The 72,089-nt window shown below is 33.1% G+C and overlaps 1 pseudogene across 1 annotated transcript; it reads left to right on the top strand.

The window, feature by feature from the left end:
- The first annotated feature begins 16,255 nt into the window (after positions 1-16,255).
- Positions 16,256-53,958, top strand: LOC309662118 (short/branched chain specific acyl-CoA dehydrogenase, mitochondrial pseudogene; annotated as a pseudogene). Its single transcript has one exon. The product of its transcript is annotated as a short/branched chain specific acyl-CoA dehydrogenase, mitochondrial pseudogene (transcript).
- Positions 53,959-72,089: the final 18,131 nt, after the last annotated feature.

The following is a 72,089-nucleotide window of genomic DNA, read 5'->3' as shown; positions in this document are numbered from 1 at the left end:
AGAAAGAAAACTACAGGCCAATATCACTGATGAACATAGATGCAAAAATCCTCAACAAAATACTAGCAAACAGAATCCAACAGCACATTAAAAGGATCATACACCATGATCAAGTGGGGTTTATCGCAGGAATGCAAGGATTCTTCAACATACGCAAATCAATCAATGTGATACATCATATTAACAAACTGAAGGAGAAAAACCATATGATCATCTCAATAGATGCAGAGAAAGCTTTCGACAAAATTCAACACCCATTTATGATAAAAGCCCTGCAGAAAGTAGGCATAGAGGGAACTTTCCTCAACATAATAAAGGCCATATATGACAAACCCACAGCCAACATTGTCCTCAATGGTGAAAAACTGAAACCATTTCCACTAAGATCAGGAACAAGACAAGGTTGCCCACTCTCACCACTATTATTCAACATAGTTTTGGAAGTGTTAGCCACAGCAATCAGAGAAGACAAAGAAATAAAAGGAATACAAATCGGAAAAGAAGAAGTAAAGCTGTCACTATTTGCAGATGACATGATACTATACATAGAGAATCCTAAAGATGCTACCAGAAAACTCCTAGAGCTAATCAATGAATTTGGTAAAGTAGCAGGATACAAAATTAATGCACAGAAATCTCTTGCATTTCTATACACTAATGACGAAAAATCTGAAAGTGAAATTAAGAAAACACTCCCATTTACCATTGCAACAAAAAGAATAAAATATCTAGGAATAAACCTACCTAAGGAGACAAAAGACCTGTATGCAGAAAATTATAAGACACTGATGAAAGAAATTAAAGATGATACAAATAGATGGAGAGATACACCATGTTCCTGGATTGGAAGAATCAACATTGTGAAAATGACTCTACTACCCAAAGCAATCTACAGATTCAATGCAATCCCTATCAAACTACCACTGGCATTTTTCACAGAACTAGAACAAAAAATTTCACAATTTGTATGGAAACACAAAAGACCCCGAATAGCCAAAGCAATCTTGAGAACAAAAAATGGAGCTGGGGGAATCAGGCTCCCTGACTTCAGACTATATTACAAAGCTTCAGTAATCAAGACAGTTTGGTACTGGCACAAAAACAGAAATATAGATCAATGGAACAGGATAGAAAGCCCAGAGATAAACCCACACACATATGGGCACCTTATTTTTGATAAAGGAGGCAAGCATATACAGTGGAGAAAAGACAGCCTCTTCAATAAGTGGTGCTGGGAAAATTGGACAGGTACATGTAAAAGTATGAAAATAGAACACTCCCTGACACCATGCACAAAAATAAACTCAAAATGGATTAAAGACCTAAGTGTAAGGGCAGACACTATCAAACTCTTAGAGGAAAACATAGGCAGAACACTCTATGACATACATCACAGCAAGATTCTTTTTGACCCAGCTCCCAGAGAAATGGAAATAAGAACACAAATAAACAAATGGGACCTAATGAAACTTAAAAGCTTTTGCACAGCAAAGGAAACCATAAACAAGACCAAAAGACAACCATCAGAATGGGAGAAAATATTTGCAAATGAAGCAACTGACAAAGGATTAATCTCCAAGATTTACAAGCAGCTCATGCAGCTCAATAACAAAAAAACGAACAACCCAATCCAAAAATGGGCCGAAGACCTAAATAGACATTTCTCCAAAGAAGATATACAGATGGCCTACAGACACATGAAAGAATGCTCAACATCATTAATCATTAGAGAAATGCAAATCAAAACTACAATGAGATATCATCTCACACCGGTCAGAATGGCCATCATCAAAAAATCTAGAAACAATAAATGCTGGAGAGGGTGTGGAGAAAAGGGAACACTCTTGCACTGTTGGTGGGAATGTAAATTGATACAGCCACTATGGAGAACAGTATGGAGGTTCCTTAAAAAACTACAAATAGAACTACCATACGACCCAGCAATCCCACTACTGGGCATATACCCTGAGAAAACCATAGGTCAAAAAGAGTCATGTACCAAAATGTTCATTGCAGCTCTATTTACAATAGCCAGGACATGGAAGCAATCTAAATGTCCATCGACAGATGAATGGATAAAGAAGATGTGGCACATATATACAATGGAATATTACTCAGCCATAAAAAGAAATGAAATGGAGGTATTTGTAATGAGGTGGATGGAGTTAGAGTCTGTCATACAGAGTGAAGTAAGTCAGAAAGAGAAAAACAAATACAGTATGCTAACACATATATACGGAATCTAAGGGGAAAAAAAAAAAAAAAAAAAGGCCATGAAGAACCTAGTGGCAAGACGGGAATAAAGACACAGACCTACTCGAGAATGGACTTGAGGATATGGGGAGGGGGTGGGGTGAGATGTGACAGGGTAAGAGAGTGTCATGGACATATATACACTACCAAATGTAAAATAGATAACTAGTGGGAAGCAGCCGCATAGCACAGGGAGATCAGCTCGGTGCTTTGTGACCACCTAGAGGGATGGGATGGGGAGGGTGGGAGGGAGGGAGATGCAAGAGGGAAGAGAAATGGGAACATATTGTATATGTATAACTGATTCACTTTGTTATAAAGCAGAAGCTAACACACCATTGTAAGGCAATTATACTTCAATAAAGATGTTAAAAAAAAAAAAAAAAAAAAGAAATTGGTTGCATTGCTATATGCTAACAACAAAAGATCAGAATGAGAAATTAGGGAAACAACCCCATTTATCATCACATCAAAAAGAATCAAATACCTAGCAATAAACCTACCTAAGGAGGCAAAAGACCTGTACTCTGAAAACTATAAGACCCTGATGAAAGAAATTGAAGATGACACCAACAGATGGAAAGATACACTGAGTTCTTGGATTGGAAAAATCAGTATTGTTAAAATGATCATACTACCCAAGGCAATCTACAGATTCAATGTGATCCCTATCAAAATACCAATGGCATTTTTCACAGAACTAGAACAAATAATTTTAAAATTTGTATGGAAACACAAAACTCCCCAAAGAGCCAAAACAATCTTGAGTAATAAGAACAGACTAGAGGAATCACACTCCTTGACTTCAGACTATATTACAAAGCTATAGTAATCAAAACAGTATGGTATTGGCACAAAAACAGACACATCAATAGAACATCAAAAACAGATCAATAGAACAGAATAGAGAGCCCAGAAATAAACCCACACACTTATGGTCAATTAATCTACAACAAAGGAGGCAAGAACTATACTTTCAGAATACAGGAGATAACTCAGACTTACCGAGATAATACGGATTCTCTTCAGTGAGTGAACTAGAAAACACTTGTTCTTCAGAATTAACAGGGAATACTTAATTGACTGTCTTAATCTTGGCTCTAGGTAGAAGGGAGGAAGTAAAAATTCAACAAAAAAGAACAAAATTTCCCTCTAGCCATTCCTAAATAAAGGACACTTTTTCATGAGTTTAAGCTATATTTAAAGATATCTTTGCAGTTAAAATAAAAACAATAATAAAAAAAATCAACAACCATAAAAACAATAATAAAAATATCAACAACCAAGGAACCTAGAAATTTGACTTAAAGTTTAATGTGAAGCCTTAGTGCCTGGCAGAAACAGAAAGCAAATCTCTCTGGAGGAAAACAGTTTAAAATTAGTCCTCAAAAATCTGCCACATGTAATATTAGAAATAATATGAGCAAATAATTTAAAAATATTACTAAACACAAACAGAAACATTGATGGTTTAAAATTATTTGAAATATAACCTCTATATTGTATCTACATATTGAAATTATTAAATAAAAATATCAATGACAGATTTCATATGTTCTAAGGAATAAAAGGAGATGAATGAAGTATAACAAAGGTAAAAGAGACTAACAAATAAAGCAATGTTGGAAAATAATCAATTGGAACTTGAAATAAGATACATGACAATAAAAATTAGAACCTCAATGAACAGTGAGGAAAGACTTAGTAAATTGGATGATAGAGCTGAAGATATTATCCTAAATTCAACAAAGAATATCAAAGAACTAGAAAATATAGAAGTAACATTAGGAAAAATGGAGAAGAGTGTAAAGCCCAACATTGGCCTAATTAGAGTTCCAGGAAAAATAGTTTGAAGGAGAATAAAGAAAATGTAATCATTCACAAAATAATAACAAATACATTTCCAGAATTAATCAGTGATACCTATTAAAAGATTCACGTAGTCCAAACTTTTCCAAATAGTAAGGTACAACACATACACACACACACAAACACATACTCACACAACACTCATCTGGGTTATGAAGCGATCTATTTGAAATTATCTACTCATAATTCAGTTCAAACAGTGTTCCTTAGGAATATCTTCTCTAAGCCTCGATGCCAGAGCAGTTCTCACTGCTTTAAATTTGATATCATCATATAGCACTTTTGTAATGCTTGCTGCAATTATATATGCATGTTTATATTATTTGTCTGTTGTTTATTTCTATTTCTAAACTTTGAGCTACATGAGAGCAGACACTGGTTTTATCATCCTTATCATTTTATTCCCAGTGCTTAACACAGAGCCTGATACATGGTAGGTAATCAAAAACGTATGATTAATTAAAAATTGATAAGAAAGATTCTTTGAAAAATGAGTATTTAATACCTGAAATATTTTAATACTTTTATTACTGCTGTATTTGACACGAAATATGTCCCTACTATGAAACAATCACATGCCCCTGTCATTTAATGCTCTTGAATTAAGTATTATTATCCACATCACATGTATGAGGAAACTCAGAGTTTAAGAACCTTCCAGAACATTAAGTAGCCAATATGTGAAAGAAAGATGGCATTTGAACACAGACTCTCCTATTATTTCTGTCAGTTATTTTTTGCCACAATGTAAAAGAAACAACAACAAGAATAAAACTCGTGGTTATACAAATATTGGACTGGCCAAAAAGTTCCTTCAGCTTTTAGGTAAAAATAAAAGACACATTTTTCATTTTCACCAAGAATTTTATTGAAGAACTTATTCACCGTTTTGTTCCACTGCCTTCTGCCATTTTTCAGGCAACTTCATAATTCCATCTTCCCAAAACTTTTAGTCTTTTTGAGCAAAGAACTGTTCCAGGTGCATTTTACAGTCTTCTAGGGAATTGAAATTTTTTCCACTAAGAGAATTTTGTAAAGACCTAAATAAATGGCAATCAAAGGTGCAATGTTTGGTGAATATGGCAGATGAATCAGAACTTCCCAGCCAAGCTGTAACAGTTTTTGCCTGCTCATCAAAGAAACATGCGGCCTTGCATCATCCTGATGGAAGATTATGTGTTTTCTGTTGACTAATTCTGGACACTTTTTATGGAGTGCTGCTTTCAGTTGGTCTAATTGGGAGCAGTACTTGTTGTAATTAATCATTTGGTTTTCCAGAAGGAGCTCGTAATGGAGGACTTCCTTCCAATCTCACCATATACACAACATCACCTTCTTTGGATGAAGACCAGCCTTTGGTGTGGTTGGTGGTGGTTCGTTTTGCTTGCCCCACAATCTCTTCCGTTCCACATTATTGTACAGTATCCATGTTTCATTGCCTGTCACAATTTGTTTTAAAAATGGAACGTTTTTCTTATGTTTAAGTAGAAAATCGCATAAGGAGATACAGTCAAGAAGGTTTTTTTTTGCTAACTTATGTGGAACCCAAACATCAAAGCGATGAACATAACCAAGCTGGTGCAAATGATTTTCAGTGCTTGATTTGGATATTTTGAGTATGTAGGCTATCTCCCACATGGTATAATGTTGATTGTTCTCAATTAAGATCACTGTCAACTTCAACTGGTCTACCCGACAGTGCAGCATTATCCAGTGAGAAATCTCCAGCATGAAACTTCACAAACCATTTTTGACATGTTCAATCAGTCACAGCACCGTCTCCATACACTGCACAAATCTTCTTTTGCGTTTCAGTTGTGTTTTTACCTTTCTTGAAATAAGTAAGTATAGTATGCCAAAAATGTTGCTTTTTATTCATCTTCAATATTAAAATGGCTACACAAATAATCACCAATTTTGATAAGTTTTTTTTTTAAATGCACGCTGATATGACAGCTGTCACAATACAATCTAACAAAATTGTTTTGAATGAAGTTAAAACAACTAAGCGCTACTAGAGCCATCTTATGGAAAAAACCAAACGAACCTTTTGGCCAACCCAATATAACATTTATTTAGCACTTGTTACCATGGATGGACTGAAAGTCAGCTGATCCAGGATTGGGACATCTGTGGATTGTGCTGATCATAGCTAAATTTGCTCATGCTTTAGGCTAGGAGTGGGCTACTCTTTGGGGGCACCTGGGCATAAGGGCTCTGCTCTGACTATTTATTATCCTCTTTTGAGAACACTGGACTAGTTTAGGTATGTCTTTTTATGATCGTGGCAGAAGCACAAAGCAGCTGAAGGGTAGCAGAATATGCCACCACAAAATATGTTTCTTTGGCATAAAGATTATTTCGAGAAACAGCAGACATAGGAGAAGCTTTGAAAACAGAGTAGAAATTACTCTTTTCTAAGAGACATTTACATTTACAAGGAAAATCTCCATTTGTGAGGGTGTCTCCATCTCTGTACCAGGAAGAGGAGGATGACCAAATCTCTAGAAACTCTTATCAAAGAAGATGGTACGGACTTAAATCTACATAGCAAATACATCCTTGTTTACTGTGTTTTTCCTGTAACCTCCTGAAACCTCTCCCCCCTTCCCAACATCCTTTTATTATCTTTACCTGGAGATGGAATTAAGGTGGAGGCTTGGGCCATTTGGGGGAGTTACTCAGTTTTCCTGGGTATTTTCCATATAAACAGGAGGTATACAAGTTATTAAACTTCTATTTGTTTTTCTCCTGTTAATCTCTCTTTTATTACAGGAGAGTCTTATCCAAGAACCTAGAAGGGTAGGGGGAAAATTATTTTTCCTCTACAATTGTTTTCCAAAGACATTTAAAGTTTGTATTCCAAATTAGGGAATGCTTTCCCCCTTTACTAAGTTTAGTTTTATTTATTTACCATATAATTTCAAGTTTATAATAATTTATATTCAGAGAAATCTAGATTCTCTAAATATAGAAATAGAACCTGTCTACTTCTCTCTGTTTCCTCCCTCTTATAAATTGAGAGATGAAACCCCAAATTTGAATAGAATAATGGTCAAAATATGAATGCACAGTTTGATAAAAGAAATACCAATAGACTTAAATGCATAAAAGATGCTCAACCTTGCTCCTAATAAAATAAATAAAAAATCAGCATATACTGAGATACTATTTCTCACCTGTCAGATTGATTAAAATTTAAAACATATTCTGTTGGTGAAGTTTGGAGAAATTGGAACTCTCATATCTTGCTTGTGAAGAGACAGAATGATACAAACTCTAGAAAGAGGAATTTGGCAATATCCATTTATCTACCTATTTATCTACCTGCCTACCTTCCTACTTATATACATTACTAAGCATAAATAATATGGAATATATTGCAAAAATAGAAAATAATATATGTAAATTGTATTAACTGTGACATACATCTTGGTGATTCATGATTTTGAGCAAATATAAACCCCTAGACACTTTATGAATTTTTAAGGAACTTTAAAAGTCATGGGCTATTCAGGTTCTGACATTATGTTCTTATCTAAATTAAATATTAGTTAATTATTAACCACATTATTAATTACATTCTCTTTCAATAAGTATATACTTTGGAAAGACATATAACTCATAATGACAGATGAATGAAGAATAAAACAAAATGAAACAAAAAACTAATTATAAAAACTATTTCAATTAAAATAATCTTCGAAAAATAACATATATAAAGGAAAAGGAGGGTAAAATGTCATATTTTATTCTTATTGATGCAATATCAACTGGCTTCGTGGTATCTCTGTATTACATGATTTTTGGTTACTGTTTGGATTATATAAGAATAGTAATTAATACATCTTCAGTTGTGTTTAGATATTTTTTAGTTTTAGCTCTCTAAAAATCATCAAAATATTAAAGAGCAAAATTATATATATATGTGTATCTATATGTGTATGTATACATGTGTGTACAGTACCTATAAACTTATAATAACTTAAAAACAGACATAGTTAACTGAGAAAGTAATACTAAGTCAGAAAATAATCAGTAAGATTGAGATCATATTGTGGTGTTTCTATGTTATTATTGTAAGAAGGTATTGAGTTCTATTAGTTTGAAATGGATGCCCTAACAAATACCACAGACTGGGTGGTGAATAGAAAAAAAATTTTTCTCACAGTTCTAGAGGCTAGTAGTCAAGGTGTTTGGTTTCTTCTGAGCCCTCTTTCCTTGACTTACAGATGGCTGACTTCTTGCTGTGTCCTCATATGGTTGGTCTCTGTTATTTGTGTCCTGATATCCTTTTTCTGATAAGGACACCAGTCCTATTGGATTAGGGCCTACCCAAATGACCTCATTTTACCTTAATTATCTCTTTAAAGGCCCCATCTCCAAATACAGTCACATTCTGAGGTACTGGGGGTTAGAACTTCTTCATATGAATTTGGGGGGAACACAGTTCAGTCCATGATGTAAATAAGTGTTTTTCTCAAAAACACAATTTCTAGAATTCTTCTGCTTTCCCACAAAGGTTAATAAACTCGTGTTTATGAAAGGAACTGTGCTTGTTTATTAAATTAAAATTAACTCAAATACTTGAAACAAATGGACTTTAGAAAAAAGTTAAAGCTGTTAGATAAAATGAAGAAACATAGATGATTTCCTTATTAGCATATACTTAAATTTTTCCCTGTTTTGTCTTTTAAAAGAAATGAGTTTTCAATGAATGCATATAAAAAGTGTAATCTAAATCAGGGGTCCCCAACCCCCGGGCTGTGGACCAGTACCGGTCCGTAGCCTGTTAGGAACCAGGCCGAACAGCAGGAGGTGAGCCGCAGGTGAGCAAACGAAGCTTCATCTGCCGCTCTCCATCTCTGGCATTACCGCCTGAATCATCAGTCACCTCCGGTCCATGGAAAAATTGTCTTCCATGAAACCGGTCCCTGGTGCCAAAAAGGTTGGAGACCGCTGGTCTAAATGAATGATATTGAAATTATAAATAACTTGATTTAAGCAGAGAGCACTATATTTTCATATAAAATTACATATTAATACAATGCCATTAGGCACATTTATTTCTCTTACATTTTGAAAAATATTTTACTTTATATATTACAATATCATTAGATGTATTTATTTCTCCTATTTACTTTAAATGGTTCTAAGACTATAAAATAAATTTAGATAACATAAATTCTGGTGTTTTTCTTTCCTTTCTGTGGATTCAAGTTACCATCTGACATCATTTCAACAATTTTTCCTTAAGAATTTCTTGTATGTAGGTCTGCTTGCAAATTCTCTCTCACTGTTGGTTTGTCTAGAAATGTCTTTATTTCACTTAATTTTTGAAGAATAGTTACAATGTATAAAGAATTTTTGTTTGACAGATTTCGTCTTTCAACATTTGAATATGTCTTTCCATCGTTTTCTGGCTTCTGTTATTTCTGATGAAAGTTCAACCATTATTTGATTCATTGTTTTGTGTATGTGATGTATCATTTTTCTCTTGCAGCATTCAATCTTTTCTCTTTAGCTTTTTGGCTTTATGCAATGTTGTTATAATGTGTCTCCATGTGATTTCCTTTGGTTTGATTTTATTTGGAGTTGAATGGAATTCTTGGAGGTATAAGTTAATGTTTTTTCTCAAATTTGAGAAATTTATAGCCATTATTTATGCAGATCTTTTCTCATGAATCTTTATGCTTATTGTTGTCATCTGGATACATTTAACATTCCTTCTGATCCTTATTATCTATTTAAATTGTGAAATCAGCTACATTTCTCTTTTAAAATAAACTTTTTAAGCTATGGATAACCATAAATGATTTTCTTTATGTGAGCAAATCTTTTCAATCATACTTCCACTATTATGATAAACTTTTTTTCTTTGCTTTAAAAATGAAATAAGGATAAACTTACATTTAAAAAAATGAGACATTGGATTCCTAAACATAGTTCTTAATATTTACCCCAGGATTCAAATAGTTAGGCTTACCATCTCTTTCCATTCTCTCTGTTCGAAACAGATAAAGACATATTTTTTCTAGAGTAAAAATGAAAGTGAAGCATTTGCTGTAGAATGACAATTATTGTCTAGGATGAGTCATGTAGTTTAAACAGCAAATTCATCCTTTTGGTTGTAGGCATAAATAAACAAGATAATCACACACTATTAAAAAGCAGTAAATTTTTCCTGTGTTCAAGTTGAAGGGCAGTTTATTGTAAAATAGATGAAAAGGGAGTTAGAATTATATCGTGGGAAAAAAATCCATGATTTATAAAGTAAAGACATCAATGTAAATGTAATGACTGATTTAGGTTAATAAATGTGGCTCAAATTTAAATACATATAGTGTGTTTGTATTTGCCATGGGACTTGATATCATGAAGATATAATAAATTCTGTCACTGGATCACAACTTTTCTGAGCAATTTACTAAGAAATCAGTTAGTTCTCTGTGTAGTTCATTTTTAGATATGTAAACAAATGATTAGTGAATATTCCAGTGTTAAAGAGAGAACATAATTATAATTTTCATATTATAATCATTTTATGTATTTAATGTCCATAAAAATATATTTCATATTTATTATTATTATCCCTTCATGATACAAATACTGAGTCACAGAGAAATTAAGTGACATGAAAAGAAGGTGTCAAGCTAGGATTTAAACTCAGCTTGTTTCCAGACCCTACGCTCTCAGGCCTCTCTGCTTTAGTATACAAGAATTTTGAAAATTAATTGTAATATGTGCATGAAGATGTCTTCACAACAACATTAACTCTTGTTAATGCTAATAATGTGTATGATTTTTCATTTTTAATATCAACAACTTATATGTATTCACCAATTATATTTAATTAGTTAATGTAGTTGATAATTCTGTTTTAAAATTGTGAAGTGGGAGGAGGACATTCAGGAATCATACATTCAAGCTCACTTTTCACTATTGAATTATTTAAATTTATTCATTTGCAAATGTATTGATTGTGCTAGTCACTGGAGATATAACAGTAATGAGGATTAAAAAATGTTGCCTTTATGGATCTTAAATTCTGATGGCAAAATCAGAATAAAACATGTAAACCTACATGTTTCTTCTACAAAGAAGAAAACTACAGATTTTAATAGAGTCTTTGCAGGATGATTAAAGGGTGATATGAAAGACCACACAGGGGGAGGATGCTAATTTCAACAGAGTAATTTACCTGTGAAATTTCAGCATGCAGAAAAAGACCCCCCTGATCCCCTAGGTCAAGTGTGGCAAGAAGCATAGAAGGACATATACCAGTTAGAAGAAACAAGTGAAAAGCCCACAGCTGAGAAAATAGTTGCATATGGTTAAGAAACTGGGAGACCAGGATATCTGCAGAATGGTGCGACTTGGAAACTATGATACAAGGTGAGATTGTAGTCAGAAAAAGACTCATGGATATGTATTAGAAGAAGCCAGTATGTAATTGCTGGAAAAGTCTGCCATATTCACAATAATGGCTTTCTCTCATATTCCTGATTTTGGACCTGGTCTCCCAGAACCAACTGATTGGTTCACCTTGGTTGAACCAGTTGATTGGTTGATTGGTTGAACCAACTTGATTGGTTCACTCATATTTACCTTTCTAGGAATTTAAGATTAAAAATACAGCGCACAATGTCTGGGCATCACAGAGAGCTGAGCCATATATCATCAATGGCATCCATTCCATGAGCCTCTTCAGCTGAGAACGCTGGAACAGGTGGAAGAATGATTTTTGAATTTTAGGCATTAAAAGGAAGGTAGGAGGAAATAACATGATAATTAATTTCCCTCCCAAAGCCCTCACACTGAAAATATCAAGATAGTTTCCAGTTACATTTTTAAATGAGATCATAATAATCCATAAGACATCTGAGAATGGGTATATTCTCCCCCTTAAGATTCTTTTCTGGTAACTTCCAGACATATGGAATGGATGTCTTCTAGATATGATATATTTATGTAAATTAATAGCATTACTTTTACTCTTATAATTTAACTATAATTTTTAGAGTGCTTATGATTCAGGTATTAGCTATTTTGCCATACAAATTATATTTATCACCACTTTTCATCTATTATTACCTTATAACTCATCTCATTTCTTTTACATCATTCTTGTATCACATCACATTTTAAAAAATTATTAGCTACACTCCTTAAACTTATTTCATAGAGTAGGAAGAAATTAATTTTCTACCTTAAACTAACAACTTTTGTAAAGAACATTTTGTTTCTAAATATATAGAGATAGAGCAAAGTTAGCTTTGGAGTTAGAATAGTTACACAGCAGGCAAGTTACCAGGTTTTATGCAATGCTTTATACAAGAAAATTTAAATAAAAGGAGGTAAGACCACTGGACTTGGGATAAATCCATTGCCTTCAGGTTTTCATGCTCAGGATATATATTTTGTTTGTTAATGATTCCAATCCTAAAGATTAGCACAAATGAACAGTCCTGGATAAGGATGATTGATTTTATGTTTGGTATGCTAATTATTATTTCCTTGCCTAGGCATTCAAACTCAATTAAAATACGCTCTTACGAAAAAATAACCAGAGCCCTGTGCATGCAATTATTTATATTAATCTTAAAATAAGAATTCCCAGTACATCAAATGGGCAGTAACTTTATATGTGTAGAAAAACCACCATAAAAGTTAACGGTGCCTCATGAAATAATAATAGTACTTATTAAGCTATAAGCAGAGAATTACACACATTTATATAGTCATTTAAAGCTTTGCTTATATCGTTTTATTATGGCTGGAGAGAAAACTAAATTTTTTTTTTTAAAATTTTTAAACAATGGCAAGTTTTGCAACCTTTCATATTTTAAGTGCACAAATTATTTGACCATATCAATAGTGCAGAAACTATAAGATATACAGTAGCATTTACAGTTAGAACTTCAGTCAAGAAATATTTCTTAAACTAGTTATTATACTAGGCATGTGATATATAAAGAAAAAATTTAAAATAAGTAATCCTTTTCTCTCAAGGAGTTTATTATACAACAGAAAGTGTGTGTGTGTGGGGGTATGTATATCATACATAAAGCATATGTATATGATGATGTACTTGTTTGATTCAACTCTGCTTAATTTTAAGCACTATTGTTTTCTTAAATAGAAATATATATGTATGTATACACACAATTATATATGCAAAAATGGCATCAAATTTTATTTCCTGAATCAGATAATTTAAGTACATTTCTTCATAGAAAAATTATAAGAAGGAAAATCCCTTTGAGCTGAAAATAGGGATTGATACTAATCATATTTAGCATATTTTTGTAGAATTTCTTCTAGACATAATGCATATTGAATACATGCAGGATGCAGGATTGTATAGTGTTCTTTAGGTGGGGCATAATGAAATATTTCTAACCATTCTGACATGCATAAATGTTGTTCAAAGCAAGCCCCATAGTCATATCTGATTTGAGGGGAGTAAAGGAGTGTAATTCTACAGTTGCAGAGAAAGAAGCCATAATTATTTAATTGAAACTCTGATGTATGTAACATATACACAAGAAATATAAATATAGGTAAGAAGGAAAAACATGATCATTACTCATCAAAAAAATTATTTGATTTACTAAGCACAAAGCATAGGAAGATGAAAACCACTAGAAAATTCTGAGATTTAAGTAAGGTGGTCAGTTGCACCAATAAATGTGAGAGAAGAAATATTTTTCTTAAATTTTAATAGCAGATAGCAAGTATAATTTTTTTTAAATTCCCACTTACATTTTTAAAACATAAAATCTAGAAATATAAACTTCTTTAGAAATGTATAGAACTTACATAAATAAAATTGTAAAATTATATTTTAAGACCTAGGGTAAAATTGGTTTATTTTCAATTTTGTAAAGAATTTTAATGTCTCTAAATGTATCTATATATGTAATGTAATCACAATACAAATATTAGAACAATATTTTTTAAGAGATGGAAAAATGCTCTAAAATGTGTAATGAATATAGCTAGGAAATTTTATCTAGAGAAAAATTGAATAATTGTAAAGAATTGGTCTCGTGTACTATCCAAAATACCTGGCTTGGGCTTTAGCATTCTGAGTAGACACAGGAACTAAACCATAAAACTAGAACAGAGTTCTGGACATTTCCTACCATGCTAAGTTTTAGTCCTCTAATTTTTGGATCACAAGAAAATCTAGAGGTCCTGAGAGAGGAAAAGGGAGCATATCAGGACTTGGAGTAGTGACCAACCAGTATAGAAGTATTGAAATTCAACATTTACACAAGTGGTTTAGATGTATAAGACAATAGCTATATACCAGCCCTGACTGTGGTTTTGGTGCCATATTTAAAACGCACAGGAGGAATTTGCTAAAATGTATAGAAACTTATCAAGTTATTTTAAGATGCATGATAAATATGGCTTCTTATAACCAGATGGATTATGAAATAACCAACTTCCTAATCAAACCCCCCCATCATTATAGTAATAATCGTGAATTCCAAAAGGATCAAAGAGTTACCTTGTTCATCAGCCACATACATTCAATCTATCATTTTAAATCTCTCTGTTGTACTCTCAGATTATATTTTTAATCCATGTTTTTAATCTAATTCACTTTCTCTTCACCTCCCCAATCAGCAAAATTCCAGTCAACCACCCATGAAAGCAACTTTTCTCTGCTTATCTTCTGCTGGTTTCATACTCCCTTCTCCATTTAGCACAGAATGACTTTATTTTAAAAATTTTAAATCATATTTCCTTACAAAAAATCCAGTAGATTTTTTCTTTCTCATGCTTAAAAGTCTAAATTCCATACCATAGAGATAAGGATCTTTATGATCTGGTCCCTGTTGAGCTTTCCCCTTCATCTCATGCTACCTTCTCATCATAATCTGGTCACACAGGTCACTATAGTCCGTCTTTGCATAGTTTGTTCATTCTGCATGGAAAACATTCCATCAAAGTGTAGCAAAGTGACTTTGTCTCATCTTCATATCTGTACTTAAATGTTATGCTCTCCAAGAGGCTGTCTCTGAACATTGCATGAAGGAGGGGCATACCTTTCATAATATTTGTGTATTTCCCCAATGGCATTCATCTCAATATGTACTTAACTTTTTTTTTAGGGGATCATTAATGTTTTAATGACTCTAAATTTTTCAGTTGAGTTATAGTTGACATGCAATAAACCATGTATATTTAAAGTGCACAATTTGATAAATGTTTGACATGTGTACATGCCAGTGAAACCATTACCACAGTCAAGACAGTAAACATGCACATCTCCCTCAAGAGTTCCACCATACCCCCTTGTAATCCCTCCCTCCTGCATCCGCCACCCCCGGGCAACTATGACCTGCTGTCTGTGACTCCATCAGTTTGTGTTTTATAGAATTTTGTGCAACTGGAATTTTATAGTATATATTTATATTTTTTCCAGCCTGGCTCAGCAACAAAGAGCCAGAGCTAGGGATACACACAGCAACATGGATGAGTCCCAAAATAAATATAGCACTTACTTCATACGTTCATGTCTTTTGTATTTATTTGTCTGTGTCCCAAACTGGAATACTAACTGTTGACTGGTAATAATATGTTTAGATTCAAATAAATGAACAAGATAGGGAATAGCTTGGTCAAAGATTGTTTACAGAAGGAAATGTTACCTATTCTGCTTGCTACCTTTTATGCTTAAAATTATGAAAGGTTATAAAATGAGACCATAACTATGAACTTATTCATCAGTAATGTACCTGGGTACAAAAAATATGATCAGAAAATGAAATATTTGAGATTCCAGTATACTAAATGAGTTTGTATGTTTCCAGTATGAGTACTAGATGGTAGACTGCTAAGCATTGCCATGTTTTATAATGAATATAAGTAGATACCTATATTTTTATATATATGCTCCAATTCAAGTTGAGAAACATGTGTAAACAGTTATGAGAAAAGTAATTTCACATGACTGGTTTTGGATTCAACTCTAACTTTGATGACCATTATATACTGGACCAAAAAATAAAATGGTTATTTGATGGAATTGGAATGACCTAAATTACACAGAATCTGGAAGAGTTCAGTCCTTGAAAGAAGTGAACTGCAGAGGGTGAAGTCCACATTTATGTGGCTTGACCCCTAACACCACTCTCCAGTTGATTAGCAAGGGGTGGTAAGAGCTCTCTGGGAAATCTTCATTGTCACAGGCTTAAGGTGTCAGAGGGATTCAGAGCTGTCACTGGGGGGAGAAACCTGGAAAGGAAGGTGTCATATAATGTGAATACAAAAGCTCTGAGTATAAAACCCCTCACATCCTTGGCTGGATGTGCATGTGCACAAGATACTCCGGTGAGCCCAGGGTAGAACAGCTGAGGTCCCACTCCCTGTGCTTTGACCTGGGACTCTTCCAGGCAATAAACTGAGACAGGCACTGGGCTCCCCTTGCTTATTTTCACGCTCTCAGTGATCCCTGCCTTGTGCTGCTTGTTACCTTGTTTCTAAAAACAATTTTTCCATATATTTTTCCTGGATTTTTAGTTATTTCCAGCAAGAATTGTTACTTCATTGTGGCTGGAAGTGGCAGTCCTCCACATTATGCCTTTAACATTGCATAAGAAAGAGTTTTAGGAAGTTTTTGAGTAAGTTTCATAATATTCTCCACCTATGTTATAGGTTATTTTAAAACTACATTCAACATATTATACATATACCAGGAGAGTTTATATCATGTAAGCAAAGAAGATGCATACTTTTACAAGATCAAAAGTAAAGTGATTCTTTTTATTCTTTTATATAAAAGTTTTGTTAAAATATGAACTTTTTACTTTTTGGAAACTAGTTTGGGATCATTTCCTAAGTAACACTTTTATATTCTTTTTACTGGAGCCAAACAAATCAATAAGTGGTTATTGTGTAGCATGAAAATTTATCTCTAATTCCCTTCCAAGTGACCTTGCCGAGGTTACGGACAAGAATTTACAGAGTACAAGCATACATGAAACTGGGACCATTGAATGGAATAAAACTGTTGACTATCAGGTTAAATTACAAAAATATATACGTAATAACCTGCCAAAAATGAGTCCAGTGATATTCTTGATGCCTAGGGGATACCTAAATTTTAACATATTTTCTCAGCCCTCAAAGTGAAATAGATTAGAAGGGAAAAAGTCAGAAAAAAGATTATAACATATTCATCTACCACTGGAAATAGATGGAATGAATAGTGCCTCCCCAGGTAGCCTGGAAGGTTCCCCTTTTACCTTTGTTTCTGAGCTGTTTGGAAAGTCCTGACTACCCAGCCAGGGATGCCTTTTGTTCTTTCAGCGTCTTGAAGTGAAAGCTCTGGAAGGCTCCCTTAGTTTCTATGGATTATCACAGAATTGAATGCCAAACATCAGAGACACTGGGAATGTGTTTAAGATACACGTTTCAGCTTCTAAGGAATCAGTGATTTCACTTGCTCTAACTAAAGAGTAAATCAAAGGCTTCACTATCACCTTCCAGGGATCAGCAATTCACAAGAGTCGTGGGCCTTGTCTCTCTCTGAAACATGCAGGAATCGTTCAAAAATTAATGAAAATAGACTGCATTGCCTCTGAGTTCCCTCTTCTGACAAACAGCATTTATTGGCTCTCCAGACCATTGTTCTAATTTTCTTTTGTTTTCTCTCCTTCTGGGAGGTTGTTTCACATCTTTCTTCCAATATTTCTACTAAGTATTAGTTACTGCCATCATACTTTTAACTTCCATTTTTTTTTTTGGTAAATAATTATTACAGCATTTTTTTCTTTTATTAGGGATACTCAAAAGGCTAAAAATATTACTGGTGATCTTTTAAGTGTGATTACTCCAGCTTTATCTAAGCTGTTTCCTTCAATTTACATTTGTTTCTTATTTTTCTTTTGTTTCTGCATTTAATTTTAGATAATTTTCTTAAGATATTTTCCTTAGATTATTTTTTTCTTAAATGTGTGGTGATCCTTATCACTTGTCAGGTTTCCTTGTCACTTTGTATTTGTGATAGAAAACTAAGAATCTGATTGAAAAAGACCATTCCCCATCAATCCAACACACACACACTCCATTAGAGTATCTTTATGAATTTTCTTTTGGGATCATCACATTTCAGAGAGGAGACTATTCCAATATCATATGTGGATTGTAGACCACCTGGTTACCAATTTTGTGCTTAGCACATGGGGAAAGTAAGTAGTGGTCTATACATTCTGTAAACATTCCTTTAATGTCCAGTCTGGGTCCTTCATTGTGCCTGATGTCCAGAAATATTTTCTCTCACCTTCTGCAGAGATTAAATCTCCAGACTTCTCCCAAGGGGTAGAGGAACATTCAGGGTTGTAGAATTAACCTGGTAGATACATTGGTCTTTTTCTTAAAAGACTGCCACATAATCCTATCATGCTTATTCCTCCATCACATCTCCCCACTCATATCTTCTTCAATCTTCTGACATATTTATGATATAAATTGGTTTTCTTTTTTGTTTGTTTTGTTTAGATTAGAGATTTTGGTTCAGGTAAGCCCAGTTTCCATTCATCTAACGTCAAACCAGATCTCAAGATACATACTGCTGTTCTTTCCTTTGTTATGTCTTTGTGGGAAATACCTTTAAAAACTCCATTATGGTCATTTTGGCGATTTGCAGACATAGTGGAACTTAATGTTCAATTCACTGATTTTAATCAGAAGTTTTACTTTTCTTAAGTACTTTTGATTTTCATGTTACACTAAGTAAAAATAACTCAAATTTGGTAAAAAAAAAAAAAAGTGTAACACCTTATAGCTATAGCATAACTACTACACATATGCATATAAAGGAATACATTATGAAAATGACTCTCAGACACACTATAAGCTCATCCAGCTATAAGAAGTCCGTGAAATGGAAGGTTAAATATAAAATTTCTTTCTTGTTATTCTTTTCATAGCATATTTTTAGCACAGTGGGTCAATTTGTAATAGTATCTTGCCAGCATATATTTAAAAATAAAAAGAACAATGTACTGAAATAGAAAATGGAGGTTTCCTATTTATTTTCCAAAAATATACAGTAGAAAACTTATTTTAAATGTGTTGTTATATTTTCACTGTTATTATTCTGAGACAATCATTACAAAGAGCCAAAGGATACATATATATTTCTGGAAGTTTACATTTTCTTTGTAAAGAATTGCCCGATTTTATGCTTACCATTTACTAGACACAGGCACTATATCCTGACTCTAGAAGAGAGAACTAATTTATTATTAATAGAGCTTTATACAAACAAGCATTCATGACATCAGTTTGCCCTTTTTAACTGTACCTCTGGGCACCATGTGAATCGTTTATGAGGTAGCTGTATGTCACATGATTGAAAAGATAGCAAATTTACAAAGCATACCACGGCATACACACACACACGCACACACACACACACACACACACACACACACACATTATATGAATTTCTTTTCATGAGAAGCAGTTCCTCATTTGGTATAAGAATAAATATTGCCCTATTAATTAGGAAAGGTTTTCCCAGTTAAATAGATTTGAGCCTAATAGCAGGGACATAATTAAATTGATACATCATGATTGGTTATAGATTGTATTAATGATAAAATACTATAAGAGTCTTAATCTTTAAAAACTGAAGAAAAATGCTAGCAAAATATCAGATTATCAGACCAGACTATCATATGTCATGGATATAATGGAAAAAATCTGGAAGTATTAAATCAGGCAAACCATTCTTACCAAATTTAGAACACTAAAACATATATCAGTGACTACTATCTTGCCTCACCACACAATGTTTATTACACCTGACATAGGAATGCACCCTGTGAAGGAACAGCCACGTGTTAATTGTTATAAAAGTTGACTAAATATTAAGAACATATTTTATTTTAGAATTTTGTTTCTTTTTAATTCTATTCATGAACTTCAGATGTTATATATACAAAGCAAGGCATGTAACAGAATGAATCACACTGCTAGACTTCAGAACTCTGCTCAGCTAAGTCTTAACGTCATATATTGTTCATAACGTAATCTGGCAAAATAAGATAATGGCAGTAGTAGATAACAGTAATTTAATACTCATTTCTGTCTGCTCTAAATGTGAGATATATTTGCTATACATGAAAATAATAGTTGTTTAGATTGACTAAATATATAAAGTCAATCTACATATCCTATTTCCCTCAGAAACTCTTTTTAAAATGTAATTTATCATTGCCAGTAAAAATAAATTTTGCTTATTAGATGTTTGCTGTCTTGAGAGAATATTACAATAATCATTTTTCTAGTTCTTTAGCAGGAGAATAATTTTAATGGAGACATCACAATAAAATGTCTCATGAAAAATTAGAGTGCATTGAAAAAATTAAACAACATTAATAATTCTTAAAATGAGCAAACAATGGCAGAACTATCTTCTAAATGATCCAATGTGAGGAACACTTTTTATGTCTAAGTATTTTCAGATGAATGCATGATACCGTTTATACTCTAAGTATTCATTGATTTAGAACGTACTTAATTTAATGGAAACAATATGAATTTACTTTGAAAAAAATGATTAATCACAGCTACCTCTACATATGAAAAATAGCAAAACAAATATCTGTAAGATTTTTCAGAATATAGACAAAATTTTACAAGTATATAGCTTAAAAGCATTATAGTAATTCAATGGTCCCCTCATTGTCCACTGCCCATAAAAGATGTCCCTTTCTTAGCCAATAAAAAATTCACATTTTTTGGAAAGCTTAATTGGCAATTAAAGTTTACTGGGATATTAAAATATGTAATTAATCAATATCACTAGATAATTTAATTAAGCCTATAATTAATACTTTTATATTTATTAGAAATACAATTCTTTAAAAGAAAAAATCATAGCAAATAAAACTATCTACATGCATTAACATATAGTAAAAAATATAAGGGCATTTTTAAGAGAAGTTTATTTTGCATCAACTTTAAGTGAGAGAGATTTGTTTGATTTCTAAATAACATTTCTGTTCAATTCAGCTTTTAAAATTGACACATTTTAAATATCTAAATTATGCATTAGGGCTTCATTGTTAAGATTGATCAAAAAAATTTGAGCAGGTCTATGATTTAGAAATGGTATTTAAATGTAAGTAATTTAAGTTTAATTCCTTAAGTTCTTAGAACATCTGAGTGATCTATAAAAAGAACCCATCATTTTGTTGTCAAAATGAGTGATTATGACTTTTCATTGTCAAGAACAAATGATTACAATTGTTTTAAACATGACTTTAACATTTTATAAGTACACACACATTACATTTTTGCAATTGTGTTGGCTAGGATGAGTCAGGTTTCTGGTTATTGTGAAATAAAAGTATAAAAAATATAAAATTTTATACTTTAACATTTTTATTATTCATCTACTTATAGAAACATAAATGATGCATTTATTTCTATTATAATTAAGTGTGACTATCTACAAATATTATTTCACTGAAGCCTTAGTAAAAGGGTCATTTTGATGGCATAACAAACAGTACCTAATACATGAAAGGGAGATTTCTTTGGTAATCAACAGGAATGTATTACTTAATAGATCTGCCAACTTTAGACCCGCCAATATGTCATGCTGTTACTCACATACCTCTTTTCCTCAAACCCTCTCTCCTGGCAGAGTAAAAAATTTCTCTGGTCTTTTCCAAGCAGATCTTCAACATTAGTCGGAACAATCATTCTCTATGCCTAAATAAAATGGAAAAAAATTCCGAATAACTGAGAATTCTAGAAGTCATGATAGTACTTTTTGAAACACTGTTTTATTTCCAAAGATTAGCAATGCGCTTAGGTCAATATATATGCACCACCTGGATAAAAAAAAAAAAGAATGAATCAATCAATGAATAAAAATTCTGCACACCTAAAATATTTTTCGGATTTCTATTTGAGAATAAAATAAGGCTCCGACCACCTTTTGAAGTTCTAGAAATGTAAGGCAGAGTAGAATTGAATAATGCATTGTGTATTTTAAATGTAAATTGCAGTTTTGCTTGCTTTATGCCACATTTTCAGTGGTTAACAAGAAGAGTTATTTCTAAGCCAATTTGTAAATACAAATATTCTCATAAAAATCAAGTCAAAGTTTTTAAACTTCAAGCTTTTTCAAAATTTATGGTGAAAATTAAAATGTGTTGCAATGTTTCTTAATGAGAATATGTAAGCAGCTCTTTGCAGGAAACCACCCTCAGCAGGAAACCCCTTTTCTCTTATTTTAGCAAAGCTATATTATAACTAACTTTAAACCAGGGACCCCCATGCTCTCCTTATCTCCGGCCCAAGAACACTTGTCAAATCTTTTGATCACACAATACCTTGCCTAACTTGTTGGTTCTTTACTTAGATCAAAGAAGTAGAAATGAAGAATAACTAACAGGTGACCAGATCTCTTCCCTAGCTTCCCCTTCAGTAATCTCCCGAACAAACTGTGTGAACAAGATAGCATCTAAAGAATGATCACAAGGAGTTGACAAGCCTGTATGCAGAGGGAGATGGCTACAAGTTTGATTCCCCTTTTCCCTTTAAAACTTTCATTGGCTGAGCAGAATCTTCAGAGCTGGTTTCTGGGGGGAAACAGAGAAGTCCACCTTCTCCCCAGATTGCTAGCACTCTGATTAAAAGCAACCTTCTTTTCTACCAACAACTGCCTCTCGGGTATTGATTTTTGAGTGGCAAGCAGCTGGACCTGAGTTTGGTGACATGGTGTCCAACGTGGGGCTGCACTCCTGCAGCATCCAGTTCTTCCAGGCTTCCTAGGTTGAAGCTGCCAGTTGTGGCACCATGCTGGGTTGGCCATGAAGAGCCAGCTGCTTATGGCTAGTCGGGCCAGAGTGGGGTATTATCAGGGAAGTCCCAGCAGCTGTCGAAACTGTTCGTTCCTGGGATGCTCCCTGTCTCTCCCCTGCTCAGCACCAGCTGCCAATTTTCACTTTCAGTTGGTGGAGATGGGAACGTGCATTTGGATGAACTGACAAGCTCCAGGACCAGGTTTTCCCATTGGAGCATGCCCAGGCAGCCTCCTTCTATGGCCAGTTGATTCTGATGTGCATCTGCCATTGAGAATCATTTGTGGGCACCAGGCACCACTTGGGTAAGGGGTGCTCTTTTGGGCCAGTTAGTTCTGACGTGCATATGCCATTGAGAGACATTTGTATTTAAGGGAGTGTCTGATTAGGGCCTCTACTGGTCAACCTATGATGGCTGTGCATGTGTACTTTGTGTTCTGTGTTGTGACTAAGTTTTTAAAGTGAAGCTATGAGACCTCTAGTTTTGTCTGTTTATATGTCAGTGTACACATTATACATATGCCATGTCTCTACCCCTGGAAAATATTATCAAAATTGAACTTATAAAAGAGCCCTATTTGATTGACTTAAAAATAAGCACTTACAAACTAAACTCTAAAAAATATAGGGGGAACTAGACAGAATGAGTTTCAGGTTCATGTGAACTGGGAAATATTCAATATTAAGTTAATACCTGGTATTAAACTTAGTTTCTTGATCTAATTAATACGGACATGTCTTTAGAGTCATCAATATTAAATATAATACTTTTATTGTACTTAGGTTTAGTAGAAGTCAAATAAGATCTTTCTATATCTGTTACAAATTTGTCAGCAAGAAAAATAATTTGGTATGATGAAATTCTTATGAGTAAATTGAATGCAAATGAGATAAGAGCTTTCGGGATAAAATAATATGGATACAGAAAGTGATGGAAGGTTTGAGTTTGGTAACAAATATAATATTGCAAAAAGAGCCAAAAAGCCTGATTGATTATTCCCCACATGTTTTACTTTGTTTTTTTTTTCAAAACATTAAAAGCACAGAAATTAATATTATAGACACAAGTTGTAAACAACACTCAAAATTAATGTGTATTTTTCCCCTGCTCCATCCCCCATCAGATATTTCCAGGAAAAAAAAAAAAAGATATGTATTGTTCCAATGCATAGTTCTGTATATTGAATATATGTATAGCCATAAACTTTATGATGATACTTTTTTATGAACATTTGTAATTCACATAAGTTCTATCCTATTATCCTGCCTCATAGAAATTTGCTGTTTTCATTTAACATAATGAAAACACATCCATGTTGATACTTGTAGATCAAGGAATTTTTCTCTTTTTGCTCCACAGAATCTCATTATATGATTATGAGGAACTCTTCCTTTGATTTTTTTTTTTTTAATAAATTGCTTGTCATAATTTTACACTGATTGATTTTATACCCATTTTTATACTCATTCATCTTTTGCTTATTTGAACATTTAGAATGTCTTTTGTTTCACAAAATATTTTTAATATGGTAAAATTTATCAGTTCTTTAATATACTTGCTTTTTTGCTTTTTAAGATATATATCCATATACCAAGAAAAGAAATTTTTCTCTAAGTTTTAACTGTTATCATGTTTATATAATTCTGAGTGATTTGATATCTAATGTGTTCTTTTCATATATTTAGTTTTTCTAACTTTTGGAAAATTTACTAAGTAATCCTTTCTTGTTTATTTATAAGGCTTCCTCTCTCAAATTACAGCAAAATATATGTATATTTTGTCCTCCGACTCTGTAGTCTAGTCCACTAATCTATTTCCATAATTTTGTATAAAACTACTAGATTTTAATTAGTATATTTTATAATATGTCTTGATTTCTAGGCAATGTGAAAAATTGCCTTCCATTCTTTGTGTTTCTCATAAGAGACTTAGCTTTGAAGACCATTTTTTATAACGCTATTGTGTTTTGTTTTGCTTCAAATGAAAATCTCCTATGTCTTTCAATCATGCTTTTCAATTTTCTTTCAATCGTGTTTTGTGTAATTTTTGTTATATTCATTCTTAAATATTTTTTAATTTTGTTGCTATTTTAAGTGATGTCTCTACAGTCTTACTTTATTTTGGAATAAGTTATTATTGTTTTTCTTGTATTACTACTTCCTTCTCCCCTCCTTTTCTTCCTTCTTATCCTTGCTCTATCTCTCTCTCCCTCTGTCTTTCTCTCATCTTACTGCCTCTGAGATTCAATAGTGTAGTGATGGTGGGCAAATTGTCTTGGTGGCAATATTCTTGTGATTGGGATCTCTCTTTTTTTCTTCCTACTTCATCTCACTCAACTCCACACCAAGAGAGTTTACTGTGTTTTAAGAGCTCATGTAATTATATTGGACTCATCTTGATAATCTGTGATCTTCTCCCTATTTTAAGAACCTTAACCTTAATCTCAACTGCAAATTTTCTTTTGCCATGTAAGGTAACATATTCACAGCTTCCAGTGATTAGGGTATTGACAGTTCTAAGGGGAATTCTGCCCACTGCACATAGCATAAGAGAGGGAATCATAGCTCTTGACTCACAATATAAGGTACAGAAGTTTATACTTGAATGTTTCATAAGAAATTGATAAGGATATGAAAAAATAATATTACAACACTTAAATAACACTATTGTGAAAGACATTGTTGAAAACATTTCATTTTTAGAAATTATTATTGTGTGAAGTATGATTGGTGTCCCAGTTTTATACATGAGTAAACTGAGGCACAGAGTAATTAACATGTACAGCACTAAAAAGGAAGAAAGAGAGAGAAGGAAGGAAGGGAGAAAGAAAGGAAGGGAGGGAAGAGGAAGGGAGAAAAAGAGAGAAAGAGAGAAAGAAAGAAAGAAAAAGAAAAAAGAAAGAAAGGAAGGAAGAAAGAAAGAAAAAGTTGGTTTTGATTTTGCTGAAAGATGACAAAAATAAATTGTTTCATAAACTGTATGGTTCAGCTCTTTAGTATTTGTCTACCTTCAAGAGACAATAGGTCTCAAATTGATATAATTTCTCTAGCAAGGTTACATTTATAATCTCCAGTACTATTCATTTTCATCTATACTGGGTTGCAGACAATTCCCTTTCACCAATGATGCTTATCAATAAAACAGGCAGATGTGGAAGAAATAGCTGTCTTAAATTGGAGGAAACTGTCTCGAAGGATTATTTTTCACATGCATGAGTCCTCAAAAGACTGTGCAAGATCATTCTGAATGACAGGAGACATCCTATCAGTACAAAATATCACAAAAGCCATGATAAAAACTTTGTGCTACAGCAGACTACTGCACTTGAATTAGGTATACAGTGTATCAGAGGGGGAAAAACATTATTTAAATATTATATAATTCTTGACTAACTAGATTATTTTTAAAACATGAATTCATTACAAAAGTGGAAAATTAGCATAGGAATTTCTAAAGCAATATCTTTTGAGAATGCAAAGCTAGCCTTTCTTGACTTATATTTTCCAATTTTTCTATCAATGATTCATAGTTGAATTTATTCCTCCATTGCTTTACAAAGGAATAAATATTAGATAGGAAATTCTCACCATATTTCTTGGTATATGGTATCTAATTTTTCCTTTAATGCTTTTTGGGTCAAAATTAAATTTAACCCTCTAGATGTTTATATGTTATTTAGAATGCCTTCCTCTCACTGTTTGAATTCATTATATATCTGTCTTCCTATCCAAATAGTAAGTTCTTTGGGAATAAGTGTTTTATTATCATTTGCAAAGTGCTGACACACAGGAGCCATTTAATACATGTTTGTTGGCTGACTGAATAAATCAATGGAAATTTATTACCTTCTCTATTATGAAGAGAAAATGAGACAGAATGAGCAGTTGAGTAGAACAATATTTGGATAAGAAGGAAGTATGTCCAAAAGGAAATGGTCAACATTGCTAAATCCTACAAAAATGATTAAGGAGAACAAAGACCAAGAGGATATAGCTGCCAGATTATAATGAGAAAGAGTGTGAAAGCAAGGTAAAGAGAGAGCAGTAGTAGGTGTAAAAAGCAAAATAATATATCTTGTAGAAAATAGAAGTAAAAAACTTGTTATAGATACAGTGCACAGCAAGGGCAAATAAGTTTGTTTGTGAGGGAGGGACTTAGGTTAATGCAAAAGGAAGGAAATAGTACATATGCAGTCAGCATGGAAATAAATAGAGAGAACTTGTTAAATTTACTTTTATGGCAATTCTGTGACGTATTCTTATACTTTAATTATATTCTCTATAAAGTGGCATTCTCCTAATTAAATCAATAATTTTATAAAAATTGGCACTGCATATGTTTAAAAAGGAAGGAAAAAACATTTATAAATTAAATTTAGTGATCAATTTTTTGTTGTTTGTTTATTATACATCATTTCACAAAGCAATTCAGATGGTCAGCCACAGCTAATAAGGGCACATCATATTTCTCTTTATAAAATATTTTACATGAATGATATTTTGATCTAGTGAAAGGTTATCAATGTTAAAAGCAAGTAAAAGAAAACTATTTTGCAAACTGGAAGTCAGTTCAGGGCAGAAAATACATGTGGAACATATACTTTTTGATTGCAGACTCTATGGTAGGTAATATACTACAGAGGTGCCTAAGAATTCCTGTCCGGGATAAGCATATACTTTAATAAGAGAGACAAATGAATAAATGGGTCCACTCCAATATAGGCATTAAAATAAAAGCATGTATGGTGTGATATGATGACAAAGAGGGGAAGGGCATTTCAGAGAAGTTTTCTAGAGGTGTTGATAATTGATTGGAAGTGGGAGGAGATGAAGAATTACAGGATAGACCCTGGGTTACAGATTCAGGTACCTGGGATAAATTTTTGCCATTAAATTAACAGATATATGCCATTAAATATATATATGAAGTTTAAGTGACATCATAATAAGTATTCAGTTATAATTTGAACTGTATAAGCTTAAGACATCTTTGAGACATACAGACCTGACTTATAAGCAGGTAAATAGATGAGTTAGAAATGCAGGTTGAGGGCTAAAGAGAGGCATTGGGAATCATTAGCATACTGATGGAATATTCAGTCAGTAGAGTAAATTAAAACAAACAAAGAGAAAGAAAAAGAAGTACAGTGGACTAGTTTACAACTCCTTCGGAGATCCAGTGTTTAAGGGTCAAGTATAAAAGTGGATACAAAGGACTGGGGATGAAAAATCAGACAAAATAGTGTCATTAATCTAGAAGGAAAAAAGAGTTTAAAAACTGACCATTAAACAGCATTAGAGAGTCTCAGTAAAATATGCATGCAGGGATCCATGTTAGAAAAACAGCTTTAATAGAGTGGAAGAAATAGAAGCTGTGTTAATATATTTGAGGATGGGAAATGTATAGTAAAGCTATGAGTGACTGGATAATTTTTACAATACTTGGCTGAGAGAGAAGTCAAAAATCCCAGAAAACCTAAAAGAAAAATGTAGGGAGGCTATAAAGAGACAATTTAGACAAGAACCCCAAATGACACGTACGTAATGGATGCACTGAATGAATTGACTTTAATGGGGCGCAAATAAGAAATGGCTTTATTTTTATTCTACTCCTGTGTTCAGTTAGGCTCTGCCAGTTCTCTCACATCTACTCTTTGATGATCTCAGTGAATCCCAGAGATTTCCTTTTATTTTTGTTTTGCGATTGGTCTAATTTTGGTGATTGCTATTTATCTTCAGATATTATAAAGTCCTGTCCAGTACTCTGTCAAACTTTAATCTCACAGCAAATACAACAACTTATTTTATTCTGGGCTCCCAGTAGAAATGTGGCTTAGCATCCTTCCCAAGAGAAAGTATGGGAGCATGATTTATTCTTCTTTATACTCTTTCAGTCATCTTCCCTTCCCTACCCTGAAGCTTGTGTTTCTTACAGAGTTGTATGATGGGTGTAGTTAATAGAAAATGGGAAAAAGCATTTCATTTATGTGGTGTAAGTAGTAGTTCTTTCTGTGGATATTGATGCTCTTTCTGAACAGGAAATACAGTTTCCTGTGTGTTACAATTTGAGGGCTCATTCAGATAAGCCTGTAAGTTTCAGCAGATAATCAGCTATGTCTCCTCTCTTCATAGTCATGTCAGACTTCACCAAGGAGCTGTCTTGCAGACCCTGTGCAAGGCTTGCTTGAGTTGCCAGTAGCAAGAGCCCTGAGGGGTGGGATCACAAGAAGTCAACTTTCATGAAAATGCACTTCCCACATAAGGAATCTCTCTTTCTATGCCTTAATAAGGCCTCCCAAAAATGTAAATTGAAGAAGGGGATCCTAGAAAGAGCAACATTTAAATGCCTGTGATAGAGCTCTCATTGAAGTCTGAATTAAAGTAGCGGCAGTCTTATAAGGATTTTAAGGGATCATGTAAACTACATGATCCCTTAACCTCTCATCCCAACTTATAGAAGAGCCACTAGTGCAGGAATGGATGGAGGCGGTGAGAGAGAAGGAATAACGAGAGAGCAGCTTTTGCTTCTCTTCCTGCTGCAGGTTCTTGAGCTTAAGATCAAGTTTCAAACTGGATTTGGAAGCTTTGAATTGGATGTGAGATTGATATCTTAAATTGAACTAGACTGAAAGTTTTAATTCTTGAGAATGTACTTAAATTATCAAATGAGACATTTAATAACAGAAAGTGACTAGTGAGCTAAATACAGGATCAGACTGTTCAGTCAGCTAAAATCAGAGATCTCACTGGGTGTCAAGATTTCCTAAATAAATTCAAGGACATAGGCAAGCAAGAGGTGCAGGGAAGAAAAAGGAGGTCTGGGGAACTGAGGCTGTTCCCCAGGCCCCCACCTTTCCATGTCAGATATGCGCCTCTGGCACAGGAGAGATTAGGTTCCTAATGAGTTTGTAGAGTGCTTGCTTCACACAGCAAGAATTTCAATTATGACACATCTCCATTTTATATCAGAGATTGCATAGCTTACACAGAATTCTCCAGAGTATCAAGTCTCAGAGAATCTAAGTTCTACTTAGTGCAGGTTATTCTTAGGCAGAGTCATCCTATGAAGTGCATTTTAATGATAAGTTCTCTTCCCCTCAGCAGATATCATTTTTTTTTTCTATTTACTTGAGAATACATGTACAAGGAAACTAGTCTGGTTGACCTGTTTTATGTATTTTTTCCTCTGGAGGTGCTCCCCCTGATTAACAGAATGAATGATATTCAGATAAGCTATTTTAGTTTCTCAACTGGAAAGCTCTGAAATCGTCCCATGATGTCATTAAAAGGAAAAAAAATTACCAAATAGAGCATGTTTGAAGTTAGAACTCAATGTGATAAAATTAAAAAGTATCAAGAGATGATAAGCATTCAAGGAAATATTATTTAAATTGAGCTGTCACTTCACATCCAGAAAAAAATGGCAAAAAGTTATATAATGTCAAATATTGGATGGATGTTAATAAAATATGACCCAGAAATCCCACTTGGCAATATACATTCCAGAAAACATCTAATGCTGATTCATGAGAGGATAGGTGTGAGAATGTTCAATGTAACATCATTTGTGGTAGTAGGGAGTAGGAGCTAGCCTAGATGCCCATCTCTGAATGACTGGTTAAAGAAATGTGGTAAATATCACCATAGAATTCTATACAACAGTTGGAAGCAACAAGCTAGATGTAATTAGCAACAAGCTACACATTCACAACATAGTGTTGAATGAATAACAAGGGCAGAATAGCAAAATGCCATTCCCATATACTTAACATGTGTAATATACACATAAAACAGCAGTATGCATTTTGCAAGGGCACATCGTTTTTCAAATATATACATATGTGTTTAAGTAAATGCCAATGGGGATCAGAGTATCCATGGATATAAAAGGAATACAATTAATATTAAATATTAAAACAAGAGGGGCATTCTACTGATGGTGATAAAGTGCTTTACACTAATGAAAATGGTTACTCAATCTTTTATACCTGTGGTCTAAAAATAAATTTAGGGAGGAAGAGGAAGAGAACAATAAGATAGTCTATTCCAAAGTGTAGATGGTGAACCTGAGAACGGTTTTATTTTTGGAGTGTAGATATAATTGTTACTGTTTTGTTTTGTTTTCCTAAGGATGGGAAATATAATGACATGTTTAGAATGAAAGAAATGGACCAGTAGGGAAAGCAGTCACAGCGTAGAAAGTTTCTCAGAGAGCTAAAGTAAGTAAAAAGCTAATGATTGGACATACGAAAATGGAAACCCCAAAATTCTGACTGCAAATTCAGTATTTTTTCTAGCATATTTGTAATTTTGTCCATGAAAATGTAAAATCATTCAATCTATTAGATACATAGAATTATCTCATGTTCAATCCTGATCTGTTTATAAAGTATCAATTTCTGTGTTTATTTTCACTTATTGTACAAGTTGAAATGTTTACTCAAATATGCTTTTAACATGTACATCAGGCTAATGTTATGTCTATGCTGTGAAAACTCTGGAAAACAGTATAGGTATATTGAAAAGTTGTATCGGATTTAAGGTTAGACATCTTTGGCAAAAATTTACATTGGAGTCACCATATTTCAAATTATTTTTATGATATGTACTGACTTCTACTCAATTACGGCACTTATTTTTATTTTTATAGTTAACTCACTGTATACATTAGACATTTTACAAACAGTTAAACAGAATTATAAAACCAGTATTAATAATTGCATGTGCTTTAATTTCTTTTATATTACTTAGCAATTTAGAAATATTATGTCTTCTTAATTCAATAAAGGCTAATTCTTGGTAGCATTTACTATTACGAAGTGCATAGTTTGATATTCTACAGTATGAGTAAGCCTATCTCCCGTGTCTAAACTCTCAGATATGAAATTTTATTTTTAAATGAAGACTATCCCATAAAATGTTCATATTTTTCCATAACTACACTATAATAATCCCTATAATTTCACATGTAATCTGTAGTCATTTTTCATAAATATACAATAATTATAATAGAAAATTCATCTATAATCTCAAATATCTATATTGACTTAAATATAAATTCTAAACCCCTTCTTACAATAAAAATTGAGTGATTAATCTTCATGTAGTCATAGTTCAACTCTGTAAATGAATATACAGGTAAGACTATCATCATTCCTAGAAAAACCTACAAGTAATCTTATTGGTGACATCCAAACATGTTTTAAGAAATTCTCCTTTCTTAGTATGACAAATGTGGTATAAAGATGATGAGTTTACTACAATGTATCTTTCCTTCCTTTCTTCCATCTTCTCTAGTTTTAGTTTTCTTTTTTTTTATGATTAAAACTGCTAACTGCTTAATGAGTGATCAGAAGCAATGATATAAGAAATGAAGAGAGCAATAATGGTCAGAGAAGAAAATTATTTAAAGAAAAGTAGCATCATGTAAAGTTACTTTATCACTGACTGGGTAAGAAGTGGACTTCTACTAAAAAAAAAAAAAAAAAAAGAAGTGGGGGAAACAAAAGAGGTTTGATAAATGGATGCAATCAACTACAGATCAACGACCACAAGGATCTGACTTGTTCACTTATGAGCTTCTGAGAAACACTTAATCTCAATGAAGCCTGCTGGGTTTTTCTTTGCTTTTGGTCAAATCTTCATATAATTTATTCTTTCCTTGAACACAACTAGTAAAAGTGAACAAGAATACATATTAACCATTTAATAAAGAGTTTCCAGAAACACACACACAGGTAAACACTTCTTTTTTTCCTCATTTTAATACAAGTATGTCATCATTGTACTTTTTTCTATATTAATGATTTTATATTTCTCCTATTCTAGTAATGAGTAAATGGAATATCCAGAAGCTATGAAATGAAAGGCATTGAGTTATATATCTCTTAGTTATTATTATGGTATCTTGAGCAAATCTCTTACCCTATGAAATGTAATATTCTTTAAATGGAAAACTAATTAAATATAATGTTCGTGAAAGCAGTTTGGGAGCAAAATGATATGGTGTTAAGAGTGTGAGAGACCTCCTTTTGTGTCTTTCTACATGTATGATGCACTGGGCAACTCGTTTTTTGTTGCTAAGTCTGAATTTCCTTGCATATAGTGATTATAATGCTTATAAGACTTGTGCAAAGTAAATGCTTTACACTTAGTACAGTGCCTGACATAAAATATAGCCAATAAATATAACTTTCTTTTCACCACCTGCCTATTAAAATAAAACATTTGTCATTACATTTTGCCAGTTTTGATTCTCTTTATTAAAATACTACTGAGTTTAACAATTACATTTAAAAGATTTTATATATTTGTTGTCAGGTTTCAGTATTAAACCTTAGGCTTTTAAAAAGATGTTTGGGCATAAAAGAAAATTTAAAAATCCAAAGTCATGGGCTTTATTTCTTACTATATTTCTTTTAATTTTAAAATTTAAAAAAATTAAGCAGTTGTTACTATATTAAAGAAAAATACCGTAATTAAAATATTTTTCACTGAATTATATATCTAATTAACATTTATTGAGAACTTTCTATGTGCTAGTTCTTAATCCAATGCTGATAGATTATGAAGAAAAATAAGAGTAGTCCCAACCCTCCAAGGACAAATGGACTATTTGGGGACACAATATGGTAAACAAATATTTGCAATAAAATAAGTGCTGAGAGAAATGTTCACATACTGTTAGCAAATATTGACAATAGAATGACTAATTGCACTGAGTTTGAGAAAATTTCATAGAGAAAGGAGCATTTCCTAGACTCTTCAAGGAAAAATTAAGAAGGTCTCTGATGGTTAAAGGATGTAACAAGTAAGGAATTTATAAGCAAAAGAGAGTAACGTGTAAAATATGGATGGTGTTACAGCATGGTGTTGCCATGCATAGAATGCAGAAAACATATGTAGAGAGAAAATACTGCATACATTTTTTTTGAAGTTAACAATTTCAACTTTATTCAGAGCTTATTTTTAAAATGTCAAGTATCAACACAGTTTTCATTATAATTTTAATTTTGGAAAGGAATTTAATAACATTCCCATTTCTTTTACCTTATTTTAAAAGTTATTTTTCATATATCATTAGTATTCCTCAGAGTTATTACTTTATTTTTCCTTTTTTATTTTCCTACTTCTGCACTGGAGAGAAATAATCTAGTATATAAGACCATATATTTCTGTACCTATTTTCTGTATACATTAATCATTATTATTAATTCCAGAAGTATCCACTAAAGACCCTCCATGGAACAGGCATCATGCTAGATGCTAAAGAAATTTTGAGTCAAATGGAATAAATTAAAATAATCAAAAGAAATCCACAAATTGGGAGAAGATATTTGCAAATAACATATATCTGCTAGGGCACTTGTATCTAAAATATACAAAGAACTCTTAAAACTCAACAATAAGAAACAACCCAATTAAAAAATGGGCAAAAGATCTGAATGGACACCTCACTAGGAAGATACACAGGTGACAAGTTAGTGTATAAAAAGATGCTCAACATCATATGTCATTGAAGAAAATGCAAATTAAAACAACAATAGGATACAACTATACACCTATTAGAATCACCCAAATCCAGAAAATTGACATCACCAAATGCTAGCGAGAATGTGGAGCAATAGGAACTCTCATTCAGTGTTGGTGAGAATGCAAAATGATACAGTCACTTTGGAAGACAGTTTGACAACTTCTTACAAAACAAAGCATAGTCTTAGCATAAGATCTAGCAATCTGATTCGTATTATGTCCATACATAAACATGTATGAAAATATTTATATCAATTTTATTAAAATTGCCAAAATTTGGAAGCAACCAAGATGTCCTTCAGTAGATGAATGGATAAATAAACTCTGCTACATGCATAAGATGGAATATTATTAAACAATAAAAAGAAATGATCTATTAAATCCACAAAGACATGGAATAATCTTAAATGCAAACAGCTAAGTGAGAGAAGTCAGTCTGAAAAAGCTATGCACTGTATGATTCAAACTATATAACTTTCTGGAACAGACAAAACTATAGAGACATTAAAAAGATCTATAGAGAGAGGGAGAGAGGAGGGCTGAATAGGTGAAGTACAGGTGATTTTTAAGGCAGTATAACTATTCTCTATGATACTGTATTGGTGAATTTATGACACTAGGCATTTGTCAAAAACATTGAACTGTACATCACAAAGAGGGAACTTCATTGTAAATGACAGAGTTTAGTTAATAATAATAATACCCATATTATTCAATCAATTGTAACAAATATATCACACTAATGCAAAATGTTAATAATAATGGAAATGGGAGGAAGGTACATGGGAACACTGTACTTTCTGCTCAGTATTTCTGTAAATCTACAACTACTTTAAAAATAAAATATGTTAATTAAAAAAATCTTAAAGAAAATACAAAACGTAGTTGAAGAATTTCTAGGAAATGATGAAAATTAAAACAATATATAGACTAACACTTGTAATACATCTAAGTCAGTGTTCAGAGGGAAAAAATGCATAACTTTAAGGACCTATATAGATTTTTAAACAAAATAAAATAAGCATTCAATTTTTTAAATCGAGTAATAACAATAAATTAAACAGATAAAGCAAAAGAAAGGACTTAAATTATATCAATATTAAATGAATTAGCAAAAAATACAGCAGAATTAAAATAAATAAATATATAATGTTCTTTGATAAAAGAACATAAAAAAGGCAAACCACTATTTAAACCACTATTTAAATCAAGGAATAAAAGTAATGAAATCAAAGCCTAAAGAATGATTAGAGGAGAATGTAATTCATAGATTAAAAATAAATTTCACAAAACATTAGAATATTTTTTCTGATAATATTCAAATAAAAAAATTTTAAACCTAGATTAAATGGGTAATTTAATAGAATAATAAAGTTTACTTAAACTGATCTTAGAGAAAATTTAAATTCAAATTGACTAATTTCTGCAGAAGGAAGAGAAAAATTTATAAATTGCTAGTCTCCACATTGTAAAAATGACAGATTGATGATACATAGATAGGTAGATTGGTAGATAGATAGATAGAAAAACAACAAACACTAGGAATAAGTTATTTCATAGGCAAATTTTAACAAACTCTAACTAATTGATAATCCCATGCTAGTAAAATTATAACATGACATAAGCATATTATAAATCAGTTCACAAATATTAATGAAAATATTCTAAAAAAGATCCACAAAACTTAATTGAATCTCAGTAGAGATTATTTCAAGATTTCAAAGATGTTTCAATATTAGAAGTTCTCTTTATATAAAACACCAAATTTATACATTTAGGGAGAAAGCTATATGGTCATCTCTATAATTGCTGAAAAGGCAGCTGGCAAAAATCAACAATTCTTGATAAATACATTTAGTAATAGAGAATGTCTTGGTTAACATTTCTTAATGAGTTAAGATCAAGAGTAACTGAGAGAAAGACAATATGTCTGAAGGGCAGAAAATGAGAGGCACTGAACCATAGAAGGACGTAGAAATAGATGAACAATGTCATGAGGTTTTATGACGAAGTCAGGAAGTGATTTAATTAAAAGTAGAAGATTTGAGTAGATAGCCAGAGAGATGATAGGTAGAAAAGAGATTAGAAATTGGCGAAGTAATGGAATATGTACACAGATTCTCAGATTAAATGGTGTGGAGAACAAAATTTCTGTAACTTGAATGTCCAGTCCAAACACGATATGTTAAAATGTAGGTTCAGATTGAGTTATTCTGATGATGCCACCCTGCTGGTCTATGAACCGACCACACATTGAATAGCAGGGTTGTTGCTCACAGACCTAAAAATTGGTGATGCTTGAACTAAATTTCTTTGACTGCTGGTCCATTCTGTTGCATTTCGGGGAATATATCATTCACTGAGATAAATTAAGTAATGAATGGGAGCAGATTTTCAGGAGAAAAACATAGTTTTCTTTTAGTATTCCTTAGAATTTTCTTTGATTTCTCCTTAGACTTTTCTTTTAATATTGTCTTACCTGCCCAAACCATATTTCTCTGACCCCTTCTCACCAACAGAAAATATTTTCTATCCCAAAATGCATGAGATTATATTAGTCACAAATGAGTTTTAGTACTGCTAACACTTAAAGTATATTTTCTTTCTAAGTTTACAACTGAAAGAACATTGGATCATTCTGTGTGTGTGTGCTGTATAAGTCATTTTATAGATTTTTCTTGACCAATACAATACATACTTTTAAGATTTAAAAGATACTCTTCTATAGCCTCTGGGATAGGTAAAAATTATTAGCACTATCACCTATAAAAAAATATGTATTTCTGTAGCTACTGTTTCACTAGCTTATTTGTTCATTTGTTTATTGTTTGCATGTATTACCCCCTCCAGAATAGTATCTAATTAATTGTTTAATTTTCTTTCTAGCATTGGTATCATGGCCATGAGAATATACTTGGTATTTGAGAAAAAGTATTCACTACTTTGATACATTTATTTGAGTAACCACTTATCCTGGGGAATGGTCATGGCAATTGACCCTCAACAATCTAGATGCTTTTATATATGGAAATGAGGCTAGAGAGTAAATCAGTAGCTGACTTTTGAATAACTTCCTAACTTTGCACTTTTCCATAAGTGAAGCATTAGACTGCCCAATTTATAACTTCTGAATTTGGATACTTAGAATGCCCTTATGCAACTGACCAATTAAATGAAGTACAACTATAAGAAAACGTACAGTCTCAACAATTCTTTGTCTTGATTTTCCTTACTAGAAAATTAAATCCATCCAAAAGATTATAAGCTTAAGCAATGGCTTTCTTTGTGCTAATCAATGTAGGCAGAGGTGTACAGTGTCATTCTGTTGAAACTAAGCATGGTTACATGATTGGCTCAATGCCCTTATGCTGTACAAAATGTAAATGATCATTCTACATATTTTATCAGTTGGCTTTTTATAGTAAATGCTGCACAGTGGATTACTGACTTGAATTATTTATGGTAACATCATCTTATAGAGTGATTGAAATGCATATGTTATAAGCAACATATTAAAGTAAGAGAACTAAAGGTTACCTCTGGGGATATTGCATTCAAAGAATATACATGTAGCTTGAAGTTTTCTATAGTGAATATAGGATATAATTTTTTGCACGTATTTTTCCCTCATTACTCACATGCAGATCTTTACTTGGTAGGGTCTTCAGAATTCGATTAACTAGAAGTTGTGAATTTAAAAAACTGTTGGGATCAGGCAGATAATGAAAAATAAATGAAGAAAGCTCAGTGGTAAAAGAATAACCAGTGGTTGGGACATGTGAAAAGAGCAACAAGAACATGTGCTAGCTACAATGAGCAGCTGCTTTTCAGCCCAGCCCCCATATGTCACCAAGGAATGTAGATTTCTTAGATGTTATTTGTTTCTTAGTTTCTTAAATGCTGAAACAAAATGCTTTTAAAGCCTTTCCAGTGCAAGGAGACTAGATATGCATTTTTTATTTATAACCTTTGGCTAATTATCAATTTAAATAAATTTAACCATCCTTTCAAATTCATATTTTAATGGTTTTTCTCTGTATCTTACTAAAAATAGTTAACATTATTTGAATTATTAGGGAGTGAGATACCATTACCATGCTAAACTTTACACAAGTTATCTCATTTCATCCACACAATAACATTATAGTTAAGCGCCGTAGGCACCTTTGTTTCACATAGAAGGTGTGGGGCATTTACTGCACCAGGAAGTCAGTCTTAAGAAACAGTGCCCCTAACATCTATGTACACCATTCTTCAAATAATGCACATAGAAGATAAACGTACCCATATGTACAGGTACAGCTGTAGCTCTGTTTCCCTATCTATCTATCTATCTATCTATCTATCTATCTATCTATCTACCTATCTAACTATCTATCTATCTAATAGAATTACTGTCCATGTTATGAATATCTACTTTTAATCAAATTTCTTTTCTTTTACTGCAAACAAATATTGCCATTTAAAATTACTTTCTCAAACTAGTTACTACTTCATCCACATTAGTTCATCTGCCACTTTGCTTTATAATTCACTCTTCCTGACTTTGTGCGAGTTTTACCATTTAAAAAGACTTTCCCTACTTTTTCTCCTCTTCACCTTTGTATTCATTACATTATTGAGGCTTCTCAAAAAACTTCCAGATTAAATGTACCTTACCATGATTATGCCTTTATTTTCTTTCTGTTTAGAATGTATGACCCATATAATTTATTACTTAGAATTATAGTATTTTAAATGTACTAATGCCAATCAAATGTGCTTATGTTGTTTAAAATATAGGTTTTAGGATTTTTGAAATCAAGGATCAACATTTCTGCTTTTTCTATTAATTTTCTTTCTTCCCCCCTAATGCCTAGCCAACACCAAGAACACATTAAGGGCATTCAATAATTGCTTGTTAAGTGAAAGAAAGAATGAATATTTGAGAATTGCCTAGAAAACTGTAAGAGTACCCTTTTGACCTAAAAACATTAGACTAGCATCTTCCAGGAATGCCAGAGTTAAGAATATAATTACTAATATCAACAAAAATTTATTTTATCTGGATAATGTTTTGTTTTCTGAGCAAAATCCTGATGTACTTTGAAAGTTAGGCCTGATGTTAACCTCAAGAGTATATGATAGATAGAGAACCAAGTTCATGGAACCAAGTTTGAACCCAGGAACCAAAACTACCCATTCTTATGTCAGACCATCCTTTTTTATTTTTGAGTTCTTAACTCCCTTGGCTTTATCTCCCTTTTCTGTGAAATTAAGGATTTGAGTAGACAATCTAAGGCCCCTTCTAGTTCTAAACTCTTATACTTTATTAACCACAACTTGTTGCCTCAGTTGGCTCAGAGGTTCAGCTTAAACATCTACTGGGGATATTCTAGTTTTTAACACTGAGCAGAGGTTATACATAAAGGAAACGTGGGTAGGCGTGTTAACAAAAGCAAGCTGAGAACAACAGAAGGTAAGGGCAATTAAAACTCCCAGAATAATCACATGGTAGTTCGTTTCAGTTCAATTTCTTTTCTGTTGTATTTTGCTGGGAAATATGGCTGTTAATGAAACATAAAGACAGACCAAGCTTTATTTTAATAGTTTTCCCCCTCTTTTCTCTCAAGTCTCTCTGTCTCTCTTTTGTATACCATAGCTCAATCTAATATTCCACCCTCTTTTCTTCTCCTCTCTAAAAGGAGGCAAACTATACTGACAGAAGAAAAGATTAAAACGTTGCTAAGTGGAATGGTCAAAAAATTTACAATTACCTGGACATTTTAAGAAAGATGAAATTAGTTGTTGATACAGATGACATGAGTTACAGATAATTCATTTGTCCAATACCTAAGCCCTATATAGGCATCCTGGATCTTGGCAGGTGAAAGAGGTGTTTATATCTCAGGAAGCCATGAGAGTGTCTGGTGCCTAGGAATATTAATTTTCTTCCTCTGACAAATATTTTTTCAATAATGTTGTGAACTTTAGTTCAAATTATTTTCCTAACATTCATATACTCACTGCTTTTTTTGGTTTTTATGTATATACTTCCAAAAACTATGAAAGTTAAATTGCTGAACAAAAGCAATGAGTTCCATTATACCTTTATATCAATGAGGGTCCAGTTAGGAGACAAAAAATACGCTAGTAATTTAAACAAGGAATCTTTATTATAAAGAATCATTAACTTATACAAAGCCTTTAACTACTAAAAGAGGTAAAAGGAACTTTATGGAGTCCAGAATTTGCAAGTGCAAATAAACACGTTATACTATTACTAAGTTGAAGGATACTGGACAGTGAAAGAAACTGAGGACTTAGGAGAGGTTCCTCCATCCAAGGCTGAGATTTCAAACTCTTTGCAGAAGGCATGGCTAGAGAGAGACAAGCAGTCTTCCAGTGGCAAAAAAGCTTTCTAGAGGATGCAGGCCAGTGCTGATCTACAGGAACGGTCTGCCATTGCCAGAGGAAGTGGGCAGATGTGAGCTAGTCTGTAGAAGTAAGTTATGTGTTGGTGAGACAGTTGCCTGAGGTCTCAGCTGGACCTTCTTTAGAAGCAACCTCAAAAAGGATAGTCAGTTGCTTGATGATGGATGAATTTCATCTGTAAAAGCAGCCAGCCAGGTAGGAAGAGCATGGCTTAAAAGTAAGAGCACAGCTCCTGTGAAAGACAGTGAGGCTAGAAACTGTCTATAAAGTCTCATGAAGTGAGAGCCACCAGGCCTCACCTCCTGCACTGGATAAAATATGGAGGCAGCACCCAATCTGAGGGAAGTGGCTTCTTGTCATTATCACCTCATTATTTCGCTCCAGCACTCGTTATTGAAACAAAAGCCCAACAATGTACCAGTTAGAGAAATAGAAATACGTACAGGGTCCACAAAACTGGGAAAAAGAAGGTTGGGTTTGGAGCGGAGAGACTATAAATGATAGCTGGCCCAATCTTTTATCACTGAACACCTTTCCTTAAAAAATTGAACTTATTATCCTTAGAGATTACCGGAGAGGGAATCTAGATCAGTGCTTTATTCTACCATTTACTTTGCCATTTATTGTACCTTTTATGTTCCTCATTTAAAGTAATCTGGAGGCATGCTAGCATCATTTCAATACCAAAACATATGATGACAGTCTATTAGGTTGAAAGAAGAAACCTGTGTTTACTTGATTTCAACCAAATATTTTAATAAAATGCTTATTTTGGCAGGTTCAGGTACCTCCTAACCAATAAAATCTGTGCACGTATGCCTTTCTAAATTTCTTCCCAAATATATATGTTTATATTAGTGGGGACATGGGATTAGAAATAGGAAAAACATATATACATATACATACACATATAGAACATATATACATATATACATATAATGAAAAATCATTCCCAAATGTGATTTTAGCCTATATTTTGGCTTATTCTCAAGAGATTAAAATTAAAGGCATTACTGATTATAGAATTTCAGATATTGTTCATTGCATGTATTCAGTTAAAAGAAGATTTATCAGTGTCCAGAGACACTTGTTCACTCACTAATATTTCATAACTGGATAGTGACAGATTGGTCTAGAACTAAAGTCTCATGCTTTAAATCTCAGTTCTTTCTTCATATTGTGTGCATTAGAAAGAGCTAATAATATGTGCACAGTTTACCATACCATCCTTTCAGAATCAAATAACACAGCCTCTCACCAGCAGGGATACAGTGACATAATAAAATATTACTTAAATCCCCATGTTATGTACATTTTACTTCACATAAAATAGTTTATTTTAATCTAAGTAATATAAAATCTCTAGCTCAGATTTCTTTAAAAATTTGCAGAACATGTAACCTGATGAAGAGACATTTAAAGGGGACATAATATGTCAGGCCTCTCTTCTAAAATTTAAGCCACCTCATTTTTCCTTTTTTTTTAAACTTTCTTTGCTAAATATAGGTTATTTGATCTTATTTTCACATTCCCTTGAGATCTTAAGAAAATAATTTTTCCTTTTCTTTGGTTGATGAAGAAATGGCAGGAGAAAATTAAGACTGATAGCACAATACATCAGAGGCTCAAGAAACTACCTGAGATATCTCTGCACAGCCGTGTGACAAATGCCACTCACCTCCCTTGCCTCCTTTAAAATGTTTCTTTGTTTGATATAAATGATATAGTAGTCACTATGTAAGGACAGACTATGACCAGAAGTCAACTGCATTAATGTAGCAGACACTTTATTCCTAGGATATATAATTTACCTCTTCTAAAGAAAAAAAAAATCGCCATATTCTGGCATACTTTAATCTGTCAGATTTCTGGGTCAGATGACTTTCTTAAAGTGGATAGGAACAATTTATTCATAGGAAGCCAATGTACTGGACTTTAAGGTAGAGTGATCCATTCATATTTTTAAAAGTTTTAAAGTTACATTCAGATAGGAAAATGGCCAGTGTAGAGTATAGGAAAGACATTTCAGGTACGAATGTTAGAAAAAATTTTCTTCAGAGAATGTTATACCTTCTCTCAAGAATAAGCATACTTAAATATGAATCAAATATATAAACCAACTTCAGAGAAACATTATAAGATCATTTTCTATTCCCTACCAGGGCAACACTTCCAGGCACTGTAAGTGATGTCAAGATCATATAGCATCAATAATCACACTCTTTGGTTAATGTGAATTGGAGACTTTGAAGCTGAGGAAATTAAATAGGGTGTATTGATTTCGTATTTTTGAGCCTATATTCCCCAGAATTTAGAGGAAGAATGGAGCCCATAACTTTTATTTGGTGCTATTTTTGGTCATTATTTTATACATACACACACACACACACACACACACACACACACACACATATATATGCGCGCACACACACACACACATATATGTGTATATACAACCATATTATTCCAGGAATTGTGCCAATACCACAGACATTTATATAGAGAACGGTTCTTGCGTTAATACAATTGCCTATGAAAGGATCTTTAGGAAATGCTAGCTATAGGCAAAATACCATTTTTCCCCTTCTAATCCAAACAGGGTATTGGAACCTTCATATTCGAAGCATCGACACTTACCTAGATGCAGACTCATTAGAAGTCATTCTTAGGTCTGTCAAATGTGTCATAGCATCTTACTCAAGAAGTATTTTTTGATCACTCATAGTGTAACCTTAAACACTTCAACAGAAAGTTACAGAAATAAAGCCAGTAAGTTTGATTCATTTAATGCAGAATGCATTTAATGAAGCACTGTGATCATAAACAAACTCTAGCTATTATCTACCTCTTCAAGTGGATGAAAAATAATACAACTTTCACCCAATATGTGCCAAACAAAAGGTGCAATGAAAACTGGCATTGAAGTATATGAGCTTTCTGACAATAGTATTAGTCACATCTTACACACTGACCTTTGTGGTGGTAGGGATATTCAGTAAGCTGTTACAAGGAGTTGGCATTTTCAGATGTAATGAATCTCTTTAATGCCTGCCACCTGCTTAACAGGAATACCATCTCTTGACTGATGAGTTTCCAGTGATGTAAAAATCCACTCAACTGCTTCACGGATTTTGCCACTATTCAGAAGACACAGTGGCTATCTCAAAGAGTTAATAATGATATTATTTGCAGCCCCAAGACACAATTATCTGTAAGAAGACAATGGAAAGAAGTGATGATTGACTAAGTTAAACTCTTTAGGTATAAGTGCCAATGGAACATGGCTATTATTCAGAACAAGTGCTTCATATGAATAAAACTTCATTCTCAGGGGGGGCTCCAAAAGTTCAGAGGCTAGCATGTTTAAATTAGGCTCTCTCTCAGTTCAATATCAGCTCCTAATCCTGTTTTTGATTGAAAGGTGTATGGCTTTCAGCATTTATCTTTATTCTGATTTATCTTAATATACTCAAATTCTTGAATTTAATGAAATGGATTAATGGTGGACAGTTGTGCTCTTCATTCCTCCTCTGGCTTATCTGAGCAACTATCCACAGTTTTCATTAAAACTTTTCTAAGTTGGAACTTAGGTTGTAATATCTCACTGTATTATCTAACATACTTCAATAGTAGAATGTGTTGTTTGTTAATTTATGTCCTTCTTTTGTATCAGTGCTTTAGCACAGTATGGAATTAATGAAACCTCAATGTGATACATCCTTTCTCTCACCATAATAAGTTGCTCTAGCACATACTCACTGCATGAGAGATTGTAAAGTGATTTATTTTTTAAATTCTTTACAATCACTCTTGGAAACCCAAAGATTAGGCATGTATGCACATGTATTTGTAGATAACTATAGCTCAGAAATAAAATTTGAAAGAAAAATACTACAGGTTCATTATATACACAAAAGAATGATTGCCAAATCAGAACGTGGTTTTTTAACATATTTTAAATTTATCACCATGTGTAGCACTCAAGCTTTGTTCATTTCTCCCAACACTACAAAATAAATAACAGTATAGATATATTTTTAGATGGGGGTCTAGGAAGGATAATTAAAATGCAAATTTTACAATTTATTTATGATGAGAACAATCCACAGATCTTTATATACATCATAACTTTTCATGTTATTTTAACTATTCATGGTTCATGTTACTTTGATCTATTGTTAATTTAACAAAAAAAATCTTAAGGCTTGAAGAGACCTTAAGGATTTTTGTAGGGGCTAACAAGTATATTTACTAGATGAGGACTTTGTGGTTAATAGAGGCTACACAGCTTGTCTACAACAAAAGGAAAGCAGCATGTGCAGGTCAAAGACTAAGAACGCAGACCTTCAAACTTTCCACTATTTCTTTTCCTCTGCACTACATCCTTTTCTGTGGAATGGTATGGAAGAGATATTATGTTATTCTTTAGTCACTATGCTAAAGACTGAATATTTATGCCCCCTCCCCACTGCCCAAATTCATATGCTGAAACCTGATACCCAATGTGATGGTATTTAGAGATGGGACCTTTGATTAGGTCATGAGGTCCCATGTCAAAATACCATCCCATTGAATGATATCAAAAGACACTCTGAAGAGACTCTTACAAAAGAGATTCCAGAGAGTTCCCTCTCCCCTGTTACCATGTGAGGACACAATGAAAAGACTGTGTATGAACCAAGAAGCTGGCTCTCACCAGGCATATCTGCTGGTACCTTGATCCTGGACTTGCCAGTCTCCAGAAATATAAGAAATAAATTTATTTTGTTTACAAGTTACCCAGTCTATGATATTTTTGTTAGAGCAGCTGAAACAGACTAGAAATACACTATCAGACATTTAATTTTCATTTCGTTTATCTTGTTCTGTCCCATAAACCTAATATTTTGCTATTTACTGTGTACATATACAAACCTAACAAATGCTCTTAACTATTCCTCTCCTGATAAATGTGTTGACTGTGGGTTTGCATTCAGTAAGTCAAAGGAATAATTTGTGTATCAGGTAGTAATATTATCCTGGTCCCAACTTAATTCTGAGTCACAAAACCTTAACAGGAGATATAATAGGAAAATATGTTTTGTCACTATTGAAAATGTGTGTGATTTTTAGATTTTAAAATAGTATATATCTTTAAAAATATATCTTATGCTAAAGAAATTGCAGAAACTTAAAAACATAAATATGCTTAAAACGAAAAGAAGAATTATAGGGTGATGGTCCTGGGGCGCAGATGGAGGGAGCCACGGTTCGGCTGCTGTGTGGCAGCGCACTGCTAAGAAGAAACTTCCTAATTTGCCTGTGTTCCTGGAAAAATCCTCTTCATGTCTTAAAATCTTCCCAGCTTTGAGAAGCTGGACTCAAAGCAACAAATAATGGCCTACCCTATGCCCCTCTGCAAACATTTACAGATGAGGAGAGGATGATAAAGAGCACGGTTAAAAATTTTGCCCAGGAACAAATTGCTCCTTTGGTTTCAAAAATGGATGAAAATTCAAAAATGGAAAAATCAGTAATATGAGGATTATTTCAACAAGGGTTGATGGGTATTGAAATTGACACAAAATATGGAGGAACAAGAGCTTCATTTTTTTCCTCTATCCTAGTGATAGAGGAATTAGCCAAAGTTGATGCGTCTGTGGCTCTGGTATGTGACATCCAGAACACAGTAATTAGGAAAATACAGAACAGAAGAACAGAAGGCTATCTATTTGCCCAAGCTAGCTACGGAACAAATGGGAAGTTTCTGCCTTTCAGAGGCTGGAGCAGGCAGCGATTCATTTGCTTTGAAGACCAAAGCTGATAAAAAGGGAAATTATTATGTCATCAACAGGTCAAAGATGTGGATTAGCAACGCCAAGGATGCCAAGCTCTCCATGGTGATGGCAAATGTAGACCTTACTCTTGGGTATAAAGGAATTACCTGCTTCTTGGTAGATTGTGATACTGAGGGCCTTCATATAGGGAAACCAGAGAACAAAATGGGAAGCAGAGCTTCTTTTACCTGCCCATTAACGTTTGAAAATGTCAAGGTTCCAGAAGCCAATATCCTGGGACAAATTGGACATGGCTATAAGTAAGCCATTGGGGGTCTTAATGAAAATAGAATAGGAATTGCTGCACAGATGCTGGGACTGGCTCAAGGATGTTTTGACTACACTATTCCATATATTAAAGAAAGGGAACAATTTGGCAAAAGAATATTTGATTTTCAGGGACGCCAACACCAAGTGGCTCACATGGCCACCCAGCTAGAAGCTGCAAGATTACTCACATACAACGCTGCAAGGCTTTTAGAAGCTGGAAGGCCATTCATTAAAGAATCATCCATGGCCAAGTACTATGCATCAGAGATTGCGGGCCTAATAACTGGCAAATGTATCGAGTGGATGGGAGGAGTAGGCTACACCAAAAATTACCCTGTGGAAAAACACTTCCGAGATGTGAAGATTGGTACAATATATGAAGGAACTTCAAATATCCAGCTGAACACCATCCCAAAGCGCATCGATTCAGAATACTGACAGCCACGGGAGTGGGACCCCTCCCTGGTGTCACTGGTGTAAAATTTTAAACTATTGTGCCTTGTTGGGGGCTGTGTTGAATGATTTTATTTAGGCCCTTCACCTTGGATCTGGAGGTAGACCTATCCTGTTTCCTCTTTCCAATCTGCTTAACTTAGACGCAAAAAATCATTTTTAAAATTTGGAAAGAAATGCATCCATATTTTCTCCAAAACTATTTTTAAAACTCTATATGCATTATCATTCTGGCTTCAGGGTATACAGAATTTCACTCTATTAGAATTTGGAAAAATAAAGACAATATAAATATTTCTTACAGACATGGCTATTTTATATTCTTGTCATTGTGCATCAGTCAGAGAGATGTTTGTGCTAGTTGGCAATTCTATAGAAGAAATAGATTCAATTCTAAGTTGCTAAACTAGGTGAAACTGATAAAAATTTATTTAGAAAAATCTAAAAGTTTTAGTTCTGAATATCTGAAAATGAGTGGATTATATAATTGAAGAAAACATTTCAACAAAGGAAAGCAATATAATTTGTTACTATAATTTACCAGTATGAAAAGTGCATTTCATTATGGTTTCAGTAGATCATTTTAAAAACAAGTCTCTGCATTGGTTTTCAAGAATGAAGTTTAAATAATTTGGTTTAATAATTAGAATATACTCAATATTATAATATTCATTTTATCTATGATACAGTATTTTTCCATCTTTAAATTGAATATTGTTTTCTCAAACTTAGTTATTGAGCTTTATCATGAATAGTAATTCAGAAATTATATTTTGGTTCAGTGATTCTCAAGAGGGGATGTCTTTTCCCCATAAAGGAGTGTATTAAAATCTTGTAAGGAATGAGGGATAGAAGGGAGCTGTAGAGTTCGAAAAGCGTATTTGGTAATATATAAAATGACGTTTCTGGGAAGGTAAAAATAAATCTGTTGTTTTACAGTCAAATTATGGAAAGGCAAAGGTCAGCAAATATACAGCTGGCGATGCCATTTCTTCAGTATCAGGGATTCTCAATCAGGAGAAGAGACCTTGTAGGGTACAAATCCTCAGTCCCCTCAGGAGGGAGGAGGACAGTGAAGGGTGTTTTATACTTTCTGGAAGGGGGCACGGGTTAGAGATGTTGGAAAATGTTTCAAGGCTCATACAGTTGCTTAAAGTAATCACTGCTGTCAAAAGGGAAACACTTTAGTACTTTAATGAAAGGATAATGTTTATTAAGAAAACTTGACATCTTCAAAGTGATTTTGCTTTGCACATTCCTGTTCATCGAATTGGATTAATTTCTATAATGGATACCATAGTGAAATATTCAGAATTGTGTAAATACAATTGAGATAGGAATTACATTAAAATATTAGGAGGAAATACGGACAAATTTATTCCTTAGATTAAAAGAGATAAAGTCTACTTGATTTTCAGATAGGGAGCTGATGGAAGCCAGTCATTCAGTGTTTTAGAACAAAAAGACAGTAATCTGATAAGGAAAGTAGGGGATGGAGGAAATGCCCTAAAGGGGGGCTTGGGCATCTTTAATTTCTGTGATTATGTGAGAGAGGTGGACTTTTCAGATAATGGAATAGAAGCCAACGTTAGTAAAAAGAATCCCAGCTTCCTCCTGTAGAGTTACAAACACGTGAAACTACAATAAGCCTCCTTCAGACTAGCAGCATGAGAGAGGCTCCCGTGTACATCTAGACCTTGAATTTATAGTTCATATTGATACAGTTCTAATTGTGTGTATATTTTTTGTGCAGGTTCACAAATAACAGTTGAAAATTATGTATTGTAGTTAATATCTGTACCTGCCTTCTTCTATTAGTGAATTGTGTTATTGTACCATTTACCAAAGAGGAAGTTGTGGGTTTCCCCCATAGTTCTTCCATTATAGCTTTTCTTAATAACCGTGACTTTGGGGGTCTTGAGTTTGTGTCTAGTGGAGGACAAACTTGTTTACCTCCTGAAGCTTGTCATTACTGTTTGTTAATTTGAGGATAGGGCTGTCATGGGGCTCAGAAGGAAGAGACTTGAACACAAGCAACAAGTCGTATTTGTGTGGTAGAGCTGGACTCATCCCAACTGCCAAGTTAGTATTGTTAGACATTTCACTTTACAACACAAAAATGAATCGGTGTCAAAGATTTTAGAATTATGGAAAGCTAAATCTATAAAGAGTTTAGAGAACCATCCAGCCGGCTCTCTCATTTTAAGAGTGAATGATTCATATAGTCCAGAATACTTGCCCAAGGTCATCCATCCAGGGCCAAAGATAAGACAAGGATCCAAACGTACTAGCTCCCAATTCAGTGCTCTTCCTACTGTTTACTACTGTCTCTGTTCAACAAATTTTGGATTTCCTCCTTGTTATGTCTCAATACACTTATTGATTTATTTTAAGTTTAACTGATAAAGAATTAACACTTCAGAAGTGTTAAGATTGATCAGTGTCATTACTTACATATATTAATCACCTGCCAAACACACTGGCTCTGCTAGGATGTAGCTGGTATGTCAAATGTAAAGATTATTGTGTGCGATCACTTGGTTTTCTGATTATGATGTGTTTTAGTAAATGCACTAGTTATATCCTTGCTGATGTATTTTTGCTGATCTTTCATAAAGTGAAACTTTTGTTGTAATGGTACATATCAGAATATAATCAGTGTTACAAAATCAGTATTCTATGGAGAATGAAAAAATAAAGCATTAACTGGAAAAAAAAAAGAATTATAGAGCACTCCTGCTGCAGTATTTTATGACATATTTTGGAAAACCAGAAGCAGAGTCAGAATCAACTTTGAAGACTAAGAGAGAGAAAGTTTAGATTTTCAGAAGAACATATAGCCTACATCCTCCAATCCCCTCATTTTAATGCTAAAAATTAGGAAATGATCCTGATCCTAAATTGCTTATGGTCATGATGCTGGACCCTGACATACATGCCAATCTTCCAAGAGTCAACAAAGTCAATAAAACTTAAAGTGTTAAAAGTGTTCAAATATTTTAGACTTGGTCTGACATTGGTATACTTATTTTGAATTTTGCTTTGATAAATTCATATTAAGTTTAAAGGACAATTATTATTTAGTTAAGTGGTACAAAAGAAATCAACAATGATTAGTTTTTAAAAAGAAGGAAGAAAAACTGTTCTTTTATTATTACATCTGAAATATATGGCAAATACGTAAGTCTGGTACTTTAATAATTTTCTACCCTGATGTGAATTTCTTCACTTTCAATAGCACTTTACTACATCATCTTTAAAATGAACATAAAATAGAGAGCAAGTTTTACAGGAGATCACAACATATTCCCATGAGACTCCAAATCCACATAGGCTACTGAAACACCTAAAACAAGTACTAAGAAAATAGAGAAAATTAAAAGGCACTCCACAAGTAGGTGATGCTCTTGAACCAAACTGAAGCCCTCTGGGAGGCCTATACTAAAAATTAAATATTAAGCAATAATTTAAAATGAAGTTTGGCTTCATTTGATTCTGACGTATTATTTCAAGTTTATTCCTCTTTTTCTAAATTGAATGTTCTTGATTCTATCATTACAACTAATTCAATTAGTAAACCTAAAATCAGATAGTAAAGAGATACATGTAAGGGATGTTAAGTAGAAAAAAAAAATTGGTTGAATGGTTCATGGAAAAGCAGTATTAGTTGAAAGCCTTTTATTCTATGATGAAATTTGGTGGGCTTAAAATTAATCCTAGCAGAAATCTGTTTCCTACAGAGATCTCCTCAGAACCATATACCCAGTATATAAATCCTCAAGAGCAACATCTAATAATTCAATTTAAAAAAAACAAAAAATAGAACAAAACAAAGCACAACACTGTAATATCTACTTTCAATCCAGCCATTATGGCCAAAAGAGGATGGGCCAGTTTTCCATCCTAAAATCAGCAAAATAGAAGGAAAGAAATATGAGTGTGTCTGTGTGTGAGTGTGTGGTACAAACTTTGCACTGCAAAGATTGAAAGTTAAGCAACTCTAAACATAATTAAGAATTATATCTGCTATGATTCAAGTCATTTACACACCAATGGATATTCAGAAATCAATATTGGCAGTGCACAGACTTGAAACACATGAACAGATATGAGAAAAGAAGGAGCAAAACACCAACATTATCCCAAACAGTCCGCAGTAACCTCTGTCTAGGAGGAGTAAAAAAGAGACTGATAATCAACACTAAAAAACAATTGTAGTTATAATGGCTATATATGTAGCAATTTGATTAAATGTAGATCTATATTATTTTTTATGAATGTACAGCAAATTTTGAATTGTGTTGATTCAGAGGTCCTTTAATTTATTTTGGTATACTTTTCCATGATGTAAATATTTATAATAATCCAAATATTTAATTCTACACTTATCATATGAGTGAATAGATAGATATTTATTTATATGATTTAAGTTTACCTTTCCTATCAAAAAGTAATCATCTTAAGGGAAAAAACTCTCCTATTCATCTTGTTTTAGTACTTCATAAAATGTCTGACATATATAGTATGTGTTAAGTGAATGTGAAATATTAGTGGAATCCATTATATAATACAAGATTGTATAACATACTTATACCCATTTTATATAAATCATTACCTAATATGGAATCTGTTCTTTTCACCTAATCAATTTTTTCATAAATAAAAAGAAGTAAGCATCATCTTTTTTGCAGGTTGTTGCCTGTACATTATCTATCCATTTAAAGCATTGTATTTACTCGCTTAATCAGGCCATCCTCTGCACTAATAATCATAATAATCATTGTTGCATATTTATCATATTTTGATTTTCACACTGGTTTTAACAACTTCTAGTAAATCAATTCTAAATATCCCTTCTTTGGGAAAAACATCCTTTAGTGTGCTACATTAAGTGTTGGTACATTCACTTTCAAAATCTTGGCATTTTAATAATGTTTTAAATACAACATCAGCATAGCAAACTTCCTAGCAAGAACAAATACTGCTATTTCTACAAAGCAATTAAAATCAGTACTCAAAAACGTGTTGCCACAAATATTTCTTTCACAGAATAAAAAAATAAATTATATTTTTGAAAGAAGCATTTAGAAAATTATTTCTGTCCAAATTTGAACTTACAGTTTAGTAATGCTCTAATTAGATACAGTTGCCTAATGTTACGTTTAAACTGCTTCTTCAACTCTTCCTGCTACATTTCAAATTTTGAGCACACGCCTGAGTTAAAAGCTCTATCATAGTCATCTTTGCTTCTACTTTCAACAGTTCTGTAAAATAATTTAGCTTTTTGTCAATATGGTTATTAAATCAGGGTCATACTAAAGGCTGATCTAGCCCCAGGAAACACTCGAATGTACTAGATTCAAAGCTGTGTAATTCATGTGTCCTCGTGGAATTTTTAATTGATAAGAAAAAAATCCAGTCTCAGGTATTAGTTTCAATATTATTTAATATATTTATATATCACATTAGCATTAACTGTCAACTGGGGTCATATATAATTTGATATGAATTATTACTATATTAAATACCATGTAACAAATGATTAAAGATAGGTTTTTGATAATCATTGCTTATAGGCTGCCTTTCTTAAAATAATTTATCCTCCCTGAGAAATTGTTGAAATCAAAAGCATGTACTAAACATGATACACTGTATGATTAAATCTTTACATTAATCTATGTCTGAAAGTTAATAAAATAAAACTCTAGAGAAATAATAAGATTGCTTTCATTAAAAGTAGAGACTTCAGCCATTGCCACTGAAGCCAGTAATCTGTCATACTGCAAATAAGAGGAGCACAATTAGCCGCAGAGGAGTCCTATAGGCTTTATGCAGAGTGTGCTTTGTTCAATGACAGAAAGGAAAAACTACAGCTTCTCCTAGACAGACGCTCCATATTCATTCCTATAGGCCATGCCAATTGAGAAAAACATTTCTGACCTTTCCCACTCTTAATTCTGCCTTTCCATCTCTGGAACCTACTTTATTCGGTGTATATATCACATATAAATTATAAATACCCTATGCACACAATCATTCACTAGTGTTTTTTTTTTAATTACTATTTTTGTCATGACCTGGGTCTCTAAGAAAACTTCATTGCTTGACAACTAAAGTTTAACTGTTTAAACGCCACTTCTTAAATGTAAACATTTTAAGGGAAATATTTTTAAATTATTAGATTTCTCTGGTTCATTTTTTTTTTTGGATTCTGTGTTCATTTTAATTTTTTTAACGTTTTTATTGGAGTATAATTGCTTTACAATTATGCTTTACAATGGTGTGTTAGTTTCTGCTTTATAACAAAGTGAATAAGCTATACATATACATATATCCCCATATCTCCTCCCTCTTGCATCTCTCTCCCACCCTCCCTATCCCACCCCTCTAGGTGGTCACAAAGCACCGAGCTGATCTCCCTGTGCGATGCAGCTGCTTCCCACTAGCTATCTGTTTTACATTTGGTAGTGTATATATGTCCATGCCACTCTCTCACTTCATCCCAGCTTACCCTTCCTCCTCCCCATGTCCTCAAGTCCATTCTCTATGTGTGTGTCTTTATTCCTGTTCTGCCTCTAGGTTCTTCAGACCCTTTTTTTTCCTTTTTGTTTTAGATTCCATATATATGTGTTAGCATACGGTATTTGTTTTTCTCTTTCTGACTTCCTTCATTCTGTATGACAGACTCTAGGTCCATCCACCTCACTACAAATAACTCAATTTCGTTTCTTTTTATGGCTGAGTAATATTCCATTGTATACATGTACCACATCTTCTTTATCCATTCATCTGTCAATGGACACTTAGGTTGCTTCCATGTTCTGGCTATTGTAAATAGAGCTGAAATGAACATTGTGGTACATGACTCTTTTTGAATTGTGGTTTTCTCAGGGTATATGCCCAGTAGTGGGATTGCTGGGTCGTATGGTAGTTCTATTTGTAGTTTTTAAAGGAACCTCTATGCTGTTCTCCATAGTGGCTGTAAATTGATACAATTTACTTTCCCACCAACAGTGCAAGAGGGTTCCCTTTTCTCCACACCCTCTCCAGCATTTATTGTTTATAGATTTTTTGATGATGGCTATTCTGACTGGTGTGAGATGATACCTCATTGTAGTTTTGATTTGCATTTCTCTAATGATTAGTGATGTTGAGCATCCTTTCATGTGTTTGTTGGCAATCTGTGTATCTTCTTTGGAGAAATGTCTATTTAGGTATTCTGGCCATTTTTGGATTGGGTTGTTTGTTTTTTGATATTGAGCTGCATGAGCTGCTTGTAAGTTTTGGAGATTAATCCTTTGTCAGTTGCTTCGTTTGCAAATATTTTCTCCCATTCTGAGGATTGTCTATTCGTCTTGTTTGTGGTTTCTTTTGCTGTGCAAAAGCTTTTAAGTTTCATTAGGTCCCATTTGGTTATTTTTGTTCTTTTTTCCATTTCTCTAGGAGGTGGGTCAAAAAGGATCTTGCTGTGATTTATGTCATAGAGTGTTCTGCCTATGTTTTCCTCTAAGGGTTTTATAGTGTCTGGCCTTACATTTAGGTCTTTAATCCATTTGGAGTTTATTTTTGTGTATGACGTTAGGGAGAGTTCTAATTTCATTCTTTTACATGTAACTGTCCAGTTTTCCCAGCACCACTTATTGAAGAGGCTGTCTTTTCTCCATTGTATACTCTTGCCTCCTTTATCAAAAATAAGGTGACCATATGTGCATGGGTTTATCTCTAGGCTTTCTATCCTGTTCCATTGATCTATATTTCTGTTTTTGTGCCGGTACCATACTCTCTTGATTACTGTAGCTTTATAGTATAGTCTGAAGTCAGGGAGCCTGATTCCTCCAGCTCCATTTTTCTTTCTCAAGATTGCTTTGGCTATTTGGGGTCTTTTGTGTTTCCATACAAATTGTGAAAAATTTTTTTCTAGTTCTGTGAAGAATGCCATTGGTAGTTTGATAGGGATTGCATTGAATCTGTAGATTACTTTGGGTAGTACAGTCATTTTCACAATGTTGATTCTTCCAATCCAAGGACATGGTATATCTCTCCATCTGTTTCTATCATCTTTAATTTCTTTCATCAGTGTCTTATAGTTTTCTGCATACAGGTCTTTTGTCTCCTTAGGTAGGTTTATTCCTAGGTATTTTATTCTTTTTCTTGTAATCGTAAATGGGATTGTTTCCTTAATTTCACTTTCAGATTTTTCATCATTAGTGTATAGGAATGCAAGAGATTTCTGTGCATTAATTTTGTATCCTGCTACTTTACCAAATTCATTGATTAGCTCTAGTAGTTTTCTGGTAACATCTTTAGGATTCTCTATGTATAATATCATGTCATCTGCAAACAGTGACAGCTTTATTTCTTCTTTTCTGATTTGGATTCCTTTTATTTCTTTTTCTTCTCTGATTGCTGTGGCTAAAACTTCCAAAACTATGTTGAATAATTTCTCTGTTTCTTAAACAGAGTGTGTGGAACTTATTTTAGTCTTTCCTTATTACTCCACTATTATGTAAGAAAATCACTGCAGATTTAATAATCTCTTGTGAGATACGTATTTAGCATGGTCATACTATGAATCTTGGATTCCTGAAAAATCCTCTAATGATGGCTTCTTTACCTGTTTTTCTTGCTTCCAGTTCACAAAGGTGAATTTCACTTCTTGGTAATAGAACATAGAACTTCTCCTAGATCCATGACTAAATCAAATATCATATCAATGTCTTACCCTCCGGGAAATCTTTTTCACTATTTCTATTACTTTTAAAACTTGAGACTAGCATTTAAAACTTCCTATTTTTTTCATGAAGAATTTAATGAAATACAAACACTGCTTCAAATTACTTTAACTAGTATTGTTCCAAGTTTTGTTTTGTTTTTGTTATTATCAGAGCAAAAACATCTGGACCTAAATTTAACTGAAAGCCCAACATTGAAAGCTTTGGAGTTAATGGTATCCAAGATGCAATCTGATATCAATATTTTGATTATTGTACTATTTCTATTGTCTTGATTTCTATTTTCTTGATCAAAAGAGGTCAAATTTTGATATGGTGAGGCCTAGAATCCACCTCAGTTACTGTGGAGTATAAGAAGCCAAGGTTTTCACCATGTAGTGACTGATAAAGAAGCAAGCAGATGCAGTCCATAATTGATAACTATGTCTGTTAATAGCAAATAAAGGAAGTGGACTAAAACCACAGTGTTTTCAATCAGACCAAAGGCTTACACTGATCTCAGAAATTTCATTTACAATATCTAGACTGCTGGGTTTCAATTTTGGCAACTCTATATAGTTTAAAAAGATTGGAGAGCAAATTATTCTGAACAGTACTTGAGACATAGGAGATCAGTTAAATGGCTGCTTTCCTATTGTTTTCTTTTTGGTATTACTTAAAGGAAATCATAAAATCCTTTGCTTTTCTCAATAAATCAGTGTGTGGAAGACAGATGTTTATGTGGACAAGGTAAACCATCTGGCCAAGAGTTTTCATTGTGGGAAAGATTTAATTAGGAATTAAATTATTTTAGGGCCATAATGGTAATCAGACTTCCTATTTCTTCTTGAGTCACTTTGGGTAATTTCTTTCTTTCAAGGAAGTTGTCCATATGTAATAGAGTGGCTAACACTAATTTGGTCTAATAGCTTATAAAACTCAACCCTCCCACTTTGCTTTCTGCCCCATATCTATGCAAGTTGATATGAAAGCTCAGATGAAAGCTGGATTTTGTTGACATTATCTACTATTTCTGTTTCATTGATTTCCATTATTATCTGTACTATTTCCTTTTTTTCCTTATTTAAGGGTTTATTTGTCTCCTTCTTCTGACATATTAAGATGGGTGTTTACATCATGTATCTAATAATTTTATCTTTCTAATTTGAAAGCATTTGAATAAGAATAATAAGTTGTGGCATTTGAAGTAACTAATCTTCCCTGAAAACCACTTTAGCTGCATCCCCAAATTTGAATAGGTTATGTGTTCATTTTCATTCAGTTTCAAAATACTTTCTAATTTCCCTGTGATTTTGCAATTAAAAGTTATTGTTGTGGTGGTGGTGAAGGTTTATTTATTTTAAAATGTCTTGGGTTTTTCTAGAGATTTTGTAATTAAATAATGTTATGGACAGAAACATCCTTTATATGATTTTTTAAATGTTTAAAATTTGTTGATACATGTTTTATGACTCATGGTTTAATTTGTTGAATGCTCTATTAATATTTGAAAATAATATGTTATCTTTTTTAATGGAGTGTTCCATAAATCATTTTAATTGATTTTTTTCAATTATTTTATATTTATATTTATTAACATACTCAACATGTCCAATCATCATTTATTTATGTCAATCTCTATTTCTATCTGTATCATTTCCCTTTGGCCTGAGAATCTTTTTTTTTTTTTTCAACATTTATTATTAAAAAATCTTAAAGTCCTACTTTTCCTTAACATATATTGAATTGCAGAACTATTGGTGACAAATTCTCTTTGCTTTTATTTTTGGAAATATTTTTCTTTGTTTTAAAGGATAGTCTCACTGGATATAATATTCTATGTTGACAGTATTTTTTGTTTGTTTTCTTTCATCACTCTAAGGAAGTTGTTGTATTGTCTTCTGGTTTGCATAGTCTGGAGTCATCCCTATATGTGTTCCTCTGTACAAAAAAAAAATCTATTTTTCATTTCTTTAAAGACTTTATCACTTGTTTTTAAAGCAATTTTATTGTGATATGTTTTGGTGCAGAATTTTTAAATTTCTTTTTTGAATGAGTTCCTTGATATTTATGTATTTGTGGACATATTTTTCAATGAATTTGGGAAAGTATCACTCAGTATTTTTATAAGCACCTACACTCATATGTTAGATCATTCAATATCAATCCACAGATCATTGAGGCTCTTTTTTTAAAGCTTTTTTTTTCATTCATTTTTCTTTCTCTGCTTCAATCTGAATACATTTCATTGCTATGTTTTTAAATTCCCTGATACTCATTTATGCAGTGTTTAATCCACTGTCATATGCAGTAAGGTTTTAAATTCAGATATCATATTTTTTACCTCTAGGAGTTTTACTTGAGTCTTATTTTATATTTTCCATTTATTTTCTCATTATGTTCATTTTTTCCTTTAAGTACTTGTAAATAGTTTTTTACAGCAGTTTTAACATCTGTGTCTGCTAATTTCTTATTCCTAGTTTTCTAAGGACTGAATTTTATCTCGATGATTTTGCTTTTTGTTATGTCTATTGATATTTGATTAGATGCTAGAGTCTGTAATTTTGCTTTTCTGAATGTCTTTATCAATGTATTGATAAAGTTTTTTTTTTAATCTGTATTATTTGTTAGGTTAAATAAGAATAACCCATTTAAAAAATATTTCCACTACTTCCTATTAATACAAAGATGAGAATAAAAACAAATAAAAATTCATCACATCAAAATATCCCTCACAGTGTGAGATTTTTCTACCAAGTAAACAAGTTGTGCCATTTTCTAGGAGTTTACTGTTACAAGTTTATTTAATTGCTAAGAAGTGAAGTTTCATTTCTCAATAAGGAGCAGTTCAGGGCCACTTGGACATCCAAAATCAGTTTATTATTGTTTTCTGTAAAGCTCAATTTCTCTAATAAGTTGCAGGGAGTCATTGCCCAAAAATTGTCAGAACCACCACTGCAACTTCTAGGCCAGGAAATTAGGTAATTCTCTCCTAGAGGAATTTTTTTTTTTTTTTTAATGCAAGGCAATACATGAAGACTTAAAGGGTTTCTCACAAAACACATTAGAAAGTTTGAGTCTTGTACAGGAGATACTTTCTCAGGGAGTGTTGGAGAAAGGAATACTCTCAGTTTTTGAACATGCAAGTGGGAGAGTTGTCCCTCTAGTGAAATTGGTGGAATAAGAACAAGGGAGGCCTAGAATATAGCTCTTATCCAAACTCTGTGAACCCAGTTGGATATATGGATTGAGATCTGTATATCACTTATAGGAGGCATTAGTAACTGGAGTACACCAAAGTGAGAATTCCTAGCATTGTAACATCTTGAAAATTTTTACTGCATTTATTCTGCATAACATTTGTGGGTAAAATTTGATCAAAAACCTCATATTTTTTCTTCTGGAGCCCTTCATCTACTATGTATACTGCCTCACAACCTATCCTAAACCCCTACTCTTTGCCATTTCAGAGGAGAAAAACCTCATTCTCTCCCTGACTTTGATGACATTTTAGCTACTGTATAAAGCAGAAAAGGGGCATGGGGCATGCCATATATTAATGGACTTAATTTAGTTGGAGCGAGGGCAATATTAAGGCAGGAGAGAAGGATGTTAAGATGGGTACAAACATAGGTAAATATTCCTCATCTCATTGCTTCTTTAAATTAGGTCTTATATAAATTATGTTTTTTTGTAAATTCAGAGGTTCAATTATCTATTGGGAATAAGGAGGAGAAAAGGAGAAATTTAGTAGATAAAATTTGAAATAGATGTTGTGGAAAATGGGAGATTAAAGTAAATGAGAAATATAGTAGGATTGCCAAACATTTTTGATAGTCTATTAGAGTCGTTAATCATTAATTTAGAGTAGAACCAATTTTCCTCATATATTACTTTCTCTCAGTGTTCTCTCATCTTCTCAGGTAAACTGTCCAACACAATGACACAAAGACACAGCAAATGAATATTAAAGTATGGGTTCAAATTGACTTCTTTTCATTCTATCCCATATGTTTAACAACTTTGTACTAAAATATATGTGTATATAACATATATGTGTATATACTTAGAAGTTACAGCCCTTATAGTGAAGAGTATTATTAAAGTATGTTAATCTTATATCAATTAATAAAAAAACCTAGACACATTTAGAAACTCTTACCATCCATCAAGTTTTCTTTAGTACACCTTCCTTTATATACATTAAATTCTAAAAATGCTTTTTACAAAAACAAAATATTTTATAATCCTTCTTACCTTTAAGGTTTAATGTTTACTATTGGAGTTACAGAAAAATTATGAAAATGCTTGAAACTGCACCAAAGACAATGGCTGCAAAAGCTTGTTATTGAAATGGAGCAATGGGTTGAAAAAAAAAAAAAAAGAATTGAAAATCAATCAGCGTCTCTTTCTCTCCACCTTCCCCCAGGCTTGTGGAAGATAGAGTTTGAGAATTACCTACCCTTTCTTTAACATGTTTTGTATAGCACGTATGAAAAGAAATCATCTGAATATCACTATGAATTATTTATTCTCTCTAATCCAAATTTAAACTGAGACCAACTATAATTTACCTAAAAATACTAAGAACTGGTGAGTCATAAATTACACAAAAATCCCATGTAAATGTGAATACTTTTAAAAAAGAAACCTATCGGGGGTGGGGGGGGCACTGTGGAAAAGACTTCTAAACAAATGTCAGCAAATTTTTGACTAGAGGAGGGATTGATAAAAATGGAATACTCAAAAGCATTTTCCAAAAGCAGATGGAGATTCAAATTAATAAAAACCAAAACTATCTATTAATTAGAACTCTACAATAGAAAATAAATTGCTTTGCAGAATTCATACTCCCAGCTAACCAAAATATTCATGCAGGAGCCAGAGAAACTGGCTGGAACCTTTAAAGTAGATACCTGCTTTAGATAAGAGTTGAGAATAGAAAATCAACACTAATACTTCATGCCTTTCTAAATTGAGTTTTCAGTAATGAAAAATGATTCTGGAATATCAATGTCCATGTAGGGTATAGAAAAAAACTTTAAGAGGAAAAGACTTACAGCAGGAAAACCAACAAAAATGCTAATTGTTATTTAAGTTAATTATTAAGTCATTAAAAATAATCATGTCCCCAGATTTGGAAATCTGAATTGTGATCACAGCTTTGTGAAAATCAGTCATGTTAGTGTATTATTGATGGTTTGAACTCCCAATTATGAAAGGCTCAGAAGACAGCTAATGGCTCCTATCACATGAATTTGTAGAGAAAATTAAATATAATACTTAATGAAGCATAGAGGCTATTAGTTCTATTACCTATAATCACTTGCAGAAAATGAAAAAGAGGATTAGTTTGGTGTTCCTCCAAACCCTCAAGTGACATATAGCAAGGTCAACTGGAAAGGATGAGGAAATATTAGAATGTTGTGAACAGACAGTAATAGCGTTGAATTGTAAACAGAAACAACCCTTAAAAAGAAGGAAATATAATTCTACTTAGGACATTCTTTTTAAAGAGAGTACATATTCAAAGATTACCATGAATACTTCCATGATTTCAGACATAAGAAAAAATAGCATCATGACTTTAATTTTATCTTGGGTCATTCTAAACTTTATATTACTTAAAGAAGGTAAAATGGATAGTATATTAGTCAAGATTCTCCTGAGAAATAGAACCAATAGGAGATATACAGATCTTCCTTGACTTATGATGGGGTTACATCCTAATAAGGCCATCATAAATTGAAAATATTGTAAGTCAAAAATGCATTTAAGGGCTTTCCTGGTGGCGCAGTGGTTGAGAATCTGCCTGCCAATGCAGGGGACACGGGTTCGAGCCCTGGTCTGGGAAGATCCCACATGCCGCGGAGCAGCTGGGCCCGTGAGCCACAATTACTGAGCCTGCGCGTCTGGAGCCTGTGCTCCGCAACAAGAGAGGCCGCGACAGTGAGAGGCCCGCGCACCGCAATGAAGAGTGGCTCCCGCTTGCCACAATTAGAGAAAGCCCTCGCACAGAAACGAAGACCCAACACGCCAAAAATAAATAAATAAATAAATAATTCTTTAAAAAAAAAAAATGCATTTAATACATCTAACCTACTGAACATTATAGCTTAGCCTAACCTACCTTAAACGTGCTCAGAACATTTCCATTACCCTGCAGTCGGGCAAAATCATCTAGCACAAAGCCTATTTCATAAAAAAGAATATCTCATGTAATTTATTGGATACTGTACTGAAAGTGAAAAACAGAATGGTTATATGGGTACAGAATGAATGGGTTTGAGTGTATCATTTGTTTACCATTGCGATCACATGGCTGACTGGCAGCTGCAGCTCACTGCCAGTGCCCAGCATCATGAGAGTAGCATAATGCATATTGCTAGCCCAGGAAAACATCAAATTCAAAATTCAAAGTACAGTTTCTACTAAATGCATATCATTTTTGCATCTTCATAAAGTTGAAAGATCGTTAAGTCAAGGATCATCTGTTTAGATATCTCCAAGTATTAATAAATATATTTATTTATAATTGGCTCACACAATTATGAAGACCAAGAAGTTTCATGATCTGCAGTCTTCGAGCTGGAGAACCAGGAAAGCCAGTGGTGTAATTCAATCTGAGACCATAGTCTCGAGAACCAAGATGCCTATGTCTGAAGGCAGGGGAAGATGGATGTCTCTACTCAAAGAAAGATCGAATTTGCCCTTCTATCACCTTTCGTTCTATTCAGACCCTGAATGGATTGTTTGATGCCCATCCACATTGGTCAGAGTGATCTCTTTACTTAGTTTACCAATTCAAATGCTAATCTCTTCCAGAAACCCCCTCACAGACACATTCAGAAATGTTTGACCAGCTATCTGGGTGCCTCTCAGTCCAGTCAGGTTGATGCATAAAATCACATCATAGGTAGTTAAGTCAGAACATAGACTTTTAATCTGGATCAACCTGAATCGAACTCATGTCCTAGTACTGGGATGCTGGCCAATTGAATACATCTCAATAGATCACTTTTAAACAATAATGATGGTAACTTCTATAAAATGAGAATAATAAAGTGTTTGAACTGACACCTTTATTGAAGAGACAATAAAGAGACTATAAAAGTCATCTCAGCAATAAATAACAAGCAAGTTTCATCTTTATTGGGAACTCTAAATAATTGATACTGATGGCCCAGAGCATTGTATGGAAAGTTTGAGTCACTATTGAAACTTAACAATGAAAAATATAATCATCAATTAACAGTGTCTGTCCTGGACACAGGATAGGAAGGTGTGTGTACTATGGATTTACCAATCCCAGTCTCTTGTAAGGGTCTCTCTCCTTTGAAACTTCTCACCTCTGTCTTACAAAACCAAAAACTGAAACCTAGAGAGATCATATGTCTGATAAGAAGGAATGTGGGACTAGCTGTTAATCTTTCTATTATTATCATAGTTTATTCCATTTTTGTTGCTACTTCTTGGATTTTTTTTTTTTTTTAAAGGGAGGCGCCTTTATTTATTTATTTTTATATTTTATTTTTGGCTGTGTTGGGTCTTCGTTTCTGTGCGAGGGCTTTCTCTGGTTGCGGCGAGCGGGCGCCACTCTTCATCACGGTGCGCGGGCCTCTCACTGTCACGGCCTCTCTTGCTGCGGAGCACAGGCTCCAGACGCGCAGGCTCAGTAATTGTGGCTCACGGGCCCAGTTGCTCCGCGGCATGTGGGATCTTCCCAGACCAGGGCTCGAACCCGTGTCCCCTGCATTGGCAGGCAGATTCTCAACCACTGCGCCACCAGGGAGGCCCTTCTTGGATTCTTAAAGTAATAAAATAATTTTATTTTTGTATGTATTCCTCTAGAATTCAATCTTATCACTCAGTTTCTCTCTATTCCAGTATTATCAATTTAAATTGAGTGAGCACATTTTATTTATTATTATGCTATTGTAAAAAAAAGAAATATAACTACTGAGGGTTGAATGTTTAAGTTAAAACTCTTATGTTTAGTAATAATGTCAATAAGGCACTGTGATTATAAAGAACACTTAAAAATCAAATGGAAAGAGATGAGACATAATCAAGAGACTTGAACTTATCTTTTTTAAAATCTTTGATATTTACAACAAGCTAACAAGAAACAATTTCATTTTGACAAAATCACATTATTTCAACCTACATTTAATTTGAGTAACTCCTTTGAGTTACTTACCATTCCAACAAATTTAAATTCATGATATGGTGTCCCACAGATAGAGCATAACTATAACACCTTGGTTATTTCACCTTTCCCTAGGATCAGTCTATGGGTGCCTTCTGCTCTTGCTTTATTGGCAAGTACACTATCACTTGAAATCCAATAGGAACCATATCTCCTTATGGGCCAAATGGCTGATTTTTAAAGAGGTAAATGGCAACTTCTTTCATCATATCCTGAATGACAACCTGTGTTTCCCTTCTCTTGTTCCACAATATTCCCTCTGTTCTTAAACACATATGTTTTCTTGTGTTATTCCAGTCTTTTCTGTGGATCTTCTACCATGTATATTGTGAAGTCATAAGGAACCCTCCCTTTTGCCAAACAGTTAAAGCAGTGATCTCTGGGGGGAGATTGGAAAAAAATAATAATTTTTAATTTTGACTTTGTTTAATACAATTTATATACTCATATTATTTTAAAATAATATAGTATATTTACTTTTAGAAAAATGGAATATTTTTATAAAATTTGCCTTTGTACTTTAAATTTCTATGCAGTTTTTCTTGGCTGTTTATGGAAATATTAATGAAACATCACAATGAATGGTACATAATATTATTCATGAGATTCTAATGAGAAGCATGATATATCTATTACTTATTTGATATTAAGAAGATATTTTATAGACTTATATTCAGAGCGTAACATAATTTTGTTATTTCATTTTCATATCTCTTAGCTTTACACTTAGGCAATTTCTTTTAGATTTTGCTCTCAGAATCATAATATGCATCTTTAATTTATCATAATATATTTAACATTAGTACTGTACTATTTCATGTAAAATGTAAGAAACTTGCAAAAGCAGTTTTAATATGCTCTATTCATAGTACTTCGTCATACATATTACATCAACTTATGTTACAAACCTCATAATACAATATTATAATTGTTTCTGAAAGCAGTACTATATTTTTAAAAATAGAGATAAATCTACATTATGCATATCGCTATGTATATTTACCATTTTTGGCATTCTTTACTTTTTCTTATAGATCTGAGTTTCCATCTGGCTATTTTCTTTTAGCCTAAATCCCTTCATTTAGTACTTCTTATGTGCAGATTTGCCAGCAAAGAATTATCTCACTTTTCCTTTATAGGAAAATGCCTTTATTTTACCTTCATTTCCAAAGGATATGTTTGCAGGATATAGAATTTTTCAATGACAGGACTTTGATCCCTTTCAACACATTAAAGTTGTGATTCTACCATTTTCTGTTATACATGTTCTCTAGTGAAAATTCAGCCATTATCTTTACGTCCTCTATGTAATGTCTTTTTGTCTCTGGTTGCTTTTAAGATTTTTACTTTTTTAATTTATTTAATTTATTTATTTATTTATGGCTGCGTTGGGTCTTTGTTTCTGCGTGAGGGCTTTCTCCATTTGTGGCAAGCGGGGACCACTCTTCATCGCGGTGCGCAGGCCTCTCACTATCGCGGCCTCTCTTGTTGCGGAGCACAGGCTCCAGACACGCAGGCTCAGTAGTTGTGGCTCACGGGCCCAGCTGCTCCGCGGCATGTGGGATCTTCCCAGACCAGGGCTCGAACCCGTGTACCCTGCATTGGCAGGCAGACTCTCAACCACTGCACCACCAGGAAAGCCCAAGATTTTTACTTTTTAATCTTCAGTTTTATATTACTTGACTATGATGTGCCCAGGTATGGTTTTCTTTGTTTTTATTCTGTAATTGTGCCTTGAAAATCTCAGATCACAAGTTGTAGTCTTTGAATAATTTATATAGAACTTTTTCTTTAGGTTTAGAGGTTACTTGTCTTCTGTACATGGAAGACAAAATAATACCCTAACTCCATACCTACCATTCACACTCTGTTCTCTAAGGTAACCACCACCTGGTGAATATATTTTCTAACTTTTATTTATGCTCATAAACACACATATGCTTGTTTTAAAAAATTAATGTTACACTTATTGCTCTGTACTTGGTGCTCATCATTTAATGAAATATTATAACTATCATTCCAGGTAAATAGTTAATACTTAAGAAATGTCTAGACCATTTTATTAAATAGTGGCATGCTGTTCCATATTAGATAATTAGCATAATTAATTAAACCATTCCTTTATGAATATTCAAGTGGTTTCCAGTTTGTTACCACTTTGTTTAATTATAAGTAAAGGTATGACTATACTTGTGTTTTAGAAAGACCACTCCATATCCAGAAGACAGGAAATCTTAAACTTAAAGGAAAAGTCAGCTATATAAAAATTATTTACAAAGTGGACTTAAAGATTTGAAGAAATCATTTGGAAGGAAATAGTATGTACACTAAGACTAGCTGGGACAGAAAGGCAAAGGAACATTCTAGAAAAATACTTCTGTATGGGCACATTTGTGTGGGTGAGTACAAACAGTTCGTTATTGAAAACTTGAAATTGGAGACAGGAAACGATAGAAGATGATATCTAACTAATATTCATGGTCCAGACAGTAAAAGTCCCACAAGTGAGTTTGTTCCGTGGACTACAGTTTTTTGCTGACTTTTTCTGTTTCAAATATATCAAAATAATACTGTTATTTAAACTTGTGTGTTTTCATTCTTTTCCTTGGTCTGTGAAAGGAGCATAATTCAACTCAGTTTTACTTTTCTTCAGATTCCTAAGGGTATTCTCATTTATAAAGCAGAAAAGAAAATGAATGTGTGTTAAATAATAATCATTTAATGTGAAATACAACTATCAATTACAGAAATTCATTAATTAAAGTAAATATTTGCCAACAGTTCTATATCCTTGCATTATTTTCAAGATTTTCTATCAAAACACACTCATTAAATTTTATATGTTAATCAGAATGTTTACCATTTAATTTTGCCCATCATTGCTTTATATTTAGATTTTGAAATCTTTTTCCACTATAATTTTGAAGCAATTAGCTCACAAGAAAAGAAAAAAGTAATTTGCAGATTTGTGTAACTGCACAGATGTTAGTCTGCTACACTAGGAAGAAAACAATAGCAAGATTCTAATATTTTCCTTCAAAGAGAAAATAAAGAGACAAGAACATGCACACATTAAGTTGTTCTTCACTTGATAATTCCTGTAAATCTATTTAAAAATTGCATACAGTAGATTGAGCTTAATAAAAGTGTGGTACTGAAAATTGTTTCTGAGCTCCTGAGATTAGTCTAAGCAACTTTTAGAAAACTAATTAGTATATGGGAAAAAATGTAATTAAAAAAGACATACTAAGCCATTGTGGATGATTTACTGTTTTTATTTCTTACTCTTACATGAACTTAAAGACAGAAAATCAAAAATAAAGAAATTATTTTTCATTCAGCTGTACCAAAGTTTAAGAACTTAAATTTGAAATTTTTTCAAATTTGAAAATTTGAACTTAAATTTGTAGATCAAAGACTACAACTTGTGATCTTAAATTTGAAACAGCTTTATCAGTTGACTTTTCTCTGTTGAGAGGTTTTTAAATAAGTTCAGTTGTGAAGACCATTACAAAGGTGGACATAAACCTCAAATTTTATACAAGTATTTAATTACTCTTAACCAAACTGCCCCTCAACTTGTTCTGAAACATTCTTATGCAAAGGATACTGTACATTACATATATACATTTATATTAGAGAGAGGCTCCATTAAGTGTTTTAATTTAATATTCATTGAAATTATCTGCGTGTATAAATTAAATAATTTTTAGTGTGTATATTATTTTATTATTCTGCATATCTGCTCTTCCAAGTACTGATCTACTGACATTATTGGTCTGTACACATAAAAATATCAATTCTGTTGACAAAATTACATTTAACTAATTGGTATCATTATTACTTTATCTAATAAATAGTTTTGAAATGTACTAGATGAATTGCATGACGTTATACTACCTAGTCATTATTAAGACATCTTCCCACTTCTTTCCATCATTGATTCTTAAGGAGTTTTCCTCTCGGCCTGCTCTTATGTCATATTTTTAATAAAGTGGCAAATACATGACCTTATTCATCCTTGACTGTGAGGTACAATGGCAAACCAGGATTTCCACTGGGATGCTATGGCTGGCATCTTCAAAAGTAAGGTCAGATTACCAATGATGGAACTTTAGAAGTTTCAGAATTCAAGTTCACCCTGGATAAGTTTGGATGCTTATCTGAAGCTTATTCAAACCTTCTGAATCAGTAAAATTGAGCTGTAAATGTCACAAAGCAGACTTTCTCATGAGATTTACTATACTTTAACTTCTGTTCCAAACCAGGAAAACCAAGAGGATATTTTCTCTTGCAATGTCCTTGTAGCTCTTTTTCAATCCATAAATCAAAAGGTGAGAATGGAAATGCAAGGGAAAAAATGGACAGAATCTAAATTTACTTTCATATTTATATATATATATGTGTGTGTGTGTGTGTGTGTGTGTGTGTGTGTGTGTATTTACATGTATGGAGATTTTATAAACTGCAGTTGGCAAAATTGGAAAACATTCTATTCTTATTGAATTTTTCAAACCTAAAATGTGTCTGGGTCCAGTTTTCTCATTCAATGAGTATGTGGAATTAATAGAATTTATGTCATTAATGGGTTTTCAAGATCAGTCAAAGAATCAGTCTATGAAACTGCACTTCTAGTCTCTAAAAAGCCATCCCACCAATGTGGATATTGAGCAAATCTAGAAGGAATATTTAATACCTAAGCTCCTTCAAATCTTATGCCGAGAAGAAATAATATAAATTCAGGACCAATGTCATATGTCTATAATTTTAGTTATATATCTACATAAAGTTTACATTTTTACATATTTTTATTTCAAATACTGGTAATTAAGTGGAATGCTTGGCATAGTGACTGATAGTAGTAACATAAAGGTAAGTAAATCAGCTAGTGGGCACACTTCCTGCATTTGCCTGTCAAGGTTGTCACTTTTTTGCCCTTGTATCTTGGCAGCCAACAGAATCTAAGAGCCTCTGGTTCCTAATCTGTAAATACAGATAATGATAACAGTTAATTCATTAGTGTTGGTGAATTTAAGAGATAAGCGCTAATCTCTTAGCACAGTGCCAAGCATAAAATTAGTATTAATGTCATTATTATTATTTATCTAAACTTATTTCTCTATGCTTATATTAAATATTGTGCCCTATGTGTCATGAAGTGTAGAGTAGGGCTTATAATATTTTAGCTTCCTACATTCAGAATATTATATTTTCTACAAAATATCTTTCTTTGAGAGCCTTGTCATCTCTCTACTACTCTCTACTATTCCACTTTTCTGTCTTTCAGTATCCTTCCAGTTATTCTGTACTCATTCATCAAGGACATAAACTTGTGTACCAATTCATACATAAATTCTTACAGATACCCTGTGAAATGTGTCAACAACAGGAACTCTCCCAATTTTGAAATCAGTAATTTCTGAGTCCAACCAACCATCTCTCTAGGTCCTTTACTCCCTTGTTTCATGACATCTTACTTCCAAAGCTGTAATTTTAGATCATTCAAACTGATTAGCCCATTGCAGCACTTCCCCAATACTTTGAATGATGAATGCTTATGGAAATGTCACCCAGGTATGTGAAATAGACCACAATCATCTATGTCCTTAATGGTATTTATCCGTTCCATCAGCCCTTCTTTTACAATTACCACTTCATTAATTTGACAAATATTTGTTTACTCTTTACTCTGGGGCAGACTGTTCTAGCCTCCAGGAATGCAGTAGTGCGCACAAGTTACATAGTGCTTTCCCTCTCGGAGTTGAGTGTCTGTTGTGGGAAACCCAGTTTTAACCAACAATCACACAATTAATGTACTTATACATTGCATGAGTGTTATGAGCCAAAGGCAATGAAAGTAGGGTAAAATCAAATAAAAACCTATTTTAAAAGGAATGGTAGTCATCTTTGAGGATTTAATACTTAAACTGAGACTTAAGGCTGAGAAGAATGAGTAAGGTATATGAGAATGAAGCATGGGCAGAATGAGAATGTCAGGTGGTAAAAAGAGCATGCAACAAAACCCTGAGATGGAAGAATTTGTTATAAAGTAAGGGGGTGTCTGGAAGGAAAGCCAGGGCCATATCACATAAGTCATTTTTTATAAATACAGAAATAATCCCTACTGGATTGGAATGAGAAACTGGAATAAAAACCTAATGAATTACAGGATAAAAATTTTTTTTTAAGGTCATTCTGACTGTTGTTTGCATGAACAAAGGCTGGAGTGGAATCAAGATGACAAATTAGAGTGCTATGACAGTACCTCAGGTGAAAAAGAAAATAAAATGTCTCTAGAATTAGAGATGTATTTTTGCAGATAAGACTGAATTGGATGTGAGGTTGAAAGAGTGGGTGGAATCAAGGATGACTTCATTTCCTGAGCAACTCCATGAGCACTATTGGCATTTACTAAGATAAAAAAGGCTGGAGGAGAAGCACATTGTGATGGTGGCATATCATGAGTTACTCAGACCTCTATGTCAGTTTCAGACGCCCACCTAGAATCTCAAATCCCAAGACTCTGACAATGTGGTGGGGATTCATGTATCTGTACTTCCACTTCAGATCTCTAATATCTAGTTGCTAGCTCACTGTGGTTTTTATCTCATTGGTCCCCGGTAGTCAACATGTTCAAATCCAACCATTTTGGTTCCTATTCTCACACACACACACATACAAATATATATCTATATATACATATATCTATATCTATATCTATATCTATATCTATATCTATATCTATATCTATATCTATATCTATATCTATATATATATGCATCTATGCTCCATATATCAAAAAAGAATAGTAAAATCTGTTCCAAAACCACAATTCACTTCATGGATATCACTGTACGTTTGAATAGTGTGATATATTTTTCAGGGTACTTTTTAATTCACGGTCATACCTCTTCATATGTCATGGTTACTAGGTACTATAGATGTAAATGCTAAGTTACAGAAAAATGCAGAACAAAGTTTGGAATAAACAAATGATTCATTTATTGAAGGCTCCAAACCTAGATCAGTTAGATCTAGTATCAAAGATTTGGAATTCTGACTGTAAATTTAGCAAAAATCTACAATCTATATATACAATCTATATCTATATTTGTAGTCAAAGTTCTTACATTACAGTTCTAGCCCTATGCTGGTCATTAATTAATTTGTGATTCAGTAAAAATATAGCGAAAAGTTATATACAGCAGATACTGCAAAAGACACTGGAGATTTATAACTGGAAAAACTCAGTCTATGAACCCAAAGAGCTTTCTATCTTTATTTCCTGAGCTCTGATAAGCCACTTAACATTTCTCAGTCACAGTGTCTTAAGCTTTAAAGTAGGGTAGAAAATAATATTTGCTTTATATATATTGCATACATACGAGTGTGTGTATGAGAGAGAGAGAGAGAGAGAGAGGGAAAGAGGGCGGGAGGAAAGATCATACACATTATTTTTAAGAAATGTTTTAATCTGATTTGATTTAACAATAAAATCAATTGAAGTTTGAAATTCTAGGTATTTTTTTATGTACTAGTAATGTCAAATGTTCTTCATCACTGCCTTTTCAGAGTAGTATTCAGTAGAAAATATCTACAAAAGTACAGTAAAGCAAGAGTACAGTGTGAAGATATCATATTGCTTTTTCCAAGCAAACTTCAGTTCTTGAAATTTAACTTGAACAAGAGAAAAAAATAATTAGAAATATGGTCTGTGTTA

This window comes from Balaenoptera physalus, assembly GCF_965194825.1.
Source record: "Balaenoptera physalus genome assembly, chromosome: 5".
NCBI lineage: Eukaryota > Metazoa > Chordata > Mammalia > Artiodactyla > Balaenopteridae > Balaenoptera > Balaenoptera physalus.
Note: the sequence above shows the minus strand (reverse complement) of the source record. Positions and strands in the feature narration are given on the sequence as shown.